Below are 72089 nucleotides of genomic sequence, written 5' to 3'. Positions count from 1 at the left end.
TTAATTTAATTCTACGCATTGTCATACAATAGTGGTTACGTGTTAATTATAAAACGTTAGGTGGTTTAGTTTTTTTTTTTACATAATCTTGATTGTGTTTAATTATTTAGTTTTGAGAATAAAGTTATGTAGTGTTTTTGGGTTTTTTTGTACTTTAAACCTATATTTTTCCAATTGAATCTGTATTCAAAAGTATTGTAAAAAGTGAGATTCCGTTTTGAATTCTTTGTTTTAAAAAATGCCGCATCTCTTCACTCGTGTAGAATATGCTGATATGATTTTTGTGTACGGCTTTTGTAATGGAAGAATAGCTACCCTGGACGAGTAGTTCTAAACCTTAAAGTATTTTATAGAATTTTTAATAATCTTTGTGAGAATGGTTCACAATTGCCGATGTTCATGTTTTATCTGAACGTCAATTGAACATGGTGATGAAAGGGAAAACATTGTTCAGGTTGATAGATCTTAGTTCTACAACGAGCACACGAATAATTTCTATACGACTCAACATTCCACAAAGTACAGTATAGAAGACATTACATACTCATAGGCTGTGTCCTTATCACGTTCAGAAAGTTTAACAGCTCCAGCTTTGTAACCATTACAGATGACTGCAGTTTTGTCGGTGGGTTAACAATATTTATCATTTAATTCCGTTAATACTATTTTCGGACGTAGCTACTTTTACCTGTAATGGCATTAACAAAACACGGAATGCACGTCGGTAGTCTGAAGAAAACTCACATGCTGTAGTCGAATCAAATTTCCAGCAAAAACCTTTGGTGAACTTTTGATGTGGCATGATCGACAATCAATTAATAGGTCCTTTCATACTAGAAGCACGTGTCACGGAAAGAAATTATCTGGAATTTTTATCAATGAATTTCTTACAAGCTTAAAAATTTGTCATTGGCGAAAGAATTTAAATGTATCATCAACTTGATGGAGCAGCTAATAAATTTTACAAATGAATTAAGACAATTCTTAGATGAAAAATGTACTGGTAAATGGAGTGAACGTAAAGAAAATTTGCCATCCTTACTCCGTTAGATTACTGTTTATGGGGATGGATATAATGAGAGGTATACAAGAAAACGTAGACACACATGATGAACTGATCGCTCGTATTCTCAATTCTGCTGCCCTCATCAAAGAACGTGAAGATTTCATTAGGTTAACAACAGGAAATTTAAAGAAACGAGCTGAAAAAGGCATAGATACCAGTGGTGAAATTTTCGAAAAATTTATTGTAAATCAATAAGGTATAATCCACAGTGCGTATTTTTTTAAATATAAATTGAAAGGATTTTTATTTTTTAAAGGTCTAAATTTATCGTACTACACAACTGTTTTAATTTTTACAAATTCGTAACATTTTTCTTTTAAGTTATATTCTGTTTTGTTTTTAAAGACAAAAGTTGATATTTTTTCATAAAGTTTATTACATCAGTTCTTTCAGTATTAAATTCTGTACATGTTTTAATAATAATATTTATACATTTTTTAGACATTTGATACCAAAGAATGATGACATTAATGATACCAGAGAAAGCAGCGGCAGATAAATGTGAAGAATACAGAACAAATAGTTTAACTAGTCATGCATTAAAAATCTTAACTAGAATTCTATACAGAAGAATTGAGAGGAGAGTGGAGGAAGTGTTAGGAGAAGACCAATTTGGTTTCAGGAAAAGTATAGGGACAAGGGAAGCAATTTTAGGCATCAGATTAACAGTAGAAGGAAGATTAAAGAAAAACAAACCAACATACTTTGCGTTTATAGACCTAGAAAAGGCAATCGATAACGTACACTGGAATAAAATGTTCAGCATTTTAAAAAAATTAGGGTTCAAATACAGAGATAGAAGAACAATAGCTAACATGTACAGGAACCAAACAGCAACAGTAACAATTGAAGAACATAAGAAAGAAGCCGTAATAAGAAAAGGAGTCCGACAAGGATGTTCCTATCTCCGTTACTTTTTAATCTTTACAAGGAACTAGCAGTTAATGATGTTAAAGAACATTTAGATTCGGAGTAACAGTACAAGGTGAAAAGATAAAGATGCTACGATTTGCTGATGATATAGTAATTCTAGCCGAGAGTAAAAAGGATTTAGAAGAAACAATGAACGGCATAGATGAAGTCCTACGCAAGAACTATCGCATGAAAATAAACAAGAACAAAACAAAAGTAATGAAATGTAGTAGAAATAACAAAGATGGACCACTGAATGTGAAAATAGGAGGAGAATAGATTATGGAGGTAGAAGAATTTTGTTATTTGGGAAGTAGAATTACTAAAGATGGACGAAGCAGGAGCGATATAAAATGCCGAAATCTTTCTTCAGTAAGAAATATGATTTGTTTACATCAAAAATTAATTTAAATGTCAGGAAAAGATTTTTGAAAGTGTATGTTTGGAGTGTCGCTTTATATGGAAGTGAAACTTGGACAATCGGAGTATCTGAGAAGAAAAGATTAGAAGCTTTTGAAATGTGGTGCTATAGGAGAATGTTAAAGATCAGATGGGTGGATAAAGTGACAAATGAAGAGGTATTGCGGCAAATAGATGAAGAAAGAAGCATTTGAAAAAATATAGTTAAAAGAAGAGACAGACTTATAGGCCACATACTAAGGTATCCTGGAATAGTTGCTTTAATATTGGAAGGACAGGTAGAAGGGAAAAATTGTGTAGGCAGGCCACGTTTGTACACCAGTACATAAAATTAAAATAATTCATTCATTAAAAAGATAATAAATAGGAAACAACGCATAGATTGATACGAAACATGAAGTTAAAATAACACTTTTTCATTAAAAGCGTCCCCTTAATTACAATTAAAAGCTTATCATTATTAAAAACATTATTTGTTATGCATACGAATATTCTCGTCTGAAATACAAACAGAGTGATTCAAGATCAATTTTCAACTTGAAATAATTTGTTATCGATATACGGCTATTCCCCGCGGATTTCAGTTTCCCCGGGGAAATAAACTTTTTAAGGCTTATATAAGAAGTAAACTTGACGGTTTCTTATGTATTTTAACCTGCAAAGTTGAATAAAACAGTTATCAGAACTGTATCTTCCATAGTTTAACGTAAAGTAGAAAACGTTTGTGACGAAAAACACGTCTTTTTAAGTATGAAGTAGAATAACTTTGTCTAATGACTAATAAATTTGTAAATTTTATTAAAAAAACTTGTAGAGATTTAAACTCTGATAAAATTTATGAAATAAAGTCTATGAAAAACAAAAAAACATAAATTTTTATTGTTTAAAACAAAAGAACAGAAAAAAGTTATGAATTTGCAAAAATTAAAAACAGCTGTTTTTAGTACAATAAAATTAAACCTTTGAAAAATTAGCATACTAACTGTATGCTTCAAAATTAATTTAATTCTACGCATTGTCATACAATAGTGGTTACGTGTTAATTATAAAACGTTAGGTGGTTTAGTTTTTTTTTTTACATAATCTTGATTGTGTTTAATTATTTAGTTTTGAGAATAAAGTTATGTAGTGTTTTTGGGTTTTTTTGTACTTTAAACCTATATTTTTCCAATTGAATCTGTATTCAAAAGTATTGTAAAAAGTGAGATTCCGTTTTGAATTCTTTGTTTTAAAAAATGCCGCATCTCTTCACTCGTGTAGAATATGCTGATATGATTTTTGTGTACGGCTTTTGTAATGGAAGAATAGCTACCCTGGACGAGTAGTTCTAAACCTTAAAGTATTTTATAGAATTTTTAATAATCTTTGTGAGAATGGTTCACAATTGCCGATGTTCATGTTTTATCTGAACGTCAATTGAACATGGTGATGAAAGGGAAAACATTGTTCAGGTTGATAGATCTTAGTTCTACAACGAGCACACGAATAATTTCTATACGACTCAACATTCCACAAAGTACAGTATAGAAGACATTACATACTCATAGGCTGTGTCCTTATCACGTTCAGAAAGTTTAACAGCTCCAGCTTTGTAACCATTACAGATGACTGCAGTTTTGTCGGTGGGTTAACAATATTTATCATTTAATTCCGTTAATACTATTTTCGGACGTAGCTACTTTTACCTGTAATGGCATTAACAAAACACGGAATGCACGTCGGTAGTCTGAAGAAAACTCACATGCTGTAGTCGAATCAAATTTCCAGCAAAAACCTTTGGTGAACTTTTGATGTGGCATGATCGACAATCAATTAATAGGTCCTTTCATACTAGAAGCACGTGTCACGGAAAGAAATTATCTGGAATTTTTATCAATGAATTTCTTACAAGCTTAAAAATTTGTCATTGGCGAAAGAATTTAAATGTATCATCAACTTGATGGAGCAGCTAATAAATTTTACAAATGAATTAAGACAATTCTTAGATGAAAAATGTACTGGTAAATGGAGTGAACGTAAAGAAAATTTGCCATCCTTACTCCGTTAGATTACTGTTTATGGGGATGGATATAATGAGAGGTATACAAGAAAACGTAGACACACATGATGAACTGATCGCTCGTATTCTCAATTCTGCTGCCCTCATCAAAGAACGTGAAGATTTCATTAGGTTAACAACAGGAAATTTAAAGAAACGAGCTGAAAAAGGCATAGATACCAGTGGTGAAATTTTCGAAAAATTTATTGTAAATCAATAAGGTATAATCCACAGTGCGTATTTTTTTAAATATAAATTGAAAGGATTTTTATTTTTTAAAGGTCTAAATTTATCGTACTACACAACTGTTTTAATTTTTACAAATTCCTAACATTTTTCTTTTAAGTTATATTCTGTTTTGTTTTTAAAGACAAAAGTTGATATTTTTTCATAAAGTTTATTACATCAGTTCTTTCAGTATTAAATTCTGTACATGTTTTAATAATAATATTTATACATTTTTTAGACATTTGATACCAAAGAATGATGACATTAATGATACCAGAGAAAGCAGCAGCAGATAAATGTGAAGAATACAGAACAAATAGTTTAACTAGTCATGCATTAAAAATCTTAACTAGAATTCTATACAGAAGAATTGAGAGGAGAGTGGAGGAAGTGTTAGGAGAAGACCAATTTGGTTTCAGGAAAAGTATAGGGACAAGGGAAGCAATTTTAGGCATCAGATTAACAGTAGAAGGAAGATTAAAGAAAAACAAACCAACATACTTTGCGTTTATAGACCTAGAAAAGGCAATCGATAACGTACACTGGAATAAAATGTTCAGCATTTTAAAAAAATTAGGGTTCAAATACAGAGATAGAAGAACAATAGCTAACATGTACAGGAACCAAACAGCAACAGTAACAATTGAAGAACATAAGAAAGAAGCCGTAATAAGAAAAGGAGTCCGACAAGGATGTTCCTATCTCCGTTACTTTTTAATCTTTACATGGAACTAGCAGTTAATGATGTTAAAGAACATTTAGATTCGGAGTAACAGTACAAGGTGAAAAGATAAAGATGCTACGATTTGCTGATGATATAGTAATTCTAGCCGAGAGTAAAAAGGATTTAGAAGAAACAATGAACGGCATAGATGAAGTCCTACGCAAGAACTATCGCATGAAAATAAACAAGAACAAAACAAAAGTAATGAAATGTAGTAGAAATAACAAAGATGGACCACTGAATGTGAAAATAGGAGGAGAATAGATTATGGAGGTAGAAGAATTTTGTTATTTGGGAAGTAGAATTACTAAAGATGGACGAAGCAGGAGCGATATAAAATGCCGAAATCTTTCTTCAGTAAGAAATATGATTTGTTTACATCAAAAATTAATTTAAATGTCAGGAAAAGATTTTTTGAAAGTGTATGTTTGGAGTGTCGCTTTATATGGAAGTGAAACTTGGACAATCGGAGTATCTGAGAAGAAAAGATTAGAAGCTTTTGAAATGTGGTGCTATAGGAGAATGTTAAAGATCAGATGGGTGGATAAAGTGACAAATGAAGAGGTATTGCGGCAAATAGATGAAGAAAGAAGCATTTGAAAAAATATAGTTAAAAGAAGAGACAGACTTATAGGCCACATACTAAGGTATCCTGGAATAGTTGCTTTAATATTGGAAGGACAGGTAGAAGGGAAAAATTGTGTAGGCAGGCCACGTTTGTACACCAGTACATAAAATTAAAATAATTCATTCATTAAAAAGATAATAAATAGGAAACAACGCATAGATTGATACGAAACATGAAGTTAAAATAACACTTTTTCATTAAAAGCGTCCCCTTAATTACAATTAAAAGCTTATCATTATTAAAAACATTATTTGTTATGCATACGAATATTCTCGTCTGAAATACAAACAGAGTGATTCAAGATCAATTTTCAACTTGAAATAATTTGTTATCGATATACGGCTATTCCCCGCGGATTTCAGTTTCCCCGGGGAAATAAACTTTTTAAGGCTTATATAAGAAGTAAACTTGACGGTTTCTTATGTATTTTAACCTGCAAAGTTGAATAAAACAGTTATCAGAACTGTATCTTCCATAGTTTAACGTAAAGTAGAAAACGTTTGTGACGAAAAACACGTCTTTTTAAGTATGAAGTAGAATAACTTTGTCTAATGACTAATAAATTTGTAAATTTTATTAAAAAAACTTGTAGAGATTTAAACTCTGATAAAATTTATGAAATAAAGTCTATGAAAAACAAAAAAACATAAATTTTTATTGTTTAAAACAAAAGAACAGAAAAAAGTTATGAATTTGCAAAAATTAAAAACAGCTGTTTTTAGTACAATAAAATTAAACCTTTGAAAAATTAGCATACTAACTGTATGCTTCAAAATTAATTTAATTCTACGCATTGTCATACAATAGTGGTTACGTGTTAATTATAAAACGTTAGGTGGTTTAGTTTTTTTTTTTACATAATCTTGATTGTGTTTAATTATTTAGTTTTGAGAATAAAGTTATGTAGTGTTTTTGGGTTTTTTTGTACTTTAAACCTATATTTTTCCAATTGAATCTGTATTCAAAAGTATTGTAAAAAGTGAGAGTCCGTTTTGAATTCTTTGTTTTAAAAAATGCCGCATCTCTTCACTCGTGTAGAATATGCTGATATGATTTTTGTGTACGGCTTTTGTAATGGAAGAATAGCTACCCTGGACGAGTAGTTCTAAACCTTAAAGTATTTTATAGAATTTTTAATAATCTTTGTGAGAATGGTTCACAATTGCCGATGTTCATGTTTTATCTGAACGTCAATTGAACATGGTGATGAAAGGGAAAACATTGTTCAGGTTGATAGATCTTAGTTCTACAACGAGCACACGAATAATTTCTATACGACTCAACATTCCACAAAGTACAGTATAGAAGACATTACATACTCATAGGCTGTGTCCTTATCACGTTCAGAAAGTTTAACAGCTCCAGCTTTGTAACCATTACAGATGACTGCAGTTTTGTCGGTGGGTTAACAATATTTATCATTTAATTCCGTTAATACTATTTTCGGACGTAGCTACTTTTACCTGTAATGGCATTAACAAAACACGGAATGCACGTCGGTAGTCTGAAGAAAACTCACATGCTGTAGTCGAATCAAATTTCCAGCAAAAACCTTTGGTGAACTTTTGATGTGGCATGATCGACAATCAATTAATAGGTCCTTTCATACTAGAAGCACGTGTCACGGAAAGAAATTATCTGGAATTTTTATCAATGAATTTCTTACAAGCTTAAAAATTTGTCATTGGCGAAAGAATTTAAATGTATCATCAACTTGATGGAGCAGCTAATAAATTTTACAAATGAATTAAGACAATTCTTAGATGAAAAATGTACTGGTAAATGGAGTGAACGTAAAGAAAATTTGCCATCCTTACTCCGTTAGATTACTGTTTATGGGGATGGATATAATGAGAGGTATACAAGAAAACGTAGACACACATGATGAACTGATCGCTCGTATTCTCAATTCTGCTGCCCTCATCAAAGAACGTGAAGATTTCATTAGGTTAACAACAGGAAATTTAAAGAAACGAGCTGAAAAAGGCATAGATACCAGTGGTGAAATTTTCGAAAAATTTATTGTAAATCAATAAGGTATAATCCACAGTGCGTATTTTTTTAAATATAAATTGAAAGGATTTTTATTTTTTAAAGGTCTAAATTTATCGTACTACACAACTGTTTTAATTTTTACAAATTCCTAACATTTTTCTTTTAAGTTATATTCTGTTTTGTTTTTAAAGACAAAAGTTGATATTTTTTCATAAAGTTTATTACATCAGTTCTTTCAGTATTAAATTCTGTACATGTTTTAATAATAATATTTATACATTTTTTAGACATTTGATACCAAAGAATGATGACATTAATGATACCAGAGAAAGCAGCAGCAGATAAATGTGAAGAATACAGAACAAATAGTTTAACTAGTCATGCATTAAAAATCTTAACTAGAATTCTATACAGAAGAATTGAGAGGAGAGTGGAGGAAGTGTTAGGAGAAGACCAATTTGGTTTCAGGAAAAGTATAGGGACAAGGGAAGCAATTTTAGGCATCAGATTAACAGTAGAAGGAAGATTAAAGAAAAACAAACCAACATACTTTGCGTTTATAGACCTAGAAAAGGCAATCGATAACGTACACTGGAATAAAATGTTCAGCATTTTAAAAAAATTAGGGTTCAAATACAGAGATAGAAGAACAATAGCTAACATGTACAGGAACCAAACAGCAACAGTAACAATTGAAGAACATAAGAAAGAAGCCGTAATAAGAAAAGGAGTCCGACAAGGATGTTCCTATCTCCGTTACTTTTTAATCTTTACATGGAACTAGCAGTTAATGATGTTAAAGAACATTTAGATTCGGAGTAACAGTACAAGGTGAAAAGATAAAGATGCTACGATTTGCTGATGATATAGTAATTCTAGCCGAGAGTAAAAAGGATTTAGAAGAAACAATGAACGGCATAGATGAAGTCCTACGCAAGAACTATCGCATGAAAATAAACAAGAACAAAACAAAAGTAATGAAATGTAGTAGAAATAACAAAGATGGACCACTGAATGTGAAAATAGGAGGAGAATAGATTATGGAGGTAGAAGAATTTTGTTATTTGGGAAGTAGAATTACTAAAGATGGACGAAGCAGGAGCGATATAAAATGCCGAAATCTTTCTTCAGTAAGAAATATGATTTGTTTACATCAAAAATTAATTTAAATGTCAGGAAAAGATTTTTTGAAAGTGTATGTTTGGAGTGTCGCTTTATATGGAAGTGAAACTTGGACAATCGGAGTATCTGAGAAGAAAAGATTAGAAGCTTTTGAAATGTGGTGCTATAGGAGAATGTTAAAGATCAGATGGGTGGATAAAGTGACAAATGAAGAGGTATTGCGGCAAATAGATGAAGAAAGAAGCATTTGAAAAAATATAGTTAAAAGAAGAGACAGACTTATAGGCCACATACTAAGGTATCCTGGAATAGTTGCTTTAATATTGGAAGGACAGGTAGAAGGGAAAAATTGTGTAGGCAGGCCACGTTTGTACACCAGTACATAAAATTAAAATAATTCATTCATTAAAAAGATAATAAATAGGAAACAACGCATAGATTGATACGAAACATGAAGTTAAAATAACACTTTTTCATTAAAAGCGTCCCCTTAATTACAATTAAAAGCTTATCATTATTAAAAACATTATTTGTTATGCATACGAATATTCTCGTCTGAAATACAAACAGAGTGATTCAAGATCAATTTTCAACTTGAAATAATTTGTTATCGATATACGGCTATTCCCCGCGGATTTCAGTTTCCCCGGGGAAATAAACTTTTTAAGGCTTATATAAGAAGTAAACTTGACGGTTTCTTATGTATTTTAACCTGCAAAGTTGAATAAAACAGTTATCAGAACTGTATCTTCCATAGTTTAACGTAAAGTAGAAAACGTTTGTGACGAAAAACACGTCTTTTTAAGTATGAAGTAGAATAACTTTGTCTAATGACTAATAAATTTGTAAATTTTATTAAAAAAACTTGTAGAGATTTAAACTCTGATAAAATTTATGAAATAAAGTCTATGAAAAACAAAAAAACATAAATTTTTATTGTTTAAAACAAAAGAACAGAAAAAAGTTATGAATTTGCAAAAATTAAAAACAGCTGTTTTTAGTACAATAAAATTAAACCTTTGAAAAATTAGCATACTAACTGTATGCTTCAAAAATAATTTAATTCTACGCATTGTCATACAATAGTGGTTACGTGTTAATTATAAAACGTTAGGTGGTTTAGTTTTTTTTTTTACATAATCTTGATTGTGTTTAATTATTTAGTTTTGAGAATAAAGTTATGTAGTGTTTTTGGGTTTTTTTGTACTTTAAACCTATATTTTTCCAATTGAATCTGTATTCAAAAGTATTGTAAAAAGTGAGATTCCGTTTTGAATTCTTTGTTTTAAAAAATGCCGCATCTCTTCACTCGTGTAGAATATGCTGATATGATTTTTGTGTACGGCTTTTGTAATGGAAGAATAGCTACCCTGGACGAGTAGTTCTAAACCTTAAAGTATTTTATAGAATTTTTAATAATCTTTGTGAGAATGGTTCACAATTGCCGATGTTCATGTTTTATCTGAACGTCAATTGAACATGGTGATGAAAGGGAAAACATTGTTCAGGTTGATAGATCTTAGTTCTACAACGAGCACACGAATAATTTCTATACGACTCAACATTCCACAAAGTACAGTATAGAAGACATTACATACTCATAGGCTGTGTCCTTATCACGTTCAGAAAGTTTAACAGCTCCAGCTTTGTAACCATTACAGATGACTGCAGTTTTGTCGGTGGGTTAACAATATTTATCATTTAATTCCGTTAATACTATTTTCGGACGTAGCTACTTTTACCTGTAATGGCATTAACAAAACACGGAATGCACGTCGGTAGTCTGAAGAAAACTCACATGCTGTAGTCGAATCAAATTTCCAGCAAAAACCTTTGGTGAACTTTTGATGTGGCATGATCGACAATCAATTAATAGGTCCTTTCATACTAGAAGCACGTGTCACGGAAAGAAATTATCTGGAATTTTTATCAATGAATTTCTTACAAGCTTAAAAATTTGTCATTGGCGAAAGAATTTAAATGTATCATCAACTTGATGGAGCAGCTAATAAATTTTACAAATGAATTAAGACAATTCTTAGATGAAAAATGTACTGGTAAATGGAGTGAACGTAAAGAAAATTTGCCATCCTTACTCCGTTAGATTACTGTTTATGGGGATGGATATAATGAGAGGTATACAAGAAAACGTAGACACACATGATGAACTGATCGCTCGTATTCTCAATTCTGCTGCCCTCATCAAAGAACGTGAAGATTTCATTAGGTTAACAACAGGAAATTTAAAGAAACGAGCTGAAAAAGGCATAGATACCAGTGGTGAAATTTTCGAAAAATTTATTGTAAATCAATAAGGTATAATCCACAGTGCGTATTTTTTTAAATATAAATTGAAAGGATTTTTATTTTTTAAAGGTCTAAATTTATCGTACTACACAACTGTTTTAATTTTTACAAATTCCTAACATTTTTCTTTTAAGTTATATTCTGTTTTGTTTTTAAAGACAAAAGTTGATATTTTTTCATAAAGTTTATTACATCAGTTCTTTCAGTATTAAATTCTGTACATGTTTTAATAATAATATTTATACATTTTTTAGACATTTGATACCAAAGAATGATGACATTAATGATACCAGAGAAAGCAGCAGCAGATAAATGTGAAGAATACAGAACAAATAGTTTAACTAGTCATGCATTAAAAATCTTAACTAGAATTCTATACAGAAGAATTGAGAGGAGAGTGGAGGAAGTGTTAGGAGAAGACCAATTTGGTTTCAGGAAAAGTATAGGGACAAGGGAAGCAATTTTAGGCATCAGATTAACAGTAGAAGGAAGATTAAAGAAAAACAAACCAACATACTTTGCGTTTATAGACCTAGAAAAGGCAATCGATAACGTACACTGGAATAAAATGTTCAGCATTTTAAAAAAATTAGGGTTCAAATACAGAGATAGAAGAACAATAGCTAACATGTACAGGAACCAAACAGCAACAGTAACAATTGAAGAACATAAGAAAGAAGCCGTAATAAGAAAAGGAGTCCGACAAGGATGTTCCTATCTCCGTTACTTTTTAATCTTTACATGGAACTAGCAGTTAATGATGTTAAAGAACATTTAGATTCGGAGTAACAGTACAAGGTGAAAAGATAAAGATGCTACGATTTGCTGATGATATAGTAATTCTAGCCGAGAGTAAAAAGGATTTAGAAGAAACAATGAACGGCATAGATGAAGTCCTACGCAAGAACTATCGCATGAAAATAAACAAGAACAAAACAAAAGTAATGAAATGTAGTAGAAATAACAAAGATGGACCACTGAATGTGAAAATAGGAGGAGAATAGATTATGGAGGTAGAAGAATTTTGTTATTTGGGAAGTAGAATTACTAAAGATGGACGAAGCAGGAGCGATATAAAATGCCGAAATCTTTCTTCAGTAAGAAATATGATTTGTTTACATCAAAAATTAATTTAAATGTCAGGAAAAGATTTTTTGAAAGTGTATGTTTGGAGTGTCGCTTTATATGGAAGTGAAACTTGGACAATCGGAGTATCTGAGAAGAAAAGATTAGAAGCTTTTGAAATGTGGTGCTATAGGAGAATGTTAAAGATCAGATGGGTGGATAAAGTGACAAATGAAGAGGTATTGCGGCAAATAGATGAAGAAAGAAGCATTTGAAAAAATATAGTTAAAAGAAGAGACAGACTTATAGGCCACATACTAAGGTATCCTGGAATAGTTGCTTTAATATTGGAAGGACAGGTAGAAGGGAAAAATTGTGTAGGCAGGCCACGTTTGTACACCAGTACATAAAATTAAAATAATTCATTCATTAAAAAGATAATAAATAGGAAACAACGCATAGATTGATACGAAACATGAAGTTAAAATAACACTTTTTCATTAAAAGCGTCCCCTTAATTACAATTAAAAGCTTATCATTATTAAAAACATTATTTGTTATGCATACGAATATTCTCGTCTGAAATACAAACAGAGTGATTCAAGATCAATTTTCAACTTGAAATAATTTGTTATCGATATACGGCTATTCCCCGCGGATTTCAGTTTCCCCGGGGAAATAAACTTTTTAAGGCTTATATAAGAAGTAAACTTGACGGTTTCTTATGTATTTTAACCTGCAAAGTTGAATAAAACAGTTATCAGAACTGTATCTTCCATAGTTTAACGTAAAGTAGAAAACGTTTGTGACGAAAAACACGTCTTTTTAAGTATGAAGTAGAATAACTTTGTCTAATGACTAATAAATTTGTAAATTTTATTAAAAAAACTTGTAGAGATTTAAACTCTGATAAAATTTATGAAATAAAGTCTATGAAAAACAAAAAAACATAAATTTTTATTGTTTAAAACAAAAGAACAGAAAAAAGTTATGAATTTGCAAAAATTAAAAACAGCTGTTTTTAGTACAATAAAATTAAACCTTTGAAAAATTAGCATACTAACTGTATGCTTCAAAATTAATTTAATTCTACGCATTGTCATACAATAGTGGTTACGTGTTAATTATAAAACGTTAGGTGGTTTAGTTTTTTTTTTTACATAATCTTGATTGTGTTTAATTATTTAGTTTTGAGAATAAAGTTATGTAGTGTTTTTGGGTTTTTTTGTACTTTAAACCTATATTTTTCCAATTGAATCTGTATTCAAAAGTATTGTAAAAAGTGAGATTCCGTTTTGAATTCTTTGTTTTAAAAAATGCCGCATCTCTTCACTCGTGTAGAATATGCTGATATGATTTTTGTGTACGGCTTTTGTAATGGAAGAATAGCTAGCCTGGACGAGTAGTTCTAAACCTTAAAGTATTTTATAGAATTTTTAATAATCTTTGTGAGAATGGTTCACAATTGCCGATGTTCATGTTTTATCTGAACGTCAATTGAACATGGTGATGAAAGGGAAAACATTGTTCAGGTTGATAGATCTTAGTTCTACAACGAGCACACGAATAATTTCTATACGACTCAACATTCCACAAAGTACAGTATAGAAGACATTACATACTCATAGGCTGTGTCCTTATCACGTTCAGAAAGTTTAACAGCTCCAGCTTTGTAACCATTACAGATGACTGCAGTTTTGTCGGTGGGTTAACAATATTTATCATTTAATTCCGTTAATACTATTTTCGGACGTAGCTACTTTTACCTGTAATGGCATTAACAAAACACGGAATGCACGTCGGTAGTCTGAAGAAAACTCACATGCTGTAGTCGAATCAAATTTCCAGCAAAAACCTTTGGTGAACTTTTTATGTGGCATGATCGACAATCAATTAATAGGTCCTTTCATACTAGAAGCACGTGTCACGGAAAGAAATTATCTGGAATTTTTATCAATGAATTTCTTACAAGCTTAAAAATTTGTCATTGGCGAAAGAATTTAAATGTATCATCAACTTGATGGAGCAGCTAATAAATTTTACAAATGAATTAAGACAATTCTTAGATGAAAAATGTACTGGTAAATGGAGTGAACGTAAAGAAAATTTGCCATCCTTACTCCGTTAGATTACTGTTTATGGGGATGGATATAATGAGAGGTATACAAGAAAACGTAGACACACATGATGAACTGATCGCTCGTATTCTCAATTCTGCTGCCCTCATCAAAGAACGTGAAGATTTCATTAGGTTAACAACAGGAAATTTAAAGAAACGAGCTGAAAAAGGCATAGATACCAGTGGTGAAATTTTCGAAAAATTTATTGTAAATCAATAAGGTATAATCCACAGTGCGTATTTTTTTAAATATAAATTGAAAGGATTTTTATTTTTTAAAGGTCTAAATTTATCGTACTACACAACTGTTTTAATTTTTACAAATTCCTAACATTTTTCTTTTAAGTTATATTCTGTTTTGTTTTTAAAGACAAAAGTTGATATTTTTTCATAAAGTTTATTACATCAGTTCTTTCAGTATTAAATTCTGTACATGTTTTAATAATAATATTTATACATTTTTTAGACATTTGATACCAAAGAATGATGACATTAATGATACCAGAGAAAGCAGCAGCAGATAAATGTGAAGAATACAGAACAAATAGTTTAACTAGTCATGCATTAAAAATCTTAACTAGAATTCTATACAGAAGAATTGAGAGGAGAGTGGAGGAAGTGTTAGGAGAAGACCAATTTGGTTTCAGGAAAAGTATAGGGACAAGGGAAGCAATTTTAGGCATCAGATTAACAGTAGAAGGAAGATTAAAGAAAAACAAACCAACATACTTTGCGTTTATAGACCTAGAAAAGGCAATCGATAACGTACACTGGAATAAAATGTTCAGCATTTTAAAAAAATTAGGGTTCAAATACAGAGATAGAAGAACAATAGCTAACATGTACAGGAACCAAACAGCAACAGTAACAATTGAAGAACATAAGAAAGAAGCCGTAATAAGAAAAGGAGTCCGACAAGGATGTTCCTATCTCCGTTACTTTTTAATCTTTACATGGAACTAGCAGTTAATGATGTTAAAGAACATTTAGATTCGGAGTAACAGTACAAGGTGAAAAGATAAAGATGCTACGATTTGCTGATGATATAGTAATTCTAGCCGAGAGTAAAAAGGATTTAGAAGAAACAATGAACGGCATAGATGAAGTCCTACGCAAGAACTATCGCATGAAAATAAACAAGAACAAAACAAAAGTAATGAAATGTAGTAGAAATAACAAAGATGGACCACTGAATGTGAAAATAGGAGGAGAATAGATTATGGAGGTAGAAGAATTTTGTTATTTGGGAAGTAGAATTACTAAAGATGGACGAAGCAGGAGCGATATAAAATGCCGAAATCTTTCTTCAGTAAGAAATATGATTTGTTTACATCAAAAATTAATTTAAATGTCAGGAAAAGATTTTTTGAAAGTGTATGTTTGGAGTGTCGCTTTATATGGAAGTGAAACTTGGACAATCGGAGTATCTGAGAAGAAAAGATTAGAAGCTTTTGAAATGTGGTGCTATAGGAGAATGTTAAAGATCAGATGGGTGGATAAAGTGACAAATGAAGAGGTATTGCGGCAAATAGATGAAGAAAGAAGCATTTGAAAAAATATAGTTAAAAGAAGAGACAGACTTATAGGCCACATACTAAGGTATCCTGGAATAGTTGCTTTAATATTGGAAGGACAGGTAGAAGGGAAAAATTGTGTAGGCAGGCCACGTTTGTACACCAGTACATAAAATTAAAATAATTCATTCATTAAAAAGATAATAAATAGGAAACAACGCATAGATTGATACGAAACATGAAGTTAAAATAACACTTTTTCATTAAAAGCGTCCCCTTAATTACAATTAAAAGCTTATCATTATTAAAAACATTATTTGTTATGCATACGAATATTCTCGTCTGAAATACAAACAGAGTGATTCAAGATCAATTTTCAACTTGAAATAATTTGTTATCGATATACGGCTATTCCCCGCGGATTTCAGTTTCCCCGGGGAAATAAACTTTTTAAGGCTTATATAAGAAGTAAACTTGACGGTTTCTTATGTATTTTAACCTGCAAAGTTGAATAAAACAGTTATCAGAACTGTATCTTCCATAGTTTAACGTAAAGTAGAAAACGTTTGTGACGAAAAACACGTCTTTTTAAGTATGAAGTAGAATAACTTTGTCTAATGACTAATAAATTTGTAAATTTTATTAAAAAAACTTGTAGAGATTTAAACTCTGATAAAATTTATGAAATAAAGTCTATGAAAAACAAAAAAACATAAATTTTTATTGTTTAAAACAAAAGAACAGAAAAAAGTTATGAATTTGCAAAAATTAAAAACAGCTGTTTTTAGTACAATAAAATTAAACCTTTGAAAAATTAGCATACTAACTGTATGCTTCAAAAATAATTTAATTCTACGCATTGTCATACAATAGTGGTTACGTGTTAATTATAAAACGTTAGGTGGTTTAGTTTTTTTTTTTACATAATCTTGATTGTGTTTAATTATTTAGTTTTGAGAATAAAGTTATGTAGTGTTTTTGGGTTTTTTTGTACTTTAAACCTATATTTTTCCAATTGAATCTGTATTCAAAAGTATTGTAAAAAGTGAGATTCCGTTTTGAATTCTTTGTTTTAAAAAATGCCGCATCTCTTCACTCGTGTAGAATATGCTGATATGATTTTTGTGTACGGCTTTTGTAATGGAAGAATAGCTACCCTGGACGAGTAGTTCTAAACCTTAAAGTATTTTATAGAATTTTTAATAATCTTTGTGAGAATGGTTCACAATTGCCGATGTTCATGTTTTATCTGAACGTCAATTGAACATGGTGATGAAAGGGAAAACATTGTTCAGGTTGATAGATCTTAGTTCTACAACGAGCACACGAATAATTTCTATACGACTCAACATTCCACAAAGTACAGTATAGAAGACATTACATACTCATAGGCTGTGTCCTTATCACGTTCAGAAAGTTTAACAGCTCCAGCTTTGTAACCATTACAGATGACTGCAGTTTTGTCGGTGGGTTAACAATATTTATCATTTAATTCCGTTAATACTATTTTCGGACGTAGCTACTTTTACCTGTAATGGCATTAACAAAACACGGAATGCACGTCGGTAGTCTGAAGAAAACTCACATGCTGTAGTCGAATCAAATTTCCAGCAAAAACCTTTGGTGAACTTTTGATGTGGCATGATCGACAATCAATTAATAGGTCCTTTCATACTAGAAGCACGTGTCACGGAAAGAAATTATCTGGAATTTTTATCAATGAATTTCTTACAAGCTTAAAAATTTGTCATTGGCGAAAGAATTTAAATGTATCATCAACTTGATGGAGCAGCTAATAAATTTTACAAATGAATTAAGACAATTCTTAGATGAAAAATGTACTGGTAAATGGAGTGAACGTAAAGAAAATTTGCCATCCTTACTCCGTTAGATTACTGTTTATGGGGATGGATATAATGAGAGGTATACAAGAAAACGTAGACACACATGATGAACTGATCGCTCGTATTCTCAATTCTGCTGCCCTCATCAAAGAACGTGAAGATTTCATTAGGTTAACAACAGGAAATTTAAAGAAACGAGCTGAAAAAGGCATAGATACCAGTGGTGAAATTTTCGAAAAATTTATTGTAAATCAATAAGGTATAATCCACAGTGCGTATTTTTTTAAATATAAATTGAAAGGATTTTTATTTTTTAAAGGTCTAAATTTATCGTACTACACAACTGTTTTAATTTTTACAAATTCCTAACATTTTTCTTTTAAGTTATATTCTGTTTTGTTTTTAAAGACAAAAGTTGATATTTTTTCATAAAGTTTATTACATCAGTTCTTTCAGTATTAAATTCTGTACATGTTTTAATAATAATATTTATACATTTTTTAGACATTTGATACCAAAGAATGATGACATTAATGATACCAGAGAAAGCAGCAGCAGATAAATGTGAAGAATACAGAACAAATAGTTTAACTAGTCATGCATTAAAAATCTTAACTAGAATTCTATACAGAAGAATTGAGAGGAGAGTGGAGGAAGTGTTAGGAGAAGACCAATTTGGTTTCAGGAAAAGTATAGGGACAAGGGAAGCAATTTTAGGCATCAGATTAACAGTAGAAGGAAGATTAAAGAAAAACAAACCAACATACTTTGCGTTTATAGACCTAGAAAAGGCAATCGATAACGTACACTGGAATAAAATGTTCAGCATTTTAAAAAAATTAGGGTTCAAATACAGAGATAGAAGAACAATAGCTAACATGTACAGGAACCAAACAGCAACAGTAACAATTGAAGAACATAAGAAAGAAGCCGTAATAAGAAAAGGAGTCCGACAAGGATGTTCCTATCTCCGTTACTTTTTAATCTTTACATGGAACTAGCAGTTAATGATGTTAAAGAACATTTAGATTCGGAGTAACAGTACAAGGTGAAAAGATAAAGATGCTACGATTTGCTGATGATATAGTAATTCTAGCCGAGAGTAAAAAGGATTTAGAAGAAACAATGAACGGCATAGATGAAGTCCTACGCAAGAACTATCGCATGAAAATAAACAAGAACAAAACAAAAGTAATGAAATGTAGTAGAAATAACAAAGATGGACCACTGAATGTGAAAATAGGAGGAGAATAGATTATGGAGGTAGAAGAATTTTGTTATTTGGGAAGTAGAATTACTAAAGATGGACGAAGCAGGAGCGATATAAAATGCCGAAATCTTTCTTCAGTAAGAAATATGATTTGTTTACATCAAAAATTAATTTAAATGTCAGGAAAAGATTTTTTGAAAGTGTATGTTTGGAGTGTCGCTTTATATGGAAGTGAAACTTGGACAATCGGAGTATCTGAGAAGAAAAGATTAGAAGCTTTTGAAATGTGGTGCTATAGGAGAATGTTAAAGATCAGATGGGTGGATAAAGTGACAAATGAAGAGGTATTGCGGCAAATAGATGAAGAAAGAAGCATTTGAAAAAATATAGTTAAAAGAAGAGACAGACTTATAGGCCACATACTAAGGTATCCTGGAATAGTTGCTTTAATATTGGAAGGACAGGTAGAAGGGAAAAATTGTGTAGGCAGGCCACGTTTGTACACCAGTACATAAAATTAAAATAATTCATTCATTAAAAAGATAATAAATAGGAAACAACGCATAGATTGATACGAAACATGAAGTTAAAATAACACTTTTTCATTAAAAGCGTCCCCTTAATTACAATTAAAAGCTTATCATTATTAAAAACATTATTTGTTATGCATACGAATATTCTCGTCTGAAATACAAACAGAGTGATTCAAGATCAATTTTCAACTTGAAATAATTTGTTATCGATATACGGCTATTCCCCGCGGATTTCAGTTTCCCCGGGGAAATAAACTTTTTAAGGCTTATATAAGAAGTAAACTTGACGGTTTCTTATGTATTTTAACCTGCAAAGTTGAATAAAACAGTTATCAGAACTGTATCTTCCATAGTTTAACGTAAAGTAGAAAACGTTTGTGACGAAAAACACGTCTTTTTAAGTATGAAGTAGAATAACTTTGTCTAATGACTAATAAATTTGTAAATTTTATTAAAAAAACTTGTAGAGATTTAAACTCTGATAAAATTTATGAAATAAAGTCTATGAAAAACAAAAAAACATAAATTTTTATTGTTTAAAACAAAAGAACAGAAAAAAGTTATGAATTTGCAAAAATTAAAAACAGCTGTTTTTAGTACAATAAAATTAAACCTTTGAAAAATTAGCATACTAACTGTATGCTTCAAAATTAATTTAATTCTACGCATTGTCATACAATAGTGGTTACGTGTTAATTATAAAACGTTAGGTGGTTTAGTTTTTTTTTTTACATAATCTTGATTGTGTTTAATTATTTAGTTTTGAGAATAAAGTTATGTAGTGTTTTTGGGTTTTTTTGTACTTTAAACCTATATTTTTCCAATTGAATCTGTATTCAAAAGTATTGTAAAAAGTGAGATTCCGTTTTGAATTCTTTGTTTTAAAAAATGCCGCATCTCTTCACTCGTGTAGAATATGCTGATATGATTTTTGTGTACGGCTTTTGTAATGGAAGAATAGCTACCCTGGACGAGTAGTTCTAAACCTTAAAGTATTTTATAGAATTTTTAATAATCTTTGTGAGAATGGTTCACAATTGCCGATGTTCATGTTTTATCTGAACGTCAATTGAACATGGTAATGAAAGGGAAAACATTGTTCAGGTTGATAGATCTTAGTTCTACAACGAGCACACGAATAATTTCTATACGACTCAACATTCCACAAAGTACAGTATAGAAGACATTACATACTCATAGGCTGTGTCCTTATCACGTTCAGAAAGTTTAACAGCTCCAGCTTTGTAACCATTACAGATGACTGCAGTTTTGTCGGTGGGTTAACAATATTTATCATTTAATTCCGTTAATACTATTTTCGGACGTAGCTACTTTTACCTGTAATGGCATTAACAAAACACGGAATGCACGTCGGTAGTCTGAAGAAAACTCACATGCTGTAGTCGAATCAAATTTCCAGCAAAAACCTTTGGTGAACTTTTGATGTGGCATGATCGACAATCAATTAATAGGTCCTTTCATACTAGAAGCACGTGTCACGGAAAGAAATTATCTGGAATTTTTATCAATGAATTTCTTACAAGCTTAAAAATTTGTCATTGGCGAAAGAATTTAAATGTATCATCAACTTGATGGAGCAGCTAATAAATTTTACAAATGAATTAAGACAATTCTTAGATGAAAAATGTACTGGTAAATGGAGTGAACGTAAAGAAAATTTGCCATCCTTACTCCGTTAGATTACTGTTTATGGGGATGGATATAATGAGAGGTATACAAGAAAACGTAGACACACATGATGAACTGATCGCTCGTATTCTCAATTCTGCTGCCCTCATCAAAGAACGTGAAGATTTCATTAGGTTAACAACAGGAAATTTAAAGAAACGAGCTGAAAAAGGCATAGATACCAGTGGTGAAATTTTCGAAAAATTTATTGTAAATCAATAAGGTATAATCCACAGTGCGTATTTTTTTAAATATAAATTGAAAGGATTTTTATTTTTTAAAGGTCTAAATTTATCGTACTACACAACTGTTTTAATTTTTACAAATTCCTAACATTTTTCTTTTAAGTTATATTCTGTTTTGTTTTTAAAGACAAAAGTTGATATTTTTTCATAAAGTTTATTACATCAGTTCTTTCAGTATTAAATTCTGTACATGTTTTAATAATAATATTTATACATTTTTTAGACATTTGATACCAAAGAATGATGACATTAATGATACCAGAGAAAGCAGCGGCAGATAAATGTGAAGAATACAGAACAAATAGTTTAACTAGTCATGCATTAAATATCTTAACTAGAATTCTATACAGAAGAATTGAGAGGAGAGTGGAGGAAGTGTTAGGAGAAGACCAATTTGGTTTCAGGAAAAGTATAGGGACAAGGGAAGCAATTTTAGGCATCAGATTAACAGTAGAAGGAAGATTAAAGAAAAACAAACCAACATACTTTGCGTTTATAGACCTAGAAAAGGCAATCGATAACGTACACTGGAATAAAATGTTCAGCATTTTAAAAAAATTAGGGTTCAAATACAGAGATAGAAGAACAATAGCTAACATGTACAGGAACCAAACAGCAACAGTAACAATTGAAGAACATAAGAAAGAAGCCGTAATAAGAAAAGGAGTCCGACAAGGATGTTCCTATCTCCGTTACTTTTTAATCTTTACATGGAACTAGCAGTTAATGATGTTAAAGAACATTTAGATTCGGAGTAACAGTACAAGGTGAAAAGATAAAGATGCTACGATTTGCTGATGATATAGTAATTCTAGCCGAGAGTAAAAAGGATTTAGAAGAAACAATGAACGGCATAGATGAAGTCCTACGCAAGAACTATCGCATGAAAATAAACAAGAACAAAACAAAAGTAATGAAATGTAGTAGAAATAACAAAGATGGACCACTGAATGTGAAAATAGGAGGAGAATAGATTATGGAGGTAGAAGAATTTTGTTATTTGGGAAGTAGAATTACTAAAGATGGACGAAGCAGGAGCGATATAAAATGCCGAAATCTTTCTTCAGTAAGAAATATGATTTGTTTACATCAAAAATTAATTTAAATGTCAGGAAAAGATTTTTTGAAAGTGTATGTTTGGAGTGTCGCTTTATATGGAAGTGAAACTTGGACAATCGGAGTATCTGAGAAGAAAAGATTAGAAGCTTTTGAAATGTGGTGCTATAGGAGAATGTTAAAGATCAGATGGGTGGATAAAGTGACAAATGAAGAGGTATTGCGGCAAATAGATGAAGAAAGAAGCATTTGAAAAAATATAGTTAAAAGAAGAGACAGACTTATAGGCCACATACTAAGGTATCCTGGAATAGTTGCTTTAATATTGGAAGGACAGGTAGAAGGGAAAAATTGTTTAGGCAGGCCACGTTTGTACACCAGTACATAAAATTAAAATAATTCATTCATTAAAAAGATAATAAATAGGAAACAACGCATAGATTGATACGAAACATGAAGTTAAAATAACACTTTTTCATTAAAAGCGTCCCCTTAATTACAATTAAAAGCTTATCATTATTAAAAACATTATTTGTTATGCATACGAATATTCTCGTCTGAAATACAAACAGAGTGATTCAAGATCAATTTTCAACTTGAAATAATTTGTTATCGATATACGGCTATTCCCCGCGGATTTCAGTTTCCCCGGGGAAATAAACTTTTTAAGGCTTATATAAGAAGTAAACTTGACGGTTTCTTATGTATTTTAACCTGCAAAGTTGAATAAAACAGTTATCAGAACTGTATCTTCCATAGTTTAACGTAAAGTAGAAAACGTTTGTGACGAAAAACACGTCTTTTTAAGTATGAAGTAGAATAACTTTGTCTAATGACTAATAAATTTGTAAATTTTATTAAAAAAACTTGTAGAGATTTAAACTCTGATAAAATTTATGAAATAAAGTCTATGAAAAACAAAAAAACATAAATTTTTATTGTTTAAAACAAAAGAACAGAAAAAAGTTATGAATTTGCAAAAATTAAAAACAGCTGTTTTTAGTACAATAAAATTAAACCTTTGAAAAATTAGCATACTAACTGTATGCTTCAAAATTAATTTAATTCTACGCATTGTCATACAATAGTGGTTACGTGTTAATTATAAAACGTTAGGTGGTTTAGTTTTTTTTTTTACATAATCTTGATTGTGTTTAATTATTTAGTTTTGAGAATAAAGTTATGTCGTGTTTTTGGGTTTTTTTGTACTTTAAACCTATATTTTTCCAATTGAATCTGTATTCAAAAGTATTGTAAAAAGTGAGATTCCGTTTTGAATTCTTTGTTTTAAAAAATGCCGCATCTCTTCACTCGTGTAGAATATGCTGATATGATTTTTGTGTACGGCTTTTGTAATGGAAGAATAGCTAGCCTGGACGAGTAGTTCTAAACCTTAAAGTATTTTATAGAATTTTTAATAATCTTTGTGAGAATGGTTCACAATTGCCGATGTTCATGTTTTATCTGAACGTCAATTGAACATGGTGATGAAAGGGAAAACATTGTTCAGGTTGATAGATCTTAGTTCTACAACGAGCACACGAATAATTTCTATACGACTCAACATTCCACAAAGTACAGTATAGAAGACATTACATACTCATAGGCTGTGTCCTTATCACGTTCAGAAAGTTTAACAGCTCCAGCTTTGTAACCATTACAGATGACTGCAGTTTTGTCGGTGGGTTAACAATATTTATCATTTAATTCCGTTAATACTATTTTCGGACGTAGCTACTTTTACCTGTAATGGCATTAACAAAACACGGAATGCACGTCGGTAGTCTGAAGAAAACTCACATGCTGTAGTCGAATCAAATTTCCAGCAAAAACCTTTGGTGAACTTTTGATGTGGCATGATCGACAATCAATTAATAGGTCCTTTCATACTAGAAGCACGTGTCACGGAAAGAAATTATCTGGAATTTTTATCAATGAATTTCTTACAAGCTTAAAAATTTGTCATTGGCGAAAGAATTTAAATGTATCATCAACTTGATGGAGCAGCTAATAAATTTTACAAATGAATTAAGACAATTCTTAGATGAAAAATGTACTGGTAAATGGAGTGAACGTAAAGAAAATTTGCCATCCTTACTCCGTTAGATTACTGTTTATGGGGATGGATATAATGAGAGGTATACAAGAAAACGTAGACACACATGATGAACTGATCGCTCGTATTCTCAATTCTGCTGCCCTCATCAAAGAACGTGAAGATTTCATTAGGTTAACAACAGGAAATTTAAAGAAACGAGCTGAAAAAGGCATAGATACCAGTGGTGAAATTTTCGAAAAATTTATTGTAAATCAATAAGGTATAATCCACAGTGCGTATTTTTTTAAATATAAATTGAAAGGATTTTTATTTTTTAAAGGTCTAAATTTATCGTACTACACAACTGTTTTAATTTTTACAAATTCCTAACATTTTTCTTTTAAGTTATATTCTGTTTTGTTTTTAAAGACAAAAGTTGATATTTTTTCATAAAGTTTATTACATCAGTTCTTTCAGTATTAAATTCTGTACATGTTTTAATAATAATATTTATACATTTTTTAGACATTTGATACCAAAGAATGATGACATTAATGATACCAGAGAAAGCAGCGGCAGATAAATGTGAAGAATACAGAACAAATAGTTTAACTAGTCATGCATTAAAAATCTTAACTAGAATTCTATACAGAAGAATTGAGAGGAGAGTGGAGGAAGTGTTAGGAGAAGACCAATTTGGTTTCAGGAAAAGTATAGGGACAAGGGAAGCAATTTTAGGCATCAGATTAACAGTAGAAGGAAGATTAAAGAAAAACAAACCAACATACTTTGCGTTTATAGACCTAGAAAAGGCAATCGATAACGTACACTGGAATAAAATGTTCAGCATTTTAAAAAAATTAGGGTTCAAATACAGAGATAGAAGAACAATAGCTAACATGTACAGGAACCAAACAGCAACAGTAACAATTGAAGAACATAAGAAAGAAGCCGTAATAAGAAAAGGAGTCCGACAAGGATGTTCCTATCTCCGTTACTTTTTAATCTTTACATGGAACTAGCAGTTAATGATGTTAAAGAACATTTAGATTCGGAGTAACAGTACAAGGTGAAAAGATAAAGATGCTACGATTTGCTGATGATATAGTAATTCTAGCCGAGAGTAAAAAGGATTTAGAAGAAACAATGAACGGCATAGATGAAGTCCTACGCAAGAACTATCGCATGAAAATAAACAAGAACAAAACAAAAGTAATGAAATGTAGTAGAAATAACAAAGATGGACCACTGAATGTGAAAATAGGAGGAGAATAGATTATGGAGGTAGAAGAATTTTGTTATTTGGGAAGTAGAATTACTAAAGATGGACGAAGCAGGAGCGATATAAAATGCCGAAATCTTTCTTCAGTAAGAAATATGATTTGTTTACATCAAAAATTAATTTAAATGTCAGGAAAAGATTTTTTGAAAGTGTATGTTTGGAGTGTCGCTTTATATGGAAGTGAAACTTGGACAATCGGAGTATCTGAGAAGAAAAGATTAGAAGCTTTTGAAATGTGGTGCTATAGGAGAATGTTAAAGATCAGATGGGTGGATAAAGTGACAAATGAAGAGGTATTGCGGCAAATAGATGAAGAAAGAAGCATTTGAAAAAATATAGTTAAAAGAAGAGACAGACTTATAGGCCACATACTAAGGTATCCTGGAATAGTTGCTTTAATATTGGAAGGACAGGTAGAAGGGAAAAATTGTGTAGGCAGGCCACGTTTGTACACCAGTACATAAAATTAAAATAATTCATTCATTAAAAAGATAATAAATAGGAAACAACGCATAGATTGATACGAAACATGAAGTTAAAATAACACTTTTTCATTAAAAGCGTCCCCTTAATTACAATTAAAAGCTTATCATTATTAAAAACATTATTTGTTATGCATACGAATATTCTCGTCTGAAATACAAACAGAGTGATTCAAGATCAATTTTCAACTTGAAATAATTTGTTATCGATATACGGCTATTCCCCGCGGATTTCAGTTTCCCCGGGGAAATAAACTTTTTAAGGCTTATATAAGAAGTAAACTTGACGGTTTCTTATGTATTTTAACCTGCAAAGTTGAATAAAACAGTTATCAGAACTGTATCTTCCATAGTTTAACGTAAAGTAGAAAACGTTTGTGACGAAAAACACGTCTTTTTAAGTATGAAGTAGAATAACTTTGTCTAATGACTAATAAATTTGTAAATTTTATTAAAAAAACTTGTAGAGATTTAAACTCTGATAAAATTTATGAAATAAAGTCTATGAAAAACAAAAAAACATAAATTTTTATTGTTTAAAACAAAAGAACAGAAAAAAGTTATGAATTTGCAAAAATTAAAAACAGCTGTTTTTAGTACAATAAAATTAAACCTTTGAAAAATTAGCATACTAACTGTATGCTTCAAAATTAATTTAATTCTACGCATTGTCATACAATAGTGGTTACGTGTTAATTATAAAACGTTAGGTGGTTTAGTTTTTTTTTTTACATAATCTTGATTGTGTTTAATTATTTAGTTTTGAGAATAAAGTTATGTAGTGTTTTTGGGTTTTTTTGTACTTTAAACCTATATTTTTCCAATTGAATCTGTATTCAAAAGTATTGTAAAAAGTGAGATTCCGTTTTGAATTCTTTGTTTAAAAAAATGCCGCATCTCTTCACTCGTGTAGAATATGCTGATATGATTTTTGTGTACGGCTTTTGTAATGGAAGAATAGCTACCCTGGACGAGTAGTTCTAAACCTTAAAGTATTTTATAGAATTTTTAATAATCTTTGTGAGAATGGTTCACAATTGCCGATGTTCATGTTTTATCTGAACGTCAATTGAACATGGTAATGAAAGGGAAAACATTGTTCAGGTTGATAGATCTTAGTTCTACAACGAGCACACGAATAATTTCTATACGACTCAACATTCCACAAAGTACAGTATAGAAGACATTACATACTCATAGGCTGTGTCCTTATCACGTTCAGAAAGTTTAACAGCTCCAGCTTTGTAACCATTACAGATGACTGCAGTTTTGTCGGTGGGTTAACAATATTTATCATTTAATTCCGTTAATACTATTTTCGGACGTAGCTACTTTTACCTGTAATGGCATTAACAAAACACGGAATGCACGTCGGTAGTCTGAAGAAAACTCACATGCTGTAGTCGAATCAAATTTCCAGCAAAAACCTTTGGTGAACTTTTGATGTGGCATGATCGACAATCAATTAATAGGTCCTTTCATACTAGAAGCACGTGTCACGGAAAGAAATTATCTGGAATTTTTATCAATGAATTTCTTACAAGCTTAAAAATTTGTCATTGGCGAAAGAATTTAAATGTATCATCAACTTGATGGAGCAGCTAATAAATTTTACAAATGAATTAAGACAATTCTTAGATGAAAAATGTACTGGTAAATGGAGTGAACGTAAAGAAAATTTGCCATCCTTACTCCGTTAGATTACTGTTTATGGGGATGGATATAATGAGAGGTATACAAGAAAACGTAGACACACATGATGAACTGATCGCTCGTATTCTCAATTCTGCTGCCCTCATCAAAGAACGTGAAGATTTCATTAGGTTAACAACAGGAAATTTAAAGAAACGAGCTGAAAAAGGCATAGATACCAGTGGTGAAATTTTCGAAAAATTTATTGTAAATCAATAAGGTATAATCCACAGTGCGTATTTTTTTAAATATAAATTGAAAGGATTTTTATTTTTTAAAGGTCTAAATTTATCGTACTACACAACTGTTTTAATTTTTACAAATTCCTAACATTTTTCTTTTAAGTTATATTCTGTTTTGTTTTTAAAGACAAAAGTTGATATTTTTTCATAAAGTTTATTACATCAGTTCTTTCAGTATTAAATTCTGTACATGTTTTAATAATAATATTTATACATTTTTTAGACATTTGATACCAAAGAATGATGACATTAATGATACCAGAGAAAGCAGCGGCAGATAAATGTGAAGAATACAGAACAAATAGTTTAACTAGTCATGCATTAAAAATCTTAACTAGAATTCTATACAGAAGAATTGAGAGGAGAGTGGAGGAAGTGTTAGGAGAAGACCAATTTGGTTTCAGGAAAAGTATAGGGACAAGGGAAGCAATTTTAGGCATCAGATTAACAGTAGAAGGAAGATTAAAGAAAAACAAACCAACATACTTTGCGTTTATAGACCTAGAAAAGGCAATCGATAACGTACACTGGAATAAAATGTTCAGCATTTAAAAAAATTAGGGTTCAAATACAGAGATAGAAGAACAATAGCTAACATGTACAAGAACCAAACAGCAACAGTAACAATTGAAGAACATAAGAAAGAAGCCGTAATAAGAAAAGGAGTCCGACAAGGATGTTCCTATCTCCGTTACTTTTTAATCTTTACATGGAACTAGCAGTTAATGATGTTAAAGAACAATTTAGATTCGGAGTAACAGTACAAGGTGAAAAGATAAAGATGCTACGATTTGCTGATGATATAGTAATTCTAGCCGAGAGTAAAAAGGATTTAGAAGAAACAATGAACGGCATAGATGAAGTCCTACGCAAGAACTATCGCATGAAAATAAACAAGAACAAAACGAAAGTAATGAAATGTAGTAGAAATAACAAAGATGGACCACTGAATGTGAAAATAGGAGGAGAATAGATTATGGAGGTAGAAGAATTTTGTTATTTGGGAAGTAGAATTACTAAAGATGGACGAAGCAGGAGCGATATAAAATGCCGAAATCTTTCTTCAGTAAGAAATATGATTTGTTTACATCAAAAATTAATTTAAATGTCAGGAAAAGATTTTTGAAAGTGTATGTTTGGAGTGTCGCTTTATATGGAAGTGAAACTTGGACAATCGGAGTATCTGAGAAGAAAAGCTTCTAAGCTTTTGAAATGTGGTGCTATAGGAGAATGTTAAAGATCAGATGGGTGGATAAAGTGACAAATGAAGAGGTATTGCGGCAAATAGATGAAGAAAGAAGCATTTGAAAAAATATAGTTAAAAGAAGAGACAGACTTATAGGCCACATACTAAGGTATCCTGGAATAGTTGCTTTAATATTGGAAGGACAGGTAGAAGGGAAAAATTGTGTAGGCAGGCCACGTTTGTACACCAGTACATAAAATTAAAATAATTCATTCATTAAAAAGATAATAAATAGGAAACAACGCATAGATTGATACGAAACATGAAGTTAAAATAACACTTTTTCATTAAAAGCGTCCCCTTAATTACAATTAAAAGCTTATCATTATTAAAAACATTATTTGTTATGCATACGAATATTCTCGTCTGAAATACAAACAGAGTGATTCAAGATCAATTTTCAACTTGAAATAATTTGTTATCGATATACGGCTATTCCCCGCGGATTTCAGTTTCCCCGGGGAAATAAACTTTTTAAGGCTTATATAAGAAGTAAACTTGACGGTTTCTTATGTATTTTAACCTGCAAAGTTGAATAAAACAGTTATCAGAACTGTATCTTCCATAGTTTAACGTAAAGTAGAAAACGTTTGTGACGAAAAACACGTCTTTTTAAGTATGAAGTAGAATAACTTTGTCTAATGACTAATAAATTTGTAAATTTTATTAAAAAAACTTGTAGAGATTTAAACTCTGATAAAATTTATGAAATAAAGTCTATGAAAAACAAAAAAACATAAATTTTTATTGTTTAAAACAAAAGAACAGAAAAAAGTTATGAATTTGCAAAAATTAAAAACAGCTGTTTTTAGTACAATAAAATTAAACCTTTGAAAAATTAGCATACTAACTGTATGCTTCAAAATTAATTTAATTCTACGCATTGTCATACAATAGTGATTACGTGTTAATTATAAAACGTTAGGTGGTTTAGTTTTTTTTTTTACATAATCTTGATTGTGTTTAATTATTTAGTTTTGAGAATAAAGTTATGTAGTGTTTTTGGGTTTTTTTGTACTTTAAACCTATATTTTTCCAATTGAATCTGTATTCAAAAGTATTGTAAAAAGTGAGATTCCGTTTTGAATTCTTTGTTTTAAAAAATGCCGCATCTCTTCACTCGTGTAGAATATGCTGATATGATTTTTGTGTACGGCTTTTGTAATGGAAGAATAGCTACCCTGGACGAGTAGTTCTAAACCTTAAAGTATTTTATAGAATTTTTAATAATCTTTGTGAGAATGGTTCACAATTGCCGATGTTCATGTTTTATCTGAACGTCAATTGAACATGGTAATGAAAGGGAAAACATTGTTCAGGTTGATAGATCTTAGTTCTACAACGAGCACACGAATAATTTCTATACGACTCAACATTCCACAAAGTACAGTATAGAAGACATTACATACTCATAGGCTGTGTCCTTATCACGTTCAGAAAGTTTAACAGCTCCAGCTTTGTAACCATTACAGATGACTGCAGTTTTGTCGGTGGGTTAACAATATTTATCATTTAATTCCGTTAATACTATTTTCGGACGTAGCTACTTTTACCTGTAATGGCATTAACAAAACACGGAATGCACGTCGGTAGTCTGAAGAAAACTCACATGCTGTAGTCGAATCAAATTTCCAGCAAAAACCTTTGGTGAACTTTTGATGTGGCATGATCGACAATCAATTAATAGGTCCTTTCATACTAGAAGCACGTGTCACGGAAAGAAATTATCTGGAATTTTTATCAATGAATTTCTTACAAGCTTAAAAATTTGTCATTGGCGAAAGAATTTAAATGTATCATCAACTTGATGGAGCAGCTAATAAATTTTACAAATGAATTAAGACAATTCTTAGATGAAAAATGTACTGGTAAATGGAGTGAACGTAAAGAAAATTTGCCATCCTTACTCCGTTAGATTACTGTTTATGGGGATGGATATAATGAGAGGTATACAAGAAAACGTAGACACACATGATGAACTGATCGCTCGTATTCTCAATTCTGCTGCCCTCATCAAAGAACGTGAAGATTTCATTAGGTTAACAACAGGAAATTTAAAGAAACGAGCTGAAAAAGGCATAGATACCAGTGGTGAAATTTTCGAAAAATTTATTGTAAATCAATAAGGTATAATCCACAGTGCGTATTTTTTTAAATATAAATTGAAAGGATTTTTATTTTTTAAAGGTCTAAATTTATCGTACTACACAACTGTTTTAATTTTTACAAATTCCTAACATTTTTCTTTTAAGTTATATTCTGTTTTGTTTTTAAAGACAAAAGTTGATATTTTTTCATAAAGTTTATTACATCAGTTCTTTCAGTATTAAATTCTGTACATGTTTTAATAATAATATTTATACATTTTTTAGACATTTGATACCAAAGAATGATGACATTAATGATACCAGAGAAAGCAGCGGCAGATAAATGTGAAGAATACAGAACAAATAGTTTAACTAGTCATGCATTAAAAATCTTAACTAGAATTCTATACAGAAGAATTGAGAGGAGAGTGGAGGAAGTGTTAGGAGAAGACCAATTTGGTTTCAGGAAAAGTATAGGGACAAGGGAAGCAATTTTAGGCATCAGATTAACAGTAGAAGGAAGATTAAAGAAAAACAAACCAACATACTTTGCGTTTATAGACCTAGAAAAGGCAATCGATAACGTACACTGGAATAAAATGTTCAGCATTTAAAAAAATTAGGGTTCAAATACAGAGATAGAAGAACAATAGCTAACATGTACAAGAACCAAACAGCAACAGTAACAATTGAAGAACATAAGAAAGAAGCCGTAATAAGAAAAGGAGTCCGACAAGGATGTTCCTATCTCCGTTACTTTTTAATCTTTACATGGAACTAGCAGTTAATGATGTTAAAGAACAATTTAGATTCGGAGTAACAGTACAAGGTGAAAAGATAAAGATGCTACGATTTGCTGATGATATAGTAATTCTAGCCGAGAGTAAAAAGGATTTAGAAGAAACAATGAACGGCATAGATGAAGTCCTACGCAAGAACTATCGCATGAAAATAAACAAGAACAAAACGAAAGTAATGAAATGTAGTAGAAATAACAAAGATGGACCACTGAATGTGAAAATAGGAGGAGAATAGATTATGGAGGTAGAAGAATTTTGTTATTTGGGAAGTAGAATTACTAAAGATGGACGAAGCAGGAGCGATATAAAATGCCGAAATCTTTCTTCAGTAAGAAATATGATTTGTTTACATCAAAAATTAATTTAAATGTCAGGAAAAGATTTTTGAAAGTGTATGTTTGGAGTGTCGCTTTATATGGAAGTGAAACTTGGACAATCGGAGTATCTGAGAAGAAAAGCTTCTAAGCTTTTGAAATGTGGTGCTATAGGAGAATGTTAAAGATCAGATGGGTGGATAAAGTGACAAATGAAGAGGTATTGCGGCAAATAGATGAAGAAAGAAGCATTTGAAAAAATATAGTTAAAAGAAGAGACAGACTTATAGGCCACATACTAAGGTATCCTGGAATAGTTGCTTTAATATTGGAAGGACAGGTAGAAGGGAAAAATTGTGTAGGCAGGCCACGTTTGTACACCAGTACATAAAATTAAAATAATTCATTCATTAAAAAGATAATAAATAGGAAACAACGCATAGATTGATACGAAACATGAAGTTAAAATAACACTTTTTCATTAAAAGCGTCCCCTTAATTACAATTAAAAGCTTATCATTATTAAAAACATTATTTGTTATGCATACGAATATTCTCGTCTGAAATACAAACAGAGTGATTCAAGATCAATTTTCAACTTGAAATAATTTGTTATCGATATACGGCTATTCCCCGCGGATTTCAGTTTCCCCGGGGAAATAAACTTTTTAAGGCTTATATAAGAAGTAAACTTGACGGTTTCTTATGTATTTTAACCTGCAAAGTTGAATAAAACAGTTATCAGAACTGTATCTTCCATAGTTTAACGTAAAGTAGAAAACGTTTGTGACGAAAAACACGTCTTTTTAAGTATGAAGTAGAATAACTTTGTCTAATGACTAATAAATTTGTAAATTTTATTAAAAAAACTTGTAGAGATTTAAACTCTGATAAAATTTATGAAATAAAGTCTATGAAAAACAAAAAAACATAAATTTTTATTGTTTAAAACAAAAGAACAGAAAAAAGTTATGAATTTGCAAAAATTAAAAACAGCTGTTTTTAGTACAATAAAATTAAACCTTTGAAAAATTAGCATACTAACTGTATGCTTCAAAATTAATTTAATTCTACGCATTGTCATACAATAGTGATTACGTGTTAATTATAAAACGTTAGGTGGTTTAGTTTTTTTTTTTACATAATCTTGATTGTGTTTAATTATTTAGTTTTGAGAATAAAGTTATGTAGTGTTTTTGGGTTTTTTTGTACTTTAAACCTATATTTTTCCAATTGAATCTGTATTCAAAAGTATTGTAAAAAGTGAGATTCCGTTTTGAATTCTTTGTTTTAAAAAATGCCGCATCTCTTCACTCGTGTAGAATATGCTGATATGATTTTTGTGTACGGCTTTTGTAATGGAAGAATAGCTACCCTGGACGAGTAGTTCTAAACCTTAAAGTATTTTATAGAATTTTTAATAATCTTTGTGAGAATGGTTCACAATTGCCGATGTTCATGTTTTATCTGAACGTCAATTGAACATGGTAATGAAAGGGAAAACATTGTTCAGGTTGATAGATCTTAGTTCTACAACGAGCACACGAATAATTTCTATACGACTCAACATTCCACAAAGTACAGTATAGAAGACATTACATACTCATAGGCTGTGTCCTTATCACGTTCAGAAAGTTTAACAGCTCCAGCTTTGTAACCATTACAGATGACTGCAGTTTTGTCGGTGGGTTAACAATATTTATCATTTAATTCCGTTAATACTATTTTCGGACGTAGCTACTTTTACCTGTAATGGCATTAACAAAACACGGAATGCACGTCGGTAGTCTGAAGAAAACTCACATGCTGTAGTCGAATCAAATTTCCAGCAAAAACCTTTGGTGAACTTTTGATGTGGCATGATCGACAATCAATTAATAGGTCCTTTCATACTAGAAGCACGTGTCACGGAAAGAAATTATCTGGAATTTTTATCAATGAATTTCTTACAAGCTTAAAAATTTGTCATTGGCGAAAGAATTTAAATGTATCATCAACTTGATGGAGCAGCTAATAAATTTTACAAATGAATTAAGACAATTCTTAGATGAAAAATGTACTGGTAAATGGAGTGAACGTAAAGAAAATTTGCCATCCTTACTCCGTTAGATTACTGTTTATGGGGATGGATATAATGAGAGGTATACAAGAAAACGTAGACACACATGATGAACTGATCGCTCGTATTCTCAATTCTGCTGCCCTCATCAAAGAACGTGAAGATTTCATTAGGTTAACAACAGGAAATTTAAAGAAACGAGCTGAAAAAGGCATAGATACCAGTGGTGAAATTTTCGAAAAATTTATTGTAAATCAATAAGGTATAATCCACAGTGCGTATTTTTTTAAATATAAATTGAAAGGATTTTTATTTTTTAAAGGTCTAAATTTATCGTACTACACAACTGTTTTAATTTTTACAAATTCCTAACATTTTTCTTTTAAGTTATATTCTGTTTTGTTTTTAAAGACAAAAGTTGATATTTTTTCATAAAGTTTATTACATCAGTTCTTTCAGTATTAAATTCTGTACATGTTTTAATAATAATATTTATACATTTTTTAGACATTTGATACCAAAGAATGATGACATTAATGATACCAGAGAAAGCAGCGGCAGATAAATGTGAAGAATACAGAACAAATAGTTTAACTAGTCATGCATTAAAAATCTTAACTAGAATTCTATACAGAAGAATTGAGAGGAGAGTGGAGGAAGTGTTAGGAGAAGACCAATTTGGTTTCAGGAAAAGTATAGGGACAAGGGAAGCAATTTTAGGCATCAGATTAACAGTAGAAGGAAGATTAAAGAAAAACAAACCAACATACTTTGCGTTTATAGACCTAGAAAAGGCAATCGATAACGTACACTGGAATAAAATGTTCAGCATTTTAAAAAAATTAGGGTTCAAATACAGAGATAGAAGAACAATAGCTAACATGTACAGGAACCAAACAGCAACAGTAACAATTGAAGAACATAAGAAAGAAGCCGTAATAAGAAAAGGAGTCCGACAAGGATGTTCCTATCTCCGTTACTTTTTAATCTTTACATGGAACTAGCAGTTAATGATGTTAAAGAACATTTAGATTCGGAGTAACAGTACAAGGTGAAAAGATAAAGATGCTACGATTTGCTGATGATATAGTAATTCTAGCCGAGAGTAAAAAGGATTTAGAAGAAACAATGAACGGCATAGATGAAGTCCTACGCAAGAACTATCACATGAAAATAAACAAGAACAAAACGAAAGTAATGAAATGTAGTAGAAATAACAAAGATGGACCACTGAATGTGAAAATAGGAGGAGAATAGATTATGGAGGTAGAAGAATTTTGTTATTTGGGAAGTAGAATTACTAAAGATGGACGAAGCAGGAGCGATATAAAATGCCGAAATCTTTCTTCAGTAAGAAATATGATTTGTTTACATCAAAAATTAATTTAAATGTCAGGAAAAGATTTTTGAAAGTGTATGTTTGGAGTGTCGCTTTATATGGAAGTGAAACTTGGACAATCGGAGTATCTGAGAAGAAAAGATTAGAAGCTTTTGAAATGTGGTGCTATAGGAGAATGTTAAAGATCAGATGGGTGGATAAAGTGACAAATGAAGAGGTATTGCGGCAAATAGATGAAGAAAGAAGCATTTGAAAAAATATAGTTAAAAGAAGAGACAGACTTATAGGCCACATACTAAGGTATCCTGGAATAGTTGCTTTAATATTGGAAGGACAGGTAGAAGGGAAAAATTGTGTAGGCAGGCCACGTTTGTACACCAGTACATAAAATTAAAATAATTCATTCATTAAAAAGATAATAAATAGGAAACAACGCATAGATTGATACGAAACATGAAGTTAAAATAACACTTTTTCATTAAAAGCGTCCCCTTAATTACAATTAAAAGCTTATCATTATTAAAAACATTATTTGTTATGCATACGAATATTCTCGTCTGAAATACAAACAGAGTGATTCAAGATCAATTTTCAACTTGAAATAATTTGTTATCGATATACGGCTATTCCCCGCGGATTTCAGTTTCCCCGGGGAAATAAACTTTTTAAGGCTTATATAAGAAGTAAACTTGACGGTTTCTTATGTATTTTAACCTGCAAAGTTGAATAAAACAGTTATCAGAACTGTATCTTCCATAGTTTAACGTAAAGTAGAAAACGTTTGTGACGAAAAACACGTCTTTTTAAGTATGAAGTAGAATAACTTTGTCTAATGACTAATAAATTTGTAAATTTTATTAAAAAAACTTGTAGAGATTTAAACTCTGATAAAATTTATGAAATAAAGTTTATGAAAAACAAAAAAACATAAATTTTTATTGTTTAAAACAAAAGAACAGAAAAAAGTTATGAATTTGCAAAAATTAAAAACAGCTGTTTTTAGTACAATAAAATTAAACCTTTGAAAAATTAGCATACTAACTGTATGCTTCAAAATTAATTTAATTCTACGCATTGTCATACAATAGTGGTTACGTGTTAATTATAAAACGTTAGGTGGTTTAGTTTCCTTTTTTACACAATCTTGATTGTGTTTAATTATTTAGTTTTGAGAATAAAGTTATGTAGTGTTTTTGGGTTTTTTTGTACTTTAAACCTATATTTTTCCAATTGAATCTGTATTCAAAAGTATTGTAAAAAGTGAGATTCCGTTTTGAATTCATTGTTTTGAAAAATGCCGCATCTCTTCACTCGTGTAGAATATGCTTATATGATTTTTGTGTACGGCTTTTGTAATGGAAGAATAGCTACCCTGGACGAGTAGTTCTAAACCTTAAAGTATTTTATAGAATTTTTAATAATCTTTGTGAGAATGGTTCACAATTGCCGATGTTCATGTTTTATCTGAACGTCAACTGAAACATGGTGATGAAAGGGAAAACATTGTTAAGGTGGATAGATTTTAGTTCTACAACGAGCACACGAATAATTTCTATACGAGTCAACATTCCACAAAGTACAGTATAGAGGACATTACATACTCATAGGCTGTGTCCTTATCACGTTCAGAAAGTTTAACAGCTCCAGCTTTGTAACCATTACAGATGACTGCAGTTTTGTCGGTGGGTTAACAATATTTATCATTTAATTCCGTTAATACTATTTTCGGACGTAGCTACTTTTACCTGTAATGGCATAAACAAAACACGGAATCACGTCGGTAGTCTGAAGAAAACTCACATGCTGTAGTCGAATCAAATTTCCAGCAAAAACCTTTGGTGAACTTTTGATGTGGCATGATCGACAATCAATTAATAGGTCCTTTCATACTAGAAGCACGTGTCACGGAAAGAAATTATCTGGAATTTTTAATCAATGAATTTCTTACAAGCTTAAAAATTTGTCATTGGCGAAAGAATTTAAATGTATCATCAACTTGATGGAGCAGCTAATAAATTTTACAAATGAATTAAGACAATTCTTAGATGAAAACTGTACTGGTAAATGGAGTGAACGTAAAGAAAATTTGCCATCCTTACTCCGTTAGATTACTGTTTATGGGGATGGATATAATGAGAGGTATACAAGAAAACGTAGACACACAAGATGAACTGATCGCTCGTATTCTCAATTCTGCTGCCCTCATCAAAGAACGTGAAGATTTCATTAGGTTAACAACAGGAAATTTAAAGAAATGAGCTGAAAAAGGCATAGATACCAGTGGTGAAATTTTCGCAAAATTTATTGTAAATCAATAAGGTATAATCCACAGTGCGTATTTTTTTAAATGTAAATTGAAAGGATTTTTATTTTTTAAAGGTCTAAATTTATCGTACTACATAACTGTTTTAATTTTTACAAATTCCTAACATTTTCTTTTAAGTTATATTCTGTTTTGTTTTTAAAGACAAAAGTTGATTTTTTTTCATAAAGTTTATTACATCAGTTCTTTCAGTATTAAATTCTGTACAAGTTTTAATAATAATATTTATACATTTTTTAGACATTTGATACCAAAGAATGATGACATTAATGATACCAGAGAAAGCAGCGGCAGATAAATGTGAAGAATACAGAACAATTAGTTTAACTAGTCATGCATTAAAAATCTTAACTAGAATTCTATACAGAAGAATTGAGAGGAGAGTGGAGGAAGTGTTAGGAGAAGACCAATTTGGTTTCAGGAAAAGTATAGGGACAAGGGAAGCAATTTTAGGCCTCAGATTAACAGTAGAAGGAAGATTAAAGAAAAACAAACCAACATACTTTGCGTTTATAGACCTAGAAAAGGCATTTGATAACATACACTGGAATAAAATGTTCAGCATTTTAAAAAAATTAGGGTTCAAATACAGAGATAGAAGAACAATAGCTAACATGTACAAGAACCAAACAGCAACAGTAACAATTGAAGAACATAAGAAAGAAGCCGTAATAAGAAAAGGAGTCCGACAAGGATATTCCTATCTCCGTTACTTTTTAATCTTTACATGGAACTAGCAGTTAATTATGTTTAAGAACAATTTAGATTCGGAGTAACAGTACAAGGTGAAAAGATAAAGATGCTACGATTTGCTGATGATATAGTAATTCTAGCCGAGAGTAAAAAGGATTTAGAAGAAACAATGAACGGCATAGATGAAGTCCTACGCAAGAACTATCGCATGAAAATAAACAAGAACAAAACGAAAGTAATGAAATGTAGTAGAAATAACAAAGATGGACCACTGAATGTGAAAATAGGAGGAGAATAGATTATGGAGGTAGAAGAATTTTGTTATTTGGGAAGTAGAATTACTAAAGATGGACGAAGCAGGAGCGATATAAAATGCCGAAATCTTTCTTTAGTAAGAAATATGATTTGTTTACATCAAAAATTAATTTAAATGTCAGGAAAAGATTTTTGAAAGTGTATGTTTGGAGTGTCGCTTTATATGGAAGTGAAACTTGGACAATCGGAGTATCTGAGAAGAAAAGATTAGAAGCTTTCGAAATATGGTGCTATAGGAGAATGTTAAAGATCAGATGGGTGGATAAAGTGACAAATGAAGAGGTATTGCGGCAAATAGATGAAGAAAGAAGCATTTGAAAAAATATAGTTAAAAGAAGAGACAGACTTATAGGCCACATACTAAGGTATCCTGGAATAGTTGCTTTAATATTGGAAGGACAGGTAGAAGGGAAAAATTGTGTAGGCAGGCCACGTTTGGAATATGTAAAACAAATTGTTAGGGATGTAGGATGTAGAAGGTATACTGAAATGAAACGACTAGCACTAGATAGGGAATCTTGGAGAGCTGCATCAAGCCAGTCAAATGACTGAAGACAAAAAAAAAAAAAAAAAAAAAAAAAAAAAAAAAAATAATATGTTTAACTTATGTTAAAAAAAATTATTTTCTTGTATTGTTAATGTGGAAATATTGACGAGTAGTGTGGAAATGTGTTTTCTATGATTCCATATCTATGATTCAAAATAATTTTGATATGCTTAATATGTTCAATTTATGTTAAAAAATTATTTTTCGTATTGTTAATGTTAATAATTTTTTTAATTTTAATAATATACATGTGATCAGACTACATAGCCCTAGTGCATTTTTTCGTTGTTCCCCCCTTAATTTGAATTGTTTTGTGATTGAGCTTTTATTTTATACTGATTCTACAATGAGCTTTTCAAATTAAATTTTCCTTTTTTTTTAATTTGGAAGTAAGCTCGCAAAATGGCGCCCAATGTGGGGCCTGAATAATCGAAGTGGGTTATATGGTCTGTCTTTTGCTTTGTAAAACAAAAAAATAATTACAATATTTTCTATTAAAAAATTAATAAGCTATAAGAAATGGATTTAAAGCCATCTATGATTAGAAGAAAATGATAGTCTATTAGATAGTAGATTTAAGGATGGTGATATGAGTAGCAATAGTATTGTTGACAGATATAAGGCCTTAGATTTAGATGATAAGGGAAGTAGAGATCAGGGTTTGTGTATAAACAAAGATGACTATGATGATTTCAAATTATTTTTGATCGCTATGCAACAAAAAACTGAAGAAAATTTTACTAGTTTGAATATTGAACTAGAACAGAATATGGCTAGTTTGAATGAAAAATTGGAGAAAAATAATAATAGAATTGAACAAGTGAAAGTAGAACTCACTGAGAATATAAACTCCAAATTTGATTATTTAAATTCTAAAATTGAGGAGACAAATAGAAGATTAAGTGAATATAAAATAAATTTGGACAAGAAGGTACAAAACTTCGAAAAAGAATGTCAATACAATTATAAAGAATTGAAGGAGACTATAAATGTGCATTATGAAGAGGTCAAGCAGAAACAGTTAAATTTTGAGGTTAGGTTTGATGAGATGGTTAAGAAAATTGTGGAGGTAAATGAGAATAAATCAAAAACGATATTTGATAAGATTGATGATGTTGAGAAACAGGCAGTACAAGAAGGAGAAAAAACTAAGCTTATAATTATAAAAAATAAAAAAGAATTGAACAAAAGATTAGTTACATTAGATCCAAGTATGAATCACATTAGTAAAAAAATTATATGTTTGTGAGTCACATTTAGACAAGGCTTTAAGTGATGTTGAGGGGGTTGAGACTAAAATGAATAACAAATTTAAAATGTTTAAAGAAGAACTGGAATTAGATTTAGTCAATAAAAATGTTGTTGGAGAAGTGCAAGTGGAGATGGTACCAGAGTTCTACAATGAGCACAGGGAACCACATCCAAAAACATTTTTAGATCATCTAAAGATGAATTTAAAACAAAAGAGACGGAAATGGGAATACAAAATTGCAAGTATGAGAAAATATTTTAAAGGAGAATCCGAACTTTGGTTTGAGGCACACCATAGAGAATGGGAAGGGTTTGATGAATTTAAGGTATCATTTTTGAAACGATTTTGGTCAGAAAAGAAGCAAGAAGAGTTAAGAGGCAGGATAATGGGGGGTAGTAAGTTTATGGGTCATTACCGGGATGTACATAATTACGTAGTAAGGACTTACAATCAGTCACAATATTTGGATCCGCCTATGCCAATTGCCACTTTTGTAAGAAGTATTGCAAGGCAGTTACCAGAAAATTTAAGACTAGTATTGTTAGCAGCACGGCCTGAAAATTTAGATACATTAGAGAACCTGATTATGGGATGGCAAGAGGACCAGAAATTTAATAATAGGAGTGAACACAGAGGTTTTAGATATAATGGCGAGCAAAGTTATGTCAGACATGATAAATATGAAAGGTATGATAGGAACAGAGAAGGTATGGAAACAATAATGAGCAAAGTAGTAATAGAATTGATCAAAGCAGTGGTGGAAGGATGTATCGCAATGATAATAGCTCAAAGGGAGTAAGAGGAGACGGAGAGCACCAAAATACGGGAAACGGGGTGAGACAGCATTGAGGGAGGCCTGTACAATGTTGTCAGAAGGTCTTAGGCCTATTAAAGAAAATAAGAGAGTAATAAATCGTAATTCTGGATACAGAAAATTAGTTTTAAGTGAATGTTAGTTATAGTAATATTAGTATTTGTTGAGTATCAGAATGTTTTGTTTATTTTTTGTTTTTGTTGTTATATCTAATATAACTGGTGCTTTTATGAAAACAGTGAAATGTAATCTATTAAAGGTTATATAAAAGGGAATTATGTAATTTGTTTGTTATTAAGTATTAAGTCAAATAAACCTATAATGTAGTAGAATTAAGAAAATATATGTACCAGTAGATTAGATGAAATCTGACTTGATAAAAAAGATGTTGTCAACCTGTAATAGAATGAACAGAAGTATTTGTTTGTTGAATTTATTTTTATTATGAATTTGTTATGTTTTGTAATATGTATTCTATTGAGATTGTGATTAAATTATAAACTGAAGATGATATGTAAGTTTTGAGATATTGTTAGTTATACAAATGACTTTTATTAGAGGATTGTTATGTGCATTTTTTATTATTTCTTGTATAAAAACAAAATTTATATGGTAATTCTTTTTTTTGTTGTTCTGATTGGTAAGCCATTCAAAACAACAAAAAAGGGGGGTTCTGTAACCATTCTAAATTTTGTTGGTTACGAACGATATATATATTATGTCATAAAGAAAAAAGTTTCAATATTTTAAAAGGTAGTTAATATTCATTTGGCTTAGCTGATATTAAAAACAGAAAATAGGCAATAGTATTATTATATTATTTTAATAGTTAAATAAACGTAATTAGTTTGATAAGAAATTGTATTACATAACTTTGTTTTTTGATGTATGACATGGTCTGTATAGCCAGACGGTGATGTCATCGTGGACTGGTGTGAGAGCATATACATTCGGAGAAAAAAGTGTGTACGTGTACGAACGGGCGTCTGGCGGGGGAAGCGAGACTGACATTCTTTGTTTTCGAGGCTAGTGTGAATTTAGCAGTCATGGAGTGGAGACGTGTTTTGAGTTGGATAGCACGGAAGTGATGATGTGTTCTTTGTTTGATGAGACAGGACAGTGAGACTGGGTAAATAGGTGTATTCGATGCGAGGTCATCATTATTTTTATATGTGCACATTATTTTTATATGTGTACATTATTTTTATATCCTTATGTATATGAAGAAAAAATTAATGATATGATTCGAAATATATGATTCCATATAATTCTGATATAAATAATATGTTTAACTAATGTTAAAAAAAATTATTTTCTTGTATTGTTAATGTTAATTACTTTATTTTATATTTTTTTTAAATATGACAGACGAGTAGTGTGGGAATGTGTTTTCTATGATTCCATATATATATGATTCAAAATAATTTTGATATGCTTAATATGTTCAATTTATGTTAAAAAATTATTTTTCATATTGTTAATGTTAATAATTTTTTTAATTTTAATAATATACATGTGATCAGACTACATAGCCCTAGTGCATTTTTTCGTTGTTCCCCCCTTAATTTGAATTGTTTTGTGATTGAGCTTTTATTTTATACTGATTCTACAATGAGCTTTTCAAATTAAATTTTCCTTTTTTTTTAATTTGGAAGTAAGCTCGCAAAATGGCGCCCAATGTGGAGCCTGAATAATCGAAGTGGGTTATATGGTCTGTCTTTTGCTTTGTAAAACAAAAAAATAATTACAATATTTTCTATTAAAAAATTAATAAGCTATAAGAAATGGATTTAAAGCCATCTATGATTAGAAGAAAATGATAGTCTATTAGATAGTAGATTTAAGGATGGTGATATGAGTAGCAATAGTATTGTTGACAGATATAAGGCCTTAGATTTAGATGATAAGGGAAGTAGAGATCAGGGTTTGTGTATAAACAAAGATGACTATGATGATTTCAAATTATTTTTGATCGCTATGCAACAAAAAACTGAAGAAAATTTTACTAGTTTGAATATTGAACTAGAACAGAATATGGCTAGTTTGAATGAAAAATTGGAGAAAAATAATAATAGAATTGAACAAGTGAAAGTAGAACTCACTGAGAATATAAACTCCAAATTTGATTATTTAAATTCTAAAATTGAGGAGACAAATAGAAGATTAAGTGAATATAAAATAAATTTGGACAAGAAGGTACAAAACTTCGAAAAAGAATGTCAATACAATTATAAAGAATTGAAGGAGACTATAAATGTGCATTATGAAGAGGTCAAGCAGAAACAGTTAAATTTTGAGGTTAGGTTTGATGAGATGGTTAAGAAAATTGTGGAGGTAAATGAGAATAAATCAAAAACGATATTTGATAAGATTGATGATGTTGAGAAACAGGCAGTACAAGAAGGAGAAAAAACTAAGCTTATAATTATAAAAAATAAAAAAGAATTGAACAAAAGATTAGTTACATTAGATCCAAGTATGAATCACATTAGTAAAAAAATTATATGTTTGTGAGTCACATTTAGACAAGGCTTTAAGTGATGTTGAGGGGGTTGAGACTAAAATGAATAACAAATTTAAAATGTTTAAAGAAGAACTGGAATTAGATTTAGTCAATAAAAATGTTGTTGGAGAAGTGCAAGTGGAGATGGTACCAGAGTTCTACAATGAGCACAGGGAACCACATCCAAAAACATTTTTAGATCATCTAAAGATGAATTTAAAACAAAAGAGACGGAAATGGGAATACAAAATTGCAAGTATGAGAAAATATTTTAAAGGAGAATCCGAACTTTGGTTTGAGGCACACCATAGAGAATGGGAAGGGTTTGATGAATTTAAGGTATCATTTTTGAAACGATTTTGGTCAGAAAAGAAGCAAGAAGAGTTAAGAGGCAGGATAATGGGGGGTAGTAAGTTTATGGGTCATTACCGGGATGTACATAATTACGTAGTAAGGACTTACAATCAGTCACAATATTTGGATCCGCCTATGCCAATTGCCACTTTTGTAAGAAGTATTGCAAGGCAGTTACCAGAAAATTTAAGACTAGTATTGTTAGCAGCACGGCCTGAAAATTTAGATACATTAGAGAACCTGATTATGGGATGGCAAGAGGACCAGAAATTTAATAATAGGAGTGAACACAGAGGTTTTAGATATAATGGCGAGCAAAGTTATGTCAGACATGATAAATATGAAAGGTATGATAGGAACAGAGAAGGTATGGAAACAATAATGAGCAAAGTAGTAATAGAATTGATCAAAGCAGTGGTGGAAGGATGTATCGCAATGATAATAGCTCAAAGGGAGTAAGAGGAGACGGAGAGCACCAAAATACGGGAAACGGGGTGAGACAGCATTGAGGGAGGCCTGTACAATGTTGTCAGAAGGTCTTAGGCCTATTAAAGAAAATAAGAGAGTAATAAATCGTAATTCTGGATACAGAAAATTAGTTTTAAGTGAATGTTAGTTATAGTAATATTAGTATTTGTTGAGTATCAGAATGTTTTGTTTATTTTTTGTTTTTGTTGTTATATCTAATATAACTGGTGCTTTTATGAAAACAGTGAAATGTAATCTATTAAAGGTTATATAAAAGGGAATTATGTAATTTGTTTGTTATTAAGTATTAAGTCAAATAAACCTATAATGTAGTAGAATTAAGAAAATATATGTACCAGTAGATTAGATGAAATCTGACTTGATAAAAAAGATGTTGTCAACCTGTAATAGAATGAACAGAAGTATTTGTTTGTTGAATTTATTTTTATTATGAATTTGTTATGTTTTGTAATATGTATTCTATTGAGATTGTGATTAAATTATAAACTGAAGATGATATGTAAGTTTTGAGATATTGTTAGTTATACAAATGACTTTTATTAGAGGATTGTTATGTGCATTTTTTATTATTTCTTGTATAAAAACAAAATTTATATGGTAATTCTTTTTTTTGTTGTTCTGATTGGTAAGCCATTCAAAACAACAAAAAAGGGGGGTTCTGTAACCATTCTAAATTTTGTTGGTTACGAACGATATATATATTATGTCATAAAGAAAAAAGTTTCAATATTTTAAAAGGTAGTTAATATTCATTTGGCTTAGCTGATATTAAAAACAGAAAATAGGCAATAGTATTATTATATTATTTTAATAGTTAAATAAACGTAATTAGTTTGATAAGAAATTGTATTACATAACTTTGTTTTTTGATGTATGACATGGTCTGTATAGCCAGACGGTGATGTCATCGTGGACTGGTGTGAGAGCATATACATTCGGAGAAAAAAGTGTGTACGTGTACGAACGGGCGTCTGGCGGGGGAAGCGAGACTGACATTCTTTGTTTTCGAGGCTAGTGTGAATTTAGCAGTCATGGAGTGGAGACGTGTTTTGAGTTGGATAGCACGGAAGTGATGATGTGTTCTTTGTTTGATGAGACAGGACAGTGAGACTGGGTAAATAGGTGTATTCGATGCGAGGTCATCATTATTTTTATATGTGCACATTATTTTTATATGTGTACATTATTTTTATATCCTTATGTATATGAAGAAAAAATTAATGATATGATTCGAAATATATGATTCCATATAATTCTGATATAAATAATATGTTTAACTAATGTTAAAAAAAATTATTTTCTTGTATTGTTAATGTTAATTACTTTATTTTATATTTTTTTTAAATATGACAGACGAGTAGTGTGGGAATGTGTTTTCTATGATTCCATATATATATGATTCAAAATAATTTTGATATGCTTAATATGTTCAATTTATGTTAAAAAATTATTTTTCATATTGTTAATGTTAATAATTTTTTTAATTTTAATAATATACATGTGATCAGACTACATAGCCCTAGTGCATTTTTTCGTTGTTCCCCCCTTAATCTGAATTGTTTTGTGATTGAGCTTTTATTTTATATTGATTCTACAATGAGCTTTTCAAATTAAATTTTCTTTTTTTTTTAATTTGGAAGTAAGCTCGCAAACTCTAACAACACAAAAGGGACTCCTGAAAATTGAATGTTTTCTGTGCAATGTCACTACAGAAAATTTACTGGCCATTCACATTTGCTGACTGTAACTTTTGTTACACTTGCTAACAAGAATTGCATATCTTGATATGCTATGTACATGATGTTTTCCTCAACTGTAAATGAACCAAAAAATTTTATTTGGCAACAAGATGGAGGTGCACCTCCTCACTGACAACTCTATAGGATCAGTTGAATAATGTTTTCCTAAACCACTGGCGTGGTTGGCATGGACCTGATGACAGGGCTTCTTTGTTGTAGTCTCCAACATCATCTGATCTGACCCCATTTATGATTTTTTTCTTTGGTATTTTATAAAGGATAAAAGTGATTTGACTTAGATAAAAGTGATTTTATGTGGAATAGTGACTTGTCAAGTTCTGATTCTGATATTATCGATGACACTGATAATGATGCAATCATCCTCCAGATGATATAAACTAACCACCTACATCATGTTTGGGGAATAAAATGATTTTTTAGGATTACTCAGATTCCAATTTAAAGAAAAAAATTTTACTAGCCCTCCACAAACTACACCTAGGCCTAAAGGCAGACCTCGTAAACAGGCGATGACAATTCATACCATGGCTTAGAGGATGGGAGAGGGTGGGCAAATGTTGATGAAAATAATGATTTAGGTTATCAAAATAATTTTAATTTTCAAGAATTGCCAGGGCTTCAGTCCTCTGAGTACTGCACAGCTGAAAGCAATGGAAAACTACAGCTGCTTCTTTTTCCAAGAAAATGTAGCTCTCTGCATTTTCATATAGCAATGATGGAGGCGCCTTCCTTGGTAAAATATTCTGGAGGTAAACTAGTCTCCCGTTTGGATCTCCGGGTGGGGACTACTAAGGAAGGGGTCACCAGAAAATTAAAAAATAACATTCTACGAGTCAGAGTGTGGAATATAAGAAGTTTAAAAAAGGTTGGCAGGTTAGAAAATTTAAAAAGGGAAATGGGTAGGATAAATGTAGATGTAGTAGGAATTAGTGAGGTTAGGTTTCGTAATGAACAAGAAGATAGGGAAGAGAGTAGAGTATTTCAAAATGCATAGCGATAGTATCATTGTAATAAGGATAAAATCAAAACCTAAACCGACAACGATTGTTAATGTCTATATGCCTACAAGCGCCCATGATAATGATGATGATGAGGTAGAGTGTGTATGCGAAGAAATTGATGAAGCAATTAAATACGTAAAAGGAGATGAAAATTTAATACTAGTTGGAGATTGGAATGCAAGCATTGGAAAAAGCAAGGAAGGAAATATAGTGGGTGAATATGGGCTGGGCAAAAGGAATGAAAGAGGGGACCGATTTATAGAGTTTTGCATGAAGTATAATTTAGTAATTGCCAACACTCAATTTAAAAATCATAATAGAAGAATATACACTTGGAAAAAGCCAGGCAATACTGCAAGGTATCAGATAGATTATATCATGGTTAAGCAAAGATTTAGAAATCAACTCGTTGACTGCAAAACTTACCCTGGAGCAGACATTGGTGATAATAAAATGTAGATTGGGGTATAAAAACCTGAAGAAAAGGTGTCATATGAATCGGTGGAATTTAGAGAAGCTTGAGGAAGAGGAGGTAAAGCAGATTTTTGAGGAGGACATCGCAAGAGGTCTGAATAAAAAAGATAAGGTAGAAAATGTAGATGAATGGGAGAATGTTAAAAAGGAAATTATTAAATCAGCAGAAGCGGACTTAGGCGGAACAAAGACAACTGGTAGAAAACCTTGGGTTTCAGACGATATATTGCAGCTGATGGATGAACGTAGAAAATATAAGAATGCTAGTGATGAAGAAAGTAAAAGGAACTATCGACAATTAAGAAATACTATAAACAGGAAGTGCAAACTGGCGAAAGAACAGTGGATTAAAGAAAAGTGTTCAGAAGTGGAAAGAGAAATGAACATTGGTAAAATAGACAGAGCGTACAGGAAAGTTAAGGAAAATTTTGGGGTACATAAACTAAAATCTAATAATGTGTTAAACAAAGATGGTACACCGATTTATAATACGAAAGGTAAAGTCGATAGGTGGGTGGAATATATTGAAGAGTTATACGGAGGAAATGAATTAGAAAATGGTGTTATAGAGGAGGAAGAAGTTGGAGAGGATGAAATGGGAGAAACAATACTGAGATCTGAATTTAAGAGAGCATTAAAAGATTTAAATGGCAGAAAGGCTCCTGGAATAGACGGAATACCTGTAGAATTACTGCGCAGTGCAGGTGAGGAAGCGATTGGATAGATTATACAAACTGGTGTGTAATATTTATGAAATAGGGGAATTTCCGTCAGACTTCAAAAAAGGTGTTATAGTAATGATACCAAAGAAAGCAGGGGCAGATAAATGTGAAGAATACAGAACAATTAGTTTACCTAGTCATGCATCAAAATTCTTAACTAGAATTCTATACAGAAGAATTGAGAGGAGAGTGGAAGAAGTGTTAGGAGAAGACCGATTTGGTTTCAGGAAAAGTATAGAGACAAGGGAAGCAATTTTAGGCCTCAGATTAATAGTAGAAGGAAGATTATAGAAAAACAAACCAACATACTTGGCATTTATAGACCTAGAAAACGCATTCGATAACGTAGACTGGAATAAATTGTTCAGCATTTTAAAAAACTTTCAAATACATAGACAGAAGAACAATTGCTAACATTTACAGGAACCAAACAGCAACAGTAATAATTGAAGAACATAAGAAAGGTAGTCTGACAAGGATGTTCCCTATCCCCGTTACTTTTTAATCTTTACATAGAACTAGCAGTTAATGATGTTAAAGAACAATTTAGATTCAAAGTAACAGTACAAGGTGAAAAGATAAAGATGCTACGATTTGCTGATGATATAGTAATTCTAGCCGAGAGTAAAAAGGATTTAGAAGAAACAATGAACGGCATAGATGAAAATAAACAAGAACAAAACAAAAGTAATGAAATGTAGTAGAAATCACAAAGATGGACCACTGAATGTGAAAATAGGAGGAGAAAAGATTATGGAGGTAGAAGAATTTTATTATTTGGCAAGTAGAATTACTAAAGATGGACGAAGCAGGAGCGATATAAAATGCCGAATAGCACAGGCGAAACGAGCCTTCAGTCAGAAATATAATTTGTTTACATCAAAAATTAATTTAAATGTCAGGAAAATATTTTTGAAAGTATATGTTTGGAGTGTCGCTTTATATGGAAGTGAAACTTGGACAATCGGAGTATCTGAGAAGAAAAGATTAGAAGCTTATAAAATGTGCTATAGGAGAATGTTAAAAATCAGATGGGTGGATAAAGTGACAAATGAAGAGGTGTTGTGGCAAATACATGAAGAAAGAAGCATTTGGAAAAATATAGCTACACAAAGAGACAGACTTATAGGCCACACATTAAGGCATCCTGGAATAGTCACATTAATATTGGAAGGACAGATAGAAGGAAAAAATTGTGTAGGCAGGCCACGTTTGGAATATGTAAAACAAATTTTTAGGGATGTAGGATGTACGGGGTATACCAAATTGAAACGACTAGCACTAAACAGGGAATCTTGGAGAGCTGCATCAAACCAGTCAAATGACTGAAGACAAAAAAAAAGCCAGGGATTAAATATAGTCTACCCCATAATTCAAAACCAGTTGAATATTTTAAGTTATTTTTTACGATTGGCTTGTTAGAAATGTTTATTAAACAAACCAACAATTATGCTGAAAAATTTCTTGCCGAGTATGCCCAAGATCTTAAGATCACAGGTTTAAAATTGGAAACCTATGTCACTTCTTGAAATACAAGCATTTAATGCTGTTTTGAATATGGGAATTATTAAAAAGCCCATCATCTACAGCTACTGGTGGGCATATTCCACCCAATGTATTTCATGGTTTGAAAGAATGTTCACTAGAGATAGACTTCAAGCTATACTTCAATTCCTTCATATGGTGGACACAACCAATTTACCTAATCCCAATCATAAGGATTATGACCCTTGCTTCCGTTTCCAACCTGTAACTGAACACATGAATTGGCTGTCAAAATTTTACTATACACCTGGACAATATTTTTCAGTTTATGAAAGCATTATTAACACAAAAACATACACACAACTCTTACAGTACATGCCAAAAAAGCATCACAGATAGGGTGTGAAGCTGTCGATTATCTGTGATGTTATAAGAAAAACTGCTTAAGTTTTTTTGTGTACCTAGGTGTGGAAGGAAATGATAAAAAAGAAATGCAGGAAAAAGGATTAGCCTATACAGTAGTGATTAAATTATTACAAATGGGAGGATATCTAAACAAAGGATATCATATATTCATAGATAATTTCTTTACATCCATTAAGTTAGTCAAATACTTATATTTACAGTTATTGTTTTCGTTTCAATGAAATGAAAACAAAAAAAAAGAGGCGATAAAGTAATAATTGATGGTAAATCACAAATGATAAGACATAATCAACACATGCATATCAGACCAGATGCTCTATGTTTATTTAGATCACAGGAAAACAATAAAATATTGGAAAAAAGTTATATTTAATATTTTTTACCAAATCATTCTTAATTCTTATATTTTTTATAAACTAAATGTAGATAAACCTTTATCCAGATTAATTTTTACATTATCAACAAAATGGGTACAAATGAAGATAGACAAATACATTTACTACATTTGAACGAATCTCCCCATGCTCCTCATACGTAACAGCCTGAGGCAGGTGGTCATACAAGTACAGATAAATTTTTTGAGCGAATACCAGGAGGCAAAGAAAGAAACTGCTGTGTTTGCCGTGCAGCAAGTACAAAAGCAGGTAGAAAGAGTTAACAGTCGACATATATATGTAAAAAGTGCAAAAAGGTTTTGAACACTAAATGTTATTCATTTCATCACTACTAAATTAAAAGTTATTAATCATTTTTGTAGTAATTAAGTTAATTTTGTTTTCCAGTTTATTTATTGTATTTACTTTACACTATTAAATGATGATAAGCCTACTCTTATAACAAGACATAAAGAAACATTGTGTCAAAAAAATTCTTAATGCCTTACTTTTGAAAAACCAAGTGTGAATTTTTTAATTATTGAGATATAAACTTTAAAATTAGTGTATATGTATGTGTCTGTGTGTGTGTGTGTGTGCATGTGCTCATGCACGTGTATGTAGAAAAATGCAGTGTTTTACGTGGTGTAACTCATCTTTAGCTTAGTATTTTTTTAACACCTCATAAAATGTATCAAAATGGTTAAAACAAAAAAAAAATTTTTAAGTATGACTAAATTTTATTGGTTTTTTATCTAATTATTTATAAAATCATATTTTTAAAAGCTTCACATTAAAGAACATACAATTACAAAAAAAAAATTTTTTAAATCATGAATTTTAGGTAAAAAATAATTTAGGTTACGATATTTTTTTTTTAAACAGAAAATTAGAAAAACTATGCTAGCACTCTAGGCATAAACTAAACAAAAATTAACCAGTACTAAAGGCAAAAAACTTTTTAAATGCCTTGCATTAAAAAAATTAATCAAACACTAGTTCATTGTTAGAAATGAATTTGAAAACTCAGATAGATTAAACTGATTAAAATAATGAATAAATTTCTTAAGAAAAGACTAAAAACAATCTACCAAGTAAAAAGGTAAATTATTCAAACCAGCCAAGGGACTTTAAGGCGAATGTAAACTGATCATCACCCTTTCCTACACCTCATCCTTTATTAATTATTTCTTCCTGAATAAAAGTATCATGGATTTCGGTTGGCCTAACTCTGTTACTCTGTTTGAAGGTGAGAAAGCAACTGAGAACTGTAAAAAGACCCAATCACTGGACAACTTACATCAGTCGCTGGTTGATGCATTGGATGACATCAGTCCAACTATTCTTCTGAAATTTAATTTACAGATGATCTTAGAAATGGCTGTTTAAATAATAGTACTAACAATGCCCAACACTACTGTCACTAGAGTATAGCAGTATATATGGGCACTGTCTAGTTCTTCTACATGTATTCTTGAATAATCTGTCTAAATTCCATTAATGAGAAGGAAACAATTGAACATTAAAAAACAAATTCCCATTTAGTAAAATCAAATTTTTTAAATATTTTTCAAACTTTCCAAATGAAACTGTGTATATGCTACATATTAAGTATAATATGGTGTGATCATTATTTACAACTTTGACTATCCAGTATGATACAAAATAGAGTATTTTACAAAATAATACATTTTCAGCTTAAATTACCTAATATTCTAAAAGTAAAAAAATCAATTTTAATAAAATAACTACAATAAAAACAATGTAGTAACTTACACATCTAAAATCAAATTTACAAAACAAAGAATTAACTCATATACTAATGTCTTTTTCAAATTGCTATTAATAAGAAATATAACAATATTTTACATACTTTGTTGATTGTGATTACACAGGAAATGTAGACTTAATTTCTTCCTATTTTCCTTAATCCTAGAAGTAGCAATTGTTGATTTTTTTAAACATACGATTTGTTTCAAAATGCATCTTTGAAAAATCTGCTCTTTTTTATTTTCATAACTGTTGCTAAAAGTTCTACAGCATAACGGTACATTTATTATTTTAAATCTCAATTGAACATATCTTTACCAATATCAGTATTTTTAATCCCACAGGAGAATAATAATAACAACTTATTCTTTAGCACAATAGGTGTTGGTCCTACTATCCACAGTACCAAAGAATTCTCTACTATAAATTTTTTTTTTTTTTTTAATAGTTAAGTATTCTGAAATTTTACATAATTATCTATGAAAATGTGCTCTATAAATATATGTCATTTTAGAACAAATTTTCAATTTGATCCAAAACAAACTTTTTCTGAATATTTTTATTGTTTTATGTATTTTAAGTTTTTCATTTCTCATAGGTGCAACATTTCAGTTACTCTTGCATATTACTTAATAGCATTTTATGAAATTAGCTTTAAAATAATTTATATTACTACTAAATTAATTTTTACTAAAAATGGCTAAAGTCAGCTTAGCCTCTGTAAAATTCAATAAAACGATCTGCCAGTGTGGAACACATTAGGCCACTTCTAGGGTTAAAAGAAAGTACATATTGGAATAAGTCTCCCATGCATTTTTTATCAATTTACAAAATATATTTTACTGACTGGAAAGAGGGGAAAATCATTTTATATATATATATATATATATATATATATATATATATAGTAATAAGTATTATTTACACAAATAAATTGCTTCATTAATTATTATTTTAATTGATTGAATGGAAATTGAACCAAATCAAATCTATTAACAAAAAATAAAAATTAACTTAAATTGCAATGCAAAAACAAAGAAGCCAGAGACTAAATAAGGATAGCTAAAAAAACTGATATAATAAAAACCATCGGTTTTAATTGAAATTCAATTTGTTTAGTCAACAAAATAATTTTTCTGAAATTTTTACCATTAACAATCGTGGATCTTGAAACTATTATTTTAATATTTAAAATTCATAATAATTGTATTCAATTCACAATAGAGAAATGTATTTCCCAGAATTATGACTAAAATCTTTATATAAATGTATTATGCATGATCAGGGATTAAGATAATCTCTTATTATGCATACAAAATTCTTAACTGAAAATCTTACTTTGTTTAAATGACAGATCATATTTTCCATACAAAGTTATTCTAATATTTAAAGCTTTATAAGAAAGAGAATTAAAACTAATTTAATAACAAAAAATACAAAGTTAAAAATAATCAATATCTTTACTTGATGTAAATAAAAATAAATAAACAAAAAGGTTTATATTAGTGTTGGTATAAATAAAAAAGTAATAAAATTAAAATCAGTATCAGAAATAGTAAAATAAAAAAATTAGATATGTACCATTAAATTTTACTGATTGCTTTGCTTGTTTGATCTTAATCTAGCTAAACCAGATCTTTCTTCTTCTTCATCACTTGTATAAGATGACATACCAGTAACAGCACCTCTTGTTGACGTTGCTTGCATTAATTCTTGATCAGGCCCAATTCTTGTTTCATACAAAAGTATATTTAACGATTCTTCATAGATTCTAGCTTCAGGAAATTCAACCTAGTAATAACATAAATTATCATTTAGTTTTTAAAATTACAATAATTTATTTATGTTAATAAAAAGTAAAATATGCCTCTTTATAACATCCATATAAAAAAATGATATAATTTTCACCCTTTGTTGTATACCCAAGCACATCAGGATGATAAACAATTTTTCTTTCATTAGCAAAAAATCTAGATAATATTCTTCTTCTTTGATTTCTTATTGAACATATGAATAGGGGGTGAGCTCAGAGCCAGTACATTGTTGTGGGTGTCACTGGAAAATGAGCATTGTGTACAATATTTTTCCATTGTTTCTGGACAGTAGCTGCAAATTTTGCGTCAGCTACATTTAGTCTCTGGTGTTTTAGGTAGTCCTCAATTTGGTTGACGTGTGTGTTCTTTGGTGCAGTTTGTTGGATCTTCCACTGTGCAGGTCGTTGTCTCCACAGGAGACTGTATGGAAGTGCCCAAACCACCGCAACTTGCGCTTTTTCATTTCGAGTTTAGTTGTAGGTTGTTCATTACATATGACCCTGATTGTGTGATTTCACAGATGATCACACAGTCATACACCTAGAATTCGCCAGAGACATCGCATTTGGAACACTTCTAATTTGTTTAGATCTTCTTTCATTAGTGTCCATGTTTCTGATCTATACAGCAAGACTGGCAATATGAACAGAAACTGGCAGTACCTGGAACAGTCAGAACTTTGTCTTCAAAGTTACATTTGGTTTCCTCCATAGGTACCTGTCCCAATGGTTGGAAGGCAGCAGCTGCCTGGCCATTCTGCTGCAGACTTCTGCGGATGATGAAATCTATTTTTGGATTAATGACCCAAGGCATTAGAAATTGTAATCCTGCTCAATCTGTATTTCGACCAGGTAAACAGCAGATGGTGAGCCATCAGTCATTAGAACCTTGGTTTTTTCAGCATTAATTTGCGAGACCTTATTACATGTACCTTTGGTTGTGGATCAAAATCGAGCATTAATTATTATGTAGTCAAGGACTGATGTATTTTTGCCATTTGAGCCACGAGACCTGGTGCTTCTTTGGTCACAAAAGAGGCTGTTGCCAATTAGCAACTGATTACATCTACTGTCACAACAGTAGACATAACCCATTGTCATTGGTATTGTCAAGCCCAAAGTTTCTGAGAATGGTTTCCCATCCAGTCCTATTGGTTCCTACATGAGCATTTAGGTCAACAGCAACAATGATTAGGTTGGTTTTAGGAATTGTGTCAATAGTGTCCTGAAGTAGAGTGTAAAAGACTTCCTTGGCATCATCATCACCTGATTCAGTAAGCGCATACATGGAGATGATATGTGTATGGATTGTTCCAGCTAGTGTTAAAACAGCTAAGTGGCTAAAAAGGGTTGAAAGGCCAATATGCTCCTGGTCATTTGCCAATCAAGTGCAAAACCAATGCTTCGGTATGTTTTTCACTACCGAATTATGTGGCACCCGTACTGTCGTTGTTACAGAGCCTATAAGTCTGAGTTCTGAAATTGCTGCAACAGATATTTTGTAACGTATTATTAATTTGCATGCAATGATTTCTTTGTAGCCTACATGATGGGCAGTACACATATTCCATGTGGCAATTTTGATTTCCTGACCTGGTGTGATAATCTGATCATTCAGTATTCACTGGCCAGTATCACACTTCAGTATAACACCAGCACCCTGACCTCAGTTATCTAACAATGCCGGTGCATCAGCTGTAACCCCGGATGCAGTAGTATTATCTCATACAATTGACTCGTTTTCCATTGGGTTTATGCCTACGTTTGACAGCCTGTCGGCAGCAGACCAACCTACCTCCCCTGACAATATGTCTAAAAAATGCCATACTAGACTGAAGAACCAAACCTGTTTAATTTTCTGGAAAAGAAAAAAACAGAAAGGACTATAAAAAAAAATTTTTAAGATGTAGTTATGTTGACAGAAAATAAAAACAAGAAAGAAGAGGTTCAAGAGGATTTTAGAAAAATCAAACCAATAAGAGTTTAAAATATCCATCACATAAAAGGCATTAACAAATCTCTTTATGATATTTGCTATCAAGAAACAAAGAGAGAAAAACAAATTAAAAAATAAAACAAATGGTTATCCTTAAAAATGGTAGTAATAAAATTTTGCATTGCTAACTATTGAATTTCCAAATAATCTTTTCAGCTACCATTGGCTTTTCAGCTATAACCAGTGGTAACTGAAAAAACATTATTCATTGCCCCTGTGACAAATAATGATTATTATACATTGCCACTGTTGCCATCATTACAATCACCATTAATCATCATTGTTGACAAATATACAACTAAAAATAACATTTAACCACTAGTTTATGAGCAAACATTGAACAGTGTTTTCTTAACAAACTTACCACAATCAACTTACATAATTATTTATTTTAACTGTAATTTGTGTAACATGCATATAAATGTACTTTGTATAATCATAAATATGTGAATTTTTTATAATTTTATCTTAATCATCTTCATACTCAACAACAATTGAGAGATATGTTAACACCCAATGACAGGAATTTGTTCCTAGAACATAATGCTCAATACAAAAAAAAGAAGTTGCAAAACATATGTAAATATACATTTTTTTATTTCTTACAGAGTTCCATATATAAGTAAAATGTATTTATTTTTTTGTAATAAAATACATATAAAGATGATAAACAAATTTACTTTTAATTTTATTAATGTTACATGAATATTACACAAGCAACAGTACGGCTCTATATAAACAGACAACAGTTATAATTCATTGTCATGCAAGTTTTTTCTGCATTAGCCTACTACAGACAGCATATAAGATGATAACCAAACCCTGCAGCAATTACAAATCCAGTAAATCAGTTGTTTTGGTAGTTCAATGTTTTTAACTAGTAATTACCATTATCAACACAGAAAAACTGCAAAAAGGCTTTGAGTTACATGTATGACTGTCTCTCATACAAGTTTTTAGTGATATTTGATTATTGCATGCATACTAGACACTGGTAGGAATTTTAAATTAATAATACTCTCACTTTTAATGCATACTGTAAAATAAGTTTTATTTTGGCAATTGTTATATAATTTTAAACATTGATAGACATAATAATTTTAAAATTTTGCTGATTTGTATCCATTACTTGATTTTAAAATTGATCAAGCATTTGATTTCATTAAAAAATCTGTAAATTCTATTATCAAAAAAAGATTGAATTTACTGTATAAATTAGGTAAATAATATTTATTCAGATCAACAATGTTACGATAATACAACAATAGTGTTAAAGCTTAAGGAGTTACTTATTTAATTTGATAGAAACATATTATTTGTATTATCCAAGAAATAACCTTTTCTGTTCCAAAAGATAATGACAATAAAGCAGTTTTGAAAATTTTTCATAGCTCCTAAAATCACTCGTCACATAAACAATTTTATAATCTTTTCAAAAAAATACGTTTTCATCTAATTCATTTTGAATCTTTTTCCACAGAGCCAAACTGAATTGAGTTAATGAAAAAAATACTGATTTTGACTCGCACAATATTTAAAAAAAAAAATTAACTTTCCAAATATTAAAAATTCATAGCCTGATTTTTAATTTTTTTGAAATTCAAATGAATGGGAGATGTCTAATGTTTATTTTTACCTTTCTAAACAAAATTTCAACACTTTATTACACAACAGAACTTCCACACTTATAAAAACATAATTTATACAGTAAACATGATTACAGCATTATTAATAACACAGGTAATAGCATAAATTTATTATAATTTTAATCTCACCTTTGTATGTTTTTTATCAGTTGCATATACAATAGATGTACAACAAACTTCAGCAACTTTTTTTCCATGACCGTAAAAACTCCAGCAACAAATTTCATTTGAACCAATAACATCTTTTATAAACAATACTCGTCCACTAAATCTTAATGACAATTTATCAAACAGTTCTATATTCTTTAATAAATTATCATCAGAGGTACTGGAAACAAGAAAAAATAAACTTCATAAATTTGTCAAACTGATTTTCTATTTTAAATAATTTTCATACAGTGAAAATTCAAGTCGGCAACCTGTGGCCCACGAGCAAGTTTAAAGTATATATCGTAATATGTTTTTGTATCACCGCTTTGCTTGACATAAATTGCAACCACATATACAGAATGAGCTTATGCAAGCAAAGACAATAGCTGCAGTCAGTGTTATTAATTTTAAAGTGGTGATAACCACTAGTATATTTTTTTGGGGATTTTGTATTGTGAAAATAAAAAAATTGTATCATGCATCAAAAGCTAATCTCAATTTTTTACTTATTACTATTACTTTCATAAACTTAAATTTTTATACTAGAATGGCTTCATCCAATAAATTAAGAAAAGTTGATATGTAAAATTCTGTATTTCAAGAAAAATGCACTATATTTTTTTCATAGAACAAGTAGTAAGATATTGTGCCTGATTTATATGAATAGTATATTTGTTAATGAGGAATATAATATTCAGAGACATTCAACTAATCATTCTGATAAGTTCATTGGAGAACAGAGAACTGCCAAAATAGAAAAACTAATGACGTTAATAAAGCAGCAGACATATTTCATAAAAAGTACAAATAAACAAATGAATCATAAAATTCTGTGAAAGCAAGCTTTATTAATGCAATAAAAAAACTGCAGAAAATTTAAAACAATTTTCAGAAAGGGTATTCATTAAAAAGTATATACTTGCTGCAGTACAAATAATGTGTCCCGAGCAGAAAAACAAATTTCAGAATATAAGTTTATTACTTAGAACAATAACATGATATACTGAAAAAAATGTCTGAAAATGTCAATTATTAAAACAAAAGACTGAATGTTTTGAATGGTATTTGTTAGCAGTGTACAAAACACTACTGACAGTGCTCAATTATCTGTTTTCTTACGAGAAATCGACAAAAACTTCAATATAACAGAAGAACTTTTATCCTTATTAAACTTAAAACGTCAACAGAAAACAATATATTTAATGCAATTAAAAAATGCAACAGTCCAATCTGGAATGTCATAATATGTCGGGAATATGCATGAACGGGACAGTCAATGATAGGAAAAAATTAAACGTGTCTCGGTTTACTTGAAAAAATAATATGAGTGAAAGTGGGTGTAACAAAAAATTTTACTTTCCATTGCTTGATTCATCAGTAAAACTTGTATTCTAAAATTGTAAGTGCATTTTAAAATAAATTAAAACTACCTCACCCATCAATTTGAAGAACAATTTTACTAATTTTCCAACATTTCACTATACTACTGAAAAATTTTGTAAACCAAAAATGTATAGATATTTTAGTTGAATTACATCAAGAATTCAGAGAAATACTCACAAATTTCAGAAATGCAGTGTACTTTGATATATTTTCATTTCCATTCATGATAAAGGACAAAAATAAAGCCCCTGAAAATTTTCAAACAGAACTAATACAGCTGCAAAAAAAAGGACCTTAAAATGGAATTTATGGAATTATTAAAAATCAATTTCTACAATAATTTAGATCAAGTGTTTCCACAATTAATTAATAAGGCAAAAGTAATTATTTCATTTTTTGGAAGTACAATGTAAATGTGAACAATTAATTTTCAAAAATGACATTTTTAAAATAGAAAACCAGGTTGCGAAAATCAAATCTGAATCAGAACAGCCTGATTGTTGCAATGACCAATATTGAACCGGATATTAATTTATTACCTACTAGCAATGGCAAACGTTGCACTAACATTAAAAAATAAATGTAATAATATATGTTTTTCTTATATTCTTATACATATCTTTATACACCTATATATTATCTTTATATAGCATTATATTATATTATTAGTACAAAATTGTTTACAAGAAATATTTTATTTATGTTTGACTCCTCTTTGCTCTTTTTCACACAACTGCCCAAAAAGAGTATGTATGTTTGTTCCATCGTAGCAGCTCAACCAATTTAGATGTATGACCCCATATTGGAATCCTTATGTAACTGGGAATGTCATAGGCTATATATATATATATATATATATATAGATAGGAAAGGAGATTTGCCAATTGAAGCACAAACTTTAATGAATTGAATTAATGAACTGTGAGCCTCTGTCACTATATGAGCTGGGTTTGAACTGAATGATTCAAATCAATTGGATGATTAATATTACAAAAATAATAGAATTAATCTATGTTAAATAAAATAATATTAAAAAAATCTCTTTAATAATAATGGGCTTCCCATGGGGACTGCATGTGAGGCTAGACTGGTGAGGACCTCATATGAGGCTAGACCAATCATCACTATCAACTGGTAACAAACAGGGTACACCTGGGGGTTGTTTTGGGAGATGCAATTGAGTGCTCTTAAAATATTTCTGCAAACAATTGTCAGATTTTCAAAATTTAAACAAGGCATTTGTTAGTAGGTTGAAGGCTAACTTATGCATGCATGAGGTACAATCTTGATCTAACAAATCATGGTTATTTGAAAATATTATTATCTTTGCTACCAATCTTCTGATTTTCAAAATTCAAATGGGGTATTTGCTAATTAAGTACAAAGTCAAGAAGAAACCAAACCAGAACAAAAAACAGCTGACAACACAGTTGTAGGACTTTTCTGTCACACGGCTTATAAACACAACTTAATTTAAAATATTTATCATTTTATTTAAATACTAGCTGCGGAGGGTGTGCCTTCAGCATACCCTCCGCAGCTAGGTCCTCCAAGTAAGTTGCCCTGGTAGGCGGTGTCTTGGAATGGGATTATTAGGTGTCCAAAACTGATACCTCTTAAATAAAAATATTTTTTTTTGAATGATGAAAACTGATATAATGAAAGTTAAATAGAAATTTAACTCTAGAAATTGATATTAATGAATTGGGATTTTCCGCTAGTGATCAGTACATTCTGGTGCCTACTTTTTGGTTATAATACATTATTTTATGAAGAAAAACAATCGAATAAATAAAAAAATATATTATTAATATATATTTTGCATATATATTAATATATAATAATAAAACAAGTATGCACCTGACCACCACAAGACTTGTACTAACGAATCGGGATTTTCCACTAGTGATAGCACCGGTACATTCCAGTGCTAAGCTAAGCGGGATGGACACACATACACAGACCCACATACAAATGCTCTTTAGTAGGGTAATATAATATTTATTTTGTTTATTTAATTTGATGATTCTAACTAAAGCACATGCTGCATTTTATTCAAGCGCGTGTGGTGGTACCAGCGGCCACTTAAATAATTTTTTACACTTTAAATATTATTCATTTATTTAATTCTACCTGTTGAGTAGGTGATACGTATTCCTATAATAGACCAAGTGGCAACATCTGTTGGTTAATGTATGTATTAGAGTGTTAAGTAAAATGATGTCTCGACACTATACAGAGACTGTGTTTTTTTTTTTAATTGCTGTAGGTATGGAGTGCCGAACACAACCCAGCAATATAGTTTATTTCCTTTTATTAGTAAATTAATACTCTTATTTATTCATCGGACAAAACCCAGGCCTCATCACTACCGCTTACCTGTGACATTACAACATAGAAGACGATTTCAGCAGCTGTACGTCAATGCTACATTAGCACTGCTTGTGGCGAGAGGGAGTACTAATGACAACTATACTCACTTAACCAGTAGTTTATGTAGAGCACTTTTTGGGGTGAGGGTGTGATTTTGCAAAAATTTTGTTTGGAAATATTATTTTTTAATTGTTAACAAATATGCCTAAGAAAAATAAGACCTTAATTACCTTACTCTACAGTCCTTACCCTTGACCTTTTAAGTTGAAAATTTAATGGCATCAATGCCCCCTAAGAAGTTACCAAAGTTTGGCCAAAATTGGTCAGGTAGTTCTGGAGATATAAAGTGATTTAGGGTATGACACCTAACACCAAACACACATGCAAACAACCGGAAAATTTCTATTTGGTTTTTTGGGTTCCTTAGGTGAATAAACATACATATTTATATTTAAACAAATTTTTTAAATTTGAAAAAAGATTATACTGTATATAAAATTGTCACCCGCACACTTTTTAATTATCCTATGTTTTTTTTAGCATCGTGCTTTTTAAATTTTTAACATTTGTCCCTTATTTCTTTTTAATTAACCACTCAGTTTTTATTTATACAGCTTCAGTATTCTTGGCCCACTCTAATTACTGTCAATTTTGGCTTGTATATTGCAAAGGTTGCCCACTCCTGATATAGAGAATTAATTATTTATTACACATTATTGTCAGATGGTAATTAATTAATCACTAATTTCTGATTATTATTATTTACTGAATATATTTCAGCTTTCATCAAGGCTTATGTTTTCAACAAAAAAAAAAAATGAATTTTTTTTAATGTACCTCTTTGTTTTGATCATTTTCTGAAAATTAAGTTGCATGTTCATTTTAATTCACATTTTTTATTATTTTAGAGAACACTTTTGTGATAATTTAATACTAACAGGATAAAAAGTATGACTATTTCTTGATAATAGTTATAACAACTTTAATTAGACAAACAAAAAACCAGACATTACTCAATTTCTGCTTTGGAAATTGTCAGGATGACTGCAGTATTGAGGTTAAAGCTTCATTCAACAACACTGTTGAATAAATACTAATATACAACAACTATTATATTATACATGACAAATGTACTAAAATTACATATATAAAGTAAGTCAAAGCTTTAGCAAGTAAATTCAGTTGAAAAATATTATTTTCATATTTAAAAAAATAAATTTACCTGGTATATGAATATTTGTTATTGTGTCTATTTATTAACAATTTAACAACAGGCTGAAACAAAAACAAAGAAGAAAAATAGTTAATGATTTCATTATAAATCACATTCATATGTATAAACTAAGAGATTAATTATAGTTCTCAGCTTTATCCCAGCAGATCGATACATGTTTAAACTTGAATTGCAGATAATTTTTTTTTTTCAAAAATCAAAATTTATTTAATTTAAACATTTACAGCAATATTAAAACCAAAAGAAAAGGCTTGATTCAGTTTGATTCTTGCACGATCAAACTGAATTGTATAATAACATCACAGGTTTTGCTGGTTGATATGGTGTAATGTAATTTTACATTCCATAATTTTATTAATTAGTTATATAAAAAAGTAGCATTTAAACACATTTAAAAACAGGTATTTTTGGTCATTAAATAAGTTTTGAAATGGCTGATCACACTAAAGTCATTTGAATAGTTCTTGGCTCAACACAGAGAAGTAAGACCAAATGACTTTGATATTTGTCAAGTATGATCCTTTAGATGGAGTGCTGTTAAGTTTCAGACATGTGCAATTAGTTGCTTGTTTACGGCAATCAAATAAACAAACAAGTTTTGATATTTTCTGAAAAACAGCTAAAATTGAATTTTGATCTGTTATGAAGTACTTCGTTTTAAAAGGTTTAACCCCAATTGATGTACAAAAAGAGATATGATTCCACTTTAAAGGATTCTTCTCCTCCTTTGTTTTTGATAGTAAAAAAAGGTTGCCTGTTGAATTTAAACATGATCATGTATCTAATCAAGACGATGAAAAATTGGGAGCCAAAAAACCACTACAACTGATGAAATCACAAAAATCCATATAATACCTATATTTAATGATCACAAGCTGAAGGTACATGAGTCTGCTGACATTGCAAATGTCTTGATAGATATTTTTTAACACAAACCCTCATGCAAAATATAGTGAGCACAGTCTGTCAAAATGAATGCAATGTCAGCAAGCTAGTGAATCTTCAATGAGATCATTGAATCATTGTAGATGTATGAAAAGTTTTCTGCTTGGCTGCCACGTTAAAACGTCAACTGAAAAGGCATTGACTGAATATTTCTCACGGAAGCTTGAGAAAAAAAAACTTGACCAAGTTTCTTCAAAGTTTTATAACTGTACATGAAACTGGATTCATCATTATGTGCCAGTAACCAAACAGTGGGAAGGAGCAGACAAAAATGAACCAAAGAAAACAAAAATGATTTCATAAGAAACTTGATTATGGTTTTTTGGAATTATTGTAGTATGGTGCTCACAGACTATCAAGAAAAAGGCAGGACCATCACCAGGGACTATTATGCTTCATTACTAGATTTACCAAAGGGCTAAATATTTACATCTGGTCAAAAAGAAAGTGCTCTTTCAACAGAATATTACACGTCCATACAAATCTCTAATTTTTGTTGTGAAAATCCATGAATTATGCTTAAAGAGCTTCCACATGCACTGTATTTGGCTCCCAGCGATTACTTCCTCTTTTCAAGCCTGAAGAATGGCACACTGGGATGAATATTCATTTTAAATGATGAGGTCAAAGCTGAGACAACCACTTATTTTTCACAATTGGACAAATCACATTATAATGAGGGTATTAAAAAGTTGGTAAGTCGTTGGTCTAAATGCATAGAATTGCAAGACAATCAACAATAAAAAAACTTTTTGAAGAATCTTGTGTTTTCTGTGTCAGACTGAAAACTTTCCAAACAGCATTTGTTACATGGTAGAAGTTTTAAGAAATATTTATTTCAACTTTCAGTTAAAATCACTTTTTTTTAAACAATGAACTAGACATTTTGACAACACATGTTTGTACACACACAGTTTATAATTTTAAATAAAAACATAATTAACGAAGGATTGGGAAGGAAAGACGTGTTTCAATTAAAACTTCTGCAAATCTAAGCTACCCATTAGGGAAGAATACAATCATTTTTAGCTTTATGATATTGCCAAATAAGCTTGAAGCTAGTGCATAGGATATGGAAATGGGATTTTATAGCATATGAAAAATTGCCTTGCCTGACCAGGATTCGAATCGGCACCTCCAAATGGAAGGCCAACGTGCTACCACTCCATCACAGAGGTCAAATAACAAATCACCTGTTAAGACAATTATAAGGTATATATGTAATTGTAGCTAGTATAAAGAGACCATATTTTTTTCTAACAAGTGGTTAAATTCTCACCAGTTTTAACAGAAATTGTTCATTTCTTCAGAATCATTTACATCCTACTGTTAATTGAAATTATGCTTATCTTTACAGTTCAGAAAATTTTTATCTTTATAAAGACTTCTGAAATAGGTATATGTATAAATTTTTAATCATCACCTTGAAATTTGATCTTACTAGAAAAATTAAAAAAGTGTTTTAATGACAAATAAAACTCTGTGCTTAAATAATCTCTTCAACACAGTTATGAAATCTGAAATTGTACTACTAGGATAACAGGTACAAAATCGATAATTTTTATGAATATTCCCAACAGATTTTTTTCAAATATTCCATAATACTCAGAATGACAAAGAAAATAATGCTATACAATATGGTATAAAATTGATTTCTCTTCCATAACAAACTTTTAAAGAAAATAGCTTTTCAAAGAGAAACTTTTCCTTTTGTGGCATATGTTATTGAATTGGTAAAACAATGAAAAGTTAATCTTCTACTGCCAAATTTTTAAAAACTGTTAATAATCAAACTACTAATACTGGACATGTTAATAAAATGAATTCTAATAATACTAATTAGAAATTACACTTTAAAAACATATTATAAGCACAGCACTTTCCAGATAAAACAAAACTTATTTTTTTTTAATTTCAATGAGGACCAAAATTGTACTAATTTTGGTTGAACTTATACCCTGATTTTGGAGATACATAACAATATTTAAGCAGAATACAGTATAATAAAATGACCAATTTGCTACACACTTTGGTATAAATTCAACAAAAATACTACTTTTTTTTTCTTTACAGAACCAAAATTGTAATATTTATTTAATAAGGTTATTTACTTAATAAGATTTTTGGTAATTATTTAGAAAGATGATGAGCAATCAAAAGTCAATAATCTTGGCATATGTTGTTTTCACCGCACTGATCATAAATGTGGCTACAAAAAAGGACTCTTTATTATAGCTTTTTGACAAATAAATATTTTAAAATCAAGAAATTAGATATTCCTGTAGCAGCGAGGGCTATGTTTCAAATTTGTAACAACACTCTTGTTTACATTATTCTTTTTCATACAATTTGTATTGAATGATTATTATTCTTTTTTAAATATACTTCATTGAAATTTGCGTAGACTAATTTCAGTTACTGATAAATTGTAATGAAACTTAACATGATTAAATTACAAATATGAAATTAAATGAGTTTCTGAAATTTGAACAATATCAGCAAACATAACCTAACACTTGCTTCGCTTACTAACCTCATCTAATTAACCTCAAATATTATATTGGCCAATTGTTAGCAGAGTCAATAACTGTATACAATAACCAATTATTTAGTCAGAAAATAATGTATAGTACTGAATAACAAAATTTTATGTGAAAGTACTGTATGACTTAAGAGAGACTTAGCTAAAAAAAAATTCATTACTATTATTACAACAAAAAGATAGTAAAATTTAAAAACTACAGTAAAGCAACACATTTTTCTTGTTTATAGATGATTAACATGATCCACATATGCCAATATTATTACTTCTGAATGCAAGTCATCTTTCCATAACTACATATTTAAATTTTTTTTTCCACCACAAATATAACATTGAACTATCTCTTTTGGAACACTACTTCTTAGGGAAAACAAATTTTGAAGTTCTGTGACAACTTAGTTTGCAGAATCCTGATATACTCATTACTTTTGAATGCATCAACTACTGGTACTAATAAACTAGGACTTTCAAAATAAAACAACTCAAAAACTTATTTTTTTGATTTAAGTGATTTGTCAGATATCAGTAGGTGAATTTTTCACTTAACACCTTAATACATGCAAATCTCTGTTCTTGAACATAATAGCGCATGTATTCATTAGAATACATTAATATTTCCCAGTTTGCATATGCTTTGGTCTTTTTCAGACATTAATGGTATTAAAAGATGTTTTTTAGCTAGTCAGATAGCTTCCATCTAGATAAAAGAAATTTGAATTAATACACTGTCACTTGTAGATTTGTTTCAATAGCAATGAACTAACAATTAGGCTACTATGTTCAATTTTATTTTGCTCACATCTCTGATTGAGCAAATTTTTTCTATAGTTGCATTTTCCCTTTCTGTGGGGAAGTAAAAGGAACTTTTATTTAAATTGTTTTAGAATAGCAAACAACACTGTATATTCTTTTCATGTAGTGGTTCCTTAACAGTCTAAGTTGAATCATTGAACAGAAATTACTAAATTAAGGCTGGTATGCCATGTAACACGTTGAGTTTTTACTTTAACATTCCTTAACAACATAACGGTCATAGTAAATGAGGATGTAATGGCACAAACTATATCAATAAAAAAATAAGTACTGCCAATACATTTTCTCTAAATATCCCTAACATCCTACTATGAGCACTTGAACTTCACTCACTTACTCTAATCTACTGAATTCTACCATTATTTCATGGTGCCCAATAAATTAGAATTTTCTTTCTTTTAAAATTAAATGACCAATTACATATTTATAAAAAGAAATCAATACCTTTGATGTAGAACCTATCAGGAGTTGCTCCTCTTTTTGTGAAGTAATCAAAGGTACTCGACAAATAGGTTCTGCATCTCTTTCTATCTTAAGAAGTGCTTGATTGCAAGCATCAGATAATTCAGCAATACAATAATATTTTGCTTCAACAAGGAGTTCTGCTATTTCTTTACATGTTTCTGGTAATGGTACTACTCCATCTCGTAAAAAATTTAAAATTGTTCCAAAATGTTTACCACATCGATCAATTAATATCCATCCTTAAACAAACAAAGAACAACTAATTTAAAAAGGATTAAAATCTCATAATTAACAGTCAACTAAATGCCTTATAATAGTTAAATGTTATCCAATAATATCTAGTGAAATCAAGTAAAACAGTTGTCTAACTATTAGTAGTTTAGTCTGATACTTCCAATAACATGCAACTACATGTTCAAGCTACACAATTATGGACACAGATAAGAATTTTTCTTAATAAAGTCTGGGCACTGTCTCAGATAACTCTATTTATTTATTTGGAGGAAAGAAATTTTTTGCAAAATATATATTTCAAACAGTGAATGCAAAATATTTCATCAATAGTGTGATGCTTCCATCTTGGGTGACGATACCTTAATTACATCAAATGATCATCCAAGTAGTTACAAATACTCACTGCCCAGAAGGACCTTGGAACATATTGTATCTAATATAAAAGTGTACTCAAAATTTTGAGTGAATGTACGTCTGGTTTCTCTAAAACATTATTTGTTAAAGTCAATGTTGTTTATGTTGTAACTTGTATACTGTGGAATTCTGTTTGTCTAATTTGTGGTTTTAAAGTCAACCCAATAATATTGTATCCTAAATAAAGGCAATTTTGTATAAATTATTATATTATATAAATATATATATATATATATATACACATTATCTATTTTTGTTGCTATGTATGTTTTACACAAAAGTTGGGAACAAAAATACATTAATTTTACCATACATTAACAATTATACAAACCTGTGATGAATTATGGTTCACTTTTAAAAGGTTGTGATTAATAAAATATCATTTGCAATATCGCTGAGGAAAGTAATGAATCACAATTCAACAAATTTCTTTTGGAAGCATAATTCAAGGTACTTTGAAAGAAAGTAGTGATTAATAAAATATCATTTGCAATATCGCTGAGGAAAGTAATGAATCACAATTCAACAAATTTCTTTTGGAAGCATAATTCAAGGTACTTTGAAAGAAAGTAGTAATCATCAATCATAATGAAAGAAATCAAGTATAAATATTTGAAACATCATTATAAATTAAAACATGCATTAAATGCGTATCTGATAATTGAAATTATATAAACTTTCCAAGATCAAGGGATATTTTTTAATTCTAAATTAAATTAAAATTTGTATTTTACACTTAAAATACAAATGTTAAAATATGTTGGGGAAATTATACGATAAAATCTGTTTTAAGTTTACAAATAATTTTATTAACATAAATATCATTAAACTACAGTTAACTACTATTAACAGAAATATTATTTTTATCTACTCTAAACAAGCAACTTAACAATAATAGAAACTTAAACCATACAAAATGGAAACAAATGGTTAATAAAATATAGTTCTTACCTTCAGAATCTGTAAGCACTTCCATTCTGCCACTAAACATAGCCCTAAGCATAGTGTCATGTTTTGTCAAAGTTCCAATTGTAGTGTAATGCAAAGAACCGCCAATGTTTAGTTTTACATACTGCGACGGATTTCCTTTAATAACAGTCTTATGATCACCAGACATAATTTTACAATTTTATGAAACTAAAATTACAAGAACTAAAAACTAGTCGGAGATGAATGCTGTTATCTAATACACCGTTACTTAACCTATATCTTCATTAACGTCAAAGTAACTCATTATTTAATAAAAACAGTTAGCTCAAAAATCTAATGGCCTCACCAATGACTTTAAAGGTAACGGTAGTACTGTTTTCAAAAATTTTGCACAAATGCTTTTGTTACGCCGCTGAACAAGATGTAACAGAATCTGTCTCGGATCAAGCAATAGACTGAACCAGCACGAATATGTATTGTGGAAGGAGAAAGTAAATACAAATAACATAAAAGCTTTAAACAATCTTTTTGAAATAATTACACACAAAATAAGTTGGTTCCAGTCAAACGAAAGCAGAACTTTAATAAATAAATTTCCAACTACGTATAACAAAGTGCTTACCTAAGAAAAGTAAATCAAGTTCATATACAAGAGCGTATATAACCTACAATATTAAAGTAAAAATTTGAATATTTGTTTTTTAAATAAAAATGAAAAAATGCAACAGTTCACTAAATAACGTTTTTAAGTAAATAATTTAATTTTTTATGCATAAATTTATATAAATGAGTTGTACAATGTCGTTTAAAATCACTTGATATAATTCGCGGACATTCAACACCAAACAATTTTTTTAAACTCCGAACTAGAAAGCAGGAAAAGGGATTTAGGTGAAGTGCAGAAAAATTTTATATTGACTGAATTTGTTAACAAGAAACAAAAGTGTAACAGTTTTAGTAAAGAAGTATCGAAATAAGACTTGCCACTACCTCAGCGAGAAATTGAGTAAATACGTTAATTGTTGTAAATTTTACCGAAAAATTATCAAGGTTTACACTAACTAGAACAGAAATCTATAGTGCTAGAAAAATATTGATACTGCATTTTTTCAAGCAGAAAAATATGAAGTATCAAACTATTATTCTATTTCTTCCCATCAATGAATCATGAAACCTGGCTGATGGTGAGAGTGCTTGAGTGCTCACTGATGCAGAATAGCTAGACCGAAGGTGCAACTAGTGTTAAGACAACAAGTTTCATTTGCTACTTTTTTATTAAACGGAGGAACTTTAAATGTTATTAATGGAGAACTTTTAAATTTTAAAATAGAAGTTTTCATTTTTTTTCTTACTCTTTATAAATTCCCACTTTTTTTATTACTCTCATTAATTGAAGTGGTCTAATGCCCTATTTTTAGTCAGTCTAGTTCCATCCTCCAAAGATTCAACTTGTGTTTTTGTGTTTGTTATGAATGCATAACTAATTGATATAATAATGGTATATATGTGAATTACAAGTTCAAGGTATAATAAAAATAAGTTATAAATGAAAT

General features: G+C 30.3%; 2 protein-coding genes across 2 annotated transcripts; one reads left to right on the top strand and one right to left on the bottom strand.

The window, feature by feature from the left end:
- The first annotated feature begins 41467 nt into the window (after nt 1-41467).
- LOC142323760 (uncharacterized) lies at nt 41468-47125 on the top strand. Its single transcript, XM_075363940.1, has 2 exons — nt 41468-43369; nt 46478-47125. Exon 1 carries the CDS (start codon nt 41473-41475, stop codon nt 42223-42225), a length of 753 nt encoding a protein of 250 aa, XP_075220055.1. The 5' UTR covers nt 41468-41472; the 3' UTR covers nt 42226-43369; nt 46478-47125.
- Nucleotides 47126-53368: 6243 nt separating this feature from the next.
- LOC142323759 (BTB/POZ domain-containing adapter for CUL3-mediated RhoA degradation protein 3-like) lies at nt 53369-71545 on the bottom strand. The gene is made up of 5 exons (XM_075363939.1): nt 70558-71545; nt 68938-69197; nt 64182-64234; nt 59183-59381; nt 53369-55389 (listed from the first exon to the last, which is right to left on the bottom strand). Exons 1-5 carry the CDS (start codon nt 70721-70723, stop codon nt 55189-55191), a joined length of 879 nt encoding a protein of 292 aa, XP_075220054.1. The 5' UTR covers nt 70724-71545; the 3' UTR covers nt 53369-55188.
- Nucleotides 71546-72089: the final 544 nt, after the last annotated feature.

Source organism: Lycorma delicatula, chromosome 4 (assembly GCF_047948215.1).
Source record: "Lycorma delicatula isolate Av1 chromosome 4, ASM4794821v1, whole genome shotgun sequence".
Taxonomy (NCBI): domain Eukaryota; kingdom Metazoa; phylum Arthropoda; class Insecta; order Hemiptera; family Fulgoridae; genus Lycorma; species Lycorma delicatula.
Note: the sequence above shows the minus strand (reverse complement) of the source record. Positions and strands in the feature narration are given on the sequence as shown.

Coding starts and splice junctions, on each gene's coding strand:
- LOC142323760 (XM_075363940.1), top strand. CDS start 41,473: ATGAATAACAAATTTAAAATGTTTAAAGAAGAACTGGAATTAGATTTA.
- LOC142323759 (XM_075363939.1), bottom strand. CDS start 70,723: ATGTCTGGTGATCATAAGACTGTTATTAAAGGAAATCCGTCGCAGTAT. Junction 69,198..70,557: donor AGTGCTTACAGATTCTGAAG/GTAAGAACTATA, acceptor TGTTTGTTTAAG/GATGGATATTAATTGATCGA. Junction 59,382..64,181: donor AACAAATATTCATATACCAG/GTAAATTTATTT, acceptor TCTTGTTTCCAG/TACCTCTGATGATAATTTAT.